This window comes from Coenobita brevimanus, chromosome 4, assembly GCF_032717465.1.
Source record: "Coenobita brevimanus isolate Jiangsu-jjx chromosome 4, ASM3271746v2, whole genome shotgun sequence".
In the NCBI taxonomy this organism is placed as follows: domain Eukaryota; kingdom Metazoa; phylum Arthropoda; class Malacostraca; order Decapoda; family Coenobitidae; genus Coenobita; species Coenobita brevimanus.
In genome coordinates this window covers 24,863,952-24,936,040 of record NC_136957.1, presented here as the reverse complement: position 1 = coordinate 24,936,040, position 72,089 = coordinate 24,863,952, and positions in this window count along the sequence as shown.

The window sequence follows — 72,089 nt, the reverse complement described above, 5'->3', positions numbered from 1 at the left end:
CTCGACCTACCCGTGCCTAATGTCATGTCTTAGTTACCTCTTAATTTAATTATTCATTTTATTTTATTACTTTCTCTTTCAGGTTATTCAAACTGGCAGCTTATAAAGAATTATAAAATATAACTTTTCTTTTTCAGTCTTTCCTATGAAATTTTCATGTCAGTTTTTCCATGCTGCATGATGGTCCTTCTCACTTTTTCTCTGCCAGCTATACTACACTTATCCTTCAGCATGTAGAATTAGACTTGGTAGTTATAGTCTACTCTGTAACAAGCAGCCTCAAAAGGACCATAAGGTCTGTTGCTGTTTACTTTCTTTGGTATACCTTTGTATTTGTATTTCTCCTCCTCCTCCTCTTTTTTCCTCTTTCTATCAGCCTCTTTCATGCTGCGTTGTCACTTCTATTTTTCTTATCTTTTTCCTCATTTTTTTTGGTTCTATCGTTCATTATCACTTATATTTCTTTTCTTACCATGTCTTAATTTTCTCTTCTTTCTATTCCTCCCACCCCCCTCAACACTCTAAACATTTTCTTCTTCCCTTCTCACTTCAGTTCCACTCTTCTCGCACACTTTTCACTCAGTTCATTCCTCCGTATCCTCTTCCAACAAATTTTCCCCTCCTTTTGTATTCTTTCTCCTCTCGTTTGCTCTCCTCTCCTCCCTTATTATCATCTTTTCTTTTCTGTCCTTTTCTCCCTTCTCATTACCCTTTCTGTCCGTCCTCTCCTCCCTTTCCATGTTTGCCATATACCTCATCTCCGCTTCACTACATCTTCTTTCGACTACTCCTCTCATCTCTTAAGCTGTCTTTTCCTTTCCGCTCCTTTTCATTTTCCTCCTCTCCTCTCACCCCCTCTCCCTTCTTCTTTACCGCCTCCTCTTTCCTACTCTTTATTTCCCCCTCTACATCCCTCCTCCCCTCTCCACTCCTCTCCATTACCTTTTAGCACCTCCCATCTCCCGCTCTTTTCTCTCCACTGTCTTCTCCCCTCGCTCTCCTCCTTTCTCTTTCCTTCTTCTTCTTCCCTCTCGCCCTAACCTCTGTCCCAGAGTAGAAGTGGTTTATGAAAATATCCAGACTGAACGACGTCCAGACTCCCACTGATCAAGGCCCTGTGACTGCGATATTTTAAGTTCGATTGGATATGACTTGATTAACAGGTTAGGTAGATTTTAGTTGCATTTGCTATATTTGCTTACATTTCATTCCTCGATTTGGTAAAGTTAGGTTAGGTTAGGTTGCCGAGATGCTATGTTAGATTTCATTAGGTTCTGGTTAAGCTACGACGGTTAGGACAGATTAGGTTATTTTAGGTGAGATTTTGATAGATTTTATTAGAGCTAGTTTGGCCAGGGTAGGTTAGGTAAGTACTGTATACCATAAAATATAGACTTCTTTGAACTAGGAGTGGTTAGATTGAATTACGTTAGGTTACAGGTAGATTAAGAGAAGTAAGATATGAAGTGAAGCTTGGACGTTGTTGGAAGGACACAAGTCAAGAGTGAGAGCAGTGGAATAGAGTTATTTAAGAGGAGCCTGTGGAGTCACATGGAGAGACAGCCTGACAAATGAGGATATAAAGGAGCGTTGTGGTGTGGATGTGGATGTGATAGGAAGCTTTAGGAGAAATACACTGAAGTGGTTTGGCCATGTGGAGAGGATGGAGGGTGAGAGACTGACGAAAAGAGTTTATGTGAGTGAGGTGGAGAGGGGGAGAGGGAGGGGGAGGCCGAGGATGAGCTGGAGGGATGGGGTGGAGAGGTATATGAGAGAGGGGGGTGTGAGTTGGGAGCTGGGCAGTGAAATGGCGGGGGACAGGGCGACGTGGAGGCGATTTGTTTGTGGCCACCCCGAACGGGATTGAGGCGTCTGGCAATAGATAGATAGAAGATACTATTAGGTTAGATCCTATTTGATGGAATCAGGTATAGTTAGATATGGTTAGATTTTGTAAGGAAATGTTTCAGGGTACGTTGAGTGGAGTACTCAAGTCAGGATTATCCTTCCTCGTTTATGTCCAGAGCCACTTGTTATCAGTGTTTTGGAAGACACCATGTTGGGATTACTCCGACGCGCCCTTAGTCTGAACAAAGATATTCCTTCGTATCTCCAAACGCAGAGGTTTAATATCTTTATAAGCACTGCCTTTGATCCTCGAAAATGTCTGTATTTAAAACAACCCCCGACGTAACACATACACAATCCACTAAACCATGATGTCTACAGTACGTGTTCTTTCTTAGACAAGTTTCAGCCTCCTCTGAATATGATATGTGGTAAATGCTGGACGAAAATGTCTTGAGCGATGAGCTGAATCAAGACAAGTTTACAGTTTCATCCAATTTCCATCAAAATGGTTGCAGAACTGAGTGTCAGAAAATGGAGAAGTGATCTAATTTTAAAAACAATGGGTCAAGGCTAAAGGTCACGAGAGAAGGTAAAAGTTCGATCGTTAATTCGGGAAGTTTTTCTTCGATCTAGATCAAAGTTTGTGGAAAAGTTTAAGATAAGCCAAAGATTAAGTGATTCCATTTAAAGAATAATAGGTCAGAGGGTAAGATCAACTTAAAACTCTTTTGATCCCTTTTGGAGCAATATTAGTGGAGGAGTTGAGGATCAGGAAAGGAAAAAGAGTTTCAAGTCTATGGACAATCAAATCATGGTTATTGTCACAGGACAGAGTCTAACGTTCGGTCTGTCTACATACTGCTAGGCGGGGATGCCGTGCTCTCAAAGTGTATCTTCTTATCATCTTCAGACGATATCATTCAGGTTAGAGGAGACTTCTCGAACGGGAAGGGGTTACTCAGAGGACCCATTAACCCCTTCACTATACGATGCTCGTCTAAGCTGAGTAACTTCAAAAGCCGTCATAATTTTCTAATACAGAAGCCGTAGATTACCGAAACAAATACAAAGAGTACATTTCACAAAATGTTCGAATATACAGGGGCAGCACAGCGCCAAAAACCAAAGGAATAAAGCTGAGGTAGTAAAAGAATATGTGACTACAGCTCAAAATATATATATATATATATATATATTGACGAAGATCATCTATATTCTCGTGACATTTCAATCCTCAAGTGGATCATCATCAGACGCAGAAACAAACTAAACTAAATCAAAGCTGCTCTCAACAATAACGGAAAACTGGAATAATATTAGGTATTGCTAAACAAAATGAAGTGACATATGGGTAAATAAACAGGAAAGTAAATGGCGTACCTTAGAAAAAAAATAACTATGTGGCAGATTCGTGACTTTGTTCTAGATGGAAAATAAAATGAATTTTCAGCTAACCTTGAAACCTGCAGTCCTATTTGATCCCAGCTGAACCAGACTTATTATGGTGGGAAACTTTCAGCTTTGCCCTATAACTTTAGCCCTCGTCCTACTGTTCTGAAAATTGAATCACTTTACCTTTGACTGTCCCACCAACTTGGGTGAAGATGGAATCAAAACTGTTTTCATCTGACTTTTTCCTTTACCTATGACCTTTTTTACGGCCAAAAATTAATCACCATTTCCATTTGGTGGTCCTCAATCATTTAAAAATACAAAGTGCAAAGTCAAATATTAGTTCTTCCATGATCTTGCTAACAGATTGGCAAACAGAAGATCTGACAGACTTGAGCAAACATTTAACCCACTCGTGCTTTGACGAACGGGTGTTCCGATAGTGACCCTGCGATCAGTACAAGTAGCACGATAATAGTTACACTAATGATAATGAGAATAATATGAATGATAATAATAATGATGAAAATAATAATGATACTACTACTACTACTACTACTACTTCTAATAATAATAATAATAAGAAGAAGAAGAAGAAGAAGAAGAATCTTTTCTTTCATTTGTCAGTTAGAGTCACCTTCCATCCAGAAATTTCAATACCCACAGTGTCTAATTATACTCTGTCTCTGTCTCTGTCTGTCTGTCTGCCTGTCTGTCTGTCTGTCTGTCTGTCTCTCTCTCTCTCTCTCTCTCTCTCTCTCTCTCTCTCTCTCTCTCTTGTATTCTGACTCGCAAATAACAAGTTACCCTGAATAAACAGAATTCTTTAATTTCCAATTACAAATCAGTATTTTCCTTCTGTTATCTCTATGCAATAATCCGATCATCACCCTCCAGCTCTTAGGACCCCCTCGCACGGGCCACATTTCAGTGGACGGTGGCTGCCACTTTTTCGTGGCAAGAACTAAAATGCATGTGTCTCTATGGAAGCCCACACACGAGCCAATTTCTAGTGGTAGCCGCAAAAAAAAAAAAAAATGGTAACCTGGTCCCAGGGCCGGTTTCAGAGGGGGGGGACACGGGGAGTCAATGCCCCACCAAATTTTTCGATTGCCCCTCAAATGCATATTATCAGTATATGATATGCCCCCTCGCTACGCCTTTGTGCCCCATCAATATGTGTAGCTGCCCCCTCAGGTGGAGCAGTCCAGAACCGGCACTGGTGTCTCACTACTGGTGGCCAATGATGGATGCCGTTAATGCAAATGGCATCCTGCACACGGGCCACTTTGCGGTGACACTGGCGGACAGACTGGCATTGTTGACGGTCCATTCCCTACCCAAGGCCATGTGTCTACCCCAGGTCCTCTCCCTAACCAAGGCCATCTTCCTTCCCAAGGTTACATGTGTACACAAGATCATTTCCCAAAATAATAGTCACACCACACTACAAAGTCATTCAGAGCTTGAAGTTCGCGAAAGTCTACAGTTTGTACCAGGTAACGTTATCAATGTGTCCTCCCCAGTGCCAGACAGAATGTCAGGTATCCAAGCAAAGCTGAACAGTCTGACTGATTCATTTATATATTTTGTTTATTGGTAGCATGTTGGTGGATTTTCCTAGCAGTGACACAGTTCTTTGATAAATCAGTGTTGCATTGTTTGGTTAATATCAATGTTTTTTTTTTTTTATGCGAGGAAGAAGGAACCAAAGGCCATGAGCCCGCAGTAACAGTTCCCTGCAAGAGAAAAACAAAATACAATAGAGAGCCAAATTCAAGATCCGATCATTTTGAGATGCCTGGACACACTGCGTTTGAAAGACTGGAGATCATAGGCAGCAGGAAATACAGATAGAGGGAGACAGTTCCAGAGCTGACCTGTTGCATAAATGAAAGACTGGGAGTAACGGTTAACTCTTGCATTAGAGAGTTGGACAGAAAAGGGATGAGAGTTTGCTGCCAGACGGGTGCTACGCGCCCGTCGTAGAGGTGGAGGAATGCAAGCAGACAGTTCAGAGGAGCAGTGACCATTAAAGTAGCGATAGAAAAGAGATAAAGATGCAACAGTGCGGCAAAGAGACAGAGGTTGAAGGGAGTCAGTAAGAGGAGGAGAGTTAATGAGACAAAAAGCCTTTGACTCCACCCTATTGAGAAGAGCTGTATGTGGGGAGCCTCCCCACACATGAGAGTTGTACTCCACACAGGGGCGGATAAAACCCCTGTATAGAGTCAACAACTGTGCAGGGGTAAAGAAAGAGCGGAGTCGGCTTAGCACACCCAATCTCTTGGAAGCAGATTTTACAAGAGATGTAATATGATCTTTCCGAGATAAGTCCCGAGTAAATGAAACCCCAAGCATGTTCAAGGATGATGCAGGATTAAGCTGAATATTATTAAACATTAATGGGTATACCTGTGGAAGATTTTGTCGGGTTGATAGGTGTAAGAACTGAGTTTTAGATGCATTAAAGACAACCATATTATTTTTACCCCAGTCAGAGATACGAGCCAAGTCAGACATTAGGTGTGCCATAGCCTCATCCCTTGTTTCTTGAAGTAACTGTTGAGATGGGCGTTGCGGGAACCGAATGGAAAGGTGAAGGGTGGAGTCATCAGCGTATGAGTGGATAGGGTTAGATGTACAGCTTAGAAGATCATAGATGAATAAAAGGAAGAGAGTTGGTGATAGGACAGAGCCCTGAGGAACACCACTGTTGATAGATCTAGGAGAAGAACGATGGCCGTCTACAACAGCGGCTATAGAACGACCAGAAAGGAAGCTAGCGATGAAGGCACAGATAGAAGGATAGAAACCGTAGGAGGGCAGTTTGGAAATTAAAGATTTATGCCAGACTCGATCGAAAGCCTTTGAGATGTCAAGTGCAATGGCAAGCTTTCGCCAAAGTCCCGAAAGGAGGATGACCAGGAGTCTGAAAGGTAGGTGAGAAGATCGCCAGAGAAGCGTCCCTGACGGAACCCATACTGACGATCGGAAAGAAGGTTGTGATAGGAAAGATGCCTTAAAATTTTTGTATTAAGAATTGACTCGAAAACTTTTGAAATACAGGACGTTAAAGCAATTGGACGATAGTTGGAGGGTTGGGAGTGGTCACCCTTCTTTGGGACTGGCTGAATGAGAGCAAACTTCCAGCAAGAAGGAAAGGTACAAGTTAACAGACAAAGGCGAAAGAGTTTGCCTAGGCAGGGTGTAAGCACAGAAGCACAGTTCTTGAGAACAACAGGAGGGATCCCATCAGGCCCATATGCCTTGTTAGTACTGAGGCCATCAACTGAAGAAATTTTAATGTCAGCCATGAGGAAGTCAGAGGGGAGAAGTGATGGAGGAACAGCACGGGAATCGTCTAAGGTGGAATTGGAGGAGAAAGTCTGTGCGAAGAGATCTGCTTTATCAGTAGAAGAAATAGCTACAGAACCATCAGAGTAGAAAAGAGGAGGGAAGGATGATGAGGTAAAGTTGTTAGAAAGATTTTTGGCAAGGTGCCAGAAGGAGCGGGAAGAATTCGAGTTGGAGAGTTGAGAGCATTTAGTATGGATGAAATTATTTTTAGTAGAGCGATTCCGGGCAGAAACGTAAAGATGATGTGATTCAGGGGTGGGTTGGCTCCGGTACCTTTTGTAGGCCTTCTCCTTGTTGCGGACAGCATTAGAACAAGCGTGATTAAACCAAGGCTTTCTTGCGTTAGTCAAAGGATATGAGAAAGGAATGTATGCTTCCATGCCCGAGAGAATAACCTCCGTAATGCGCAAGGCACACTCAGATGGCTCACGGCCATGGAAGCAATAATCATTCCAGGGAAAATCAAAGAAGTACTGCCTGAGGGCCTCCCAGTTCGCGGCTCCAAAATGCCACAGACGACGTTTCCCTGGAGGGTCCACAGGCCGTACCGGAGTGATAGGACAGGTTAAGGTAATAAGGTTGTGATCGGAGGAGCCCAACGGAGAGAAAAGATTAACAGAGTAAGCAGAAGGATTAGTTGTGAGGAAGAGGTCAAGTATGTTGGAGCTCTCTCCAAGGCGGTCAGGGATACGGGTAGGGTGCTGTACAAGCTGCTCTAGGTCATTAAGGATAGAAAAGATGTAGGCTTGTTCACCAGGTGGATCTGTGAAAGGAGAGGAGAGCCAAAGGTGGTGGTGAACATTGAAATCTCCAAGAATGGAGATTTCAGAGAAAGGAGAAATGGACAGAATGTGTTCCATCGTAGAAGTAAGATAGTCGAAGAATTTTTGATAGTCAGTAGAATTAGGGGATAAGTAAACAGCATAGATATATTTAGTCAGAGAATGACAGGAAAGCCGAAGCCAGAGTGTGGAGAATTCAGAAGAATCAAGTTCAGGAACACGAGAGCAAGATAAGTCGTCGCCTATGTATACACAACAGCCACCTTTGGCTTTGAAATGAGTATAGAGAAAGTAGGAGGATACAGAAAAGGGTTTGCTGTCGGTTGCCTCAGACAGCTGAGTCTCCGTCAGAAAAAGAAGGTGAGGTTTAGAGGAGGAGAGGTGGTGCTCAACAGAGCGAAAGTTAGATGAAAGGCTGCGAATGTTGCAGAAATGAAGAAGAAGAGAGTCAGACAGTGGTTCCAAGCACCTCGAGTCGTCACCGGGAGAGGGGCAGATGGCGGGGGCATTTATGGTCCCCCCCCCCTGGGGACTCTGAGGCTTGCCACTAGGTTTCATTTTCAGAAAAACAAAATATTATGCCATTTTCTTAAATATCTGTGGAACGTATTTCTGTGTTATTCAGTTTATTTCAGTGTAACATCTTTACACTTGCAAATATACATCTCATTTATTTTATAACATGTGGTTAATTTACTCATGTTTTCTCATTAAAATTCTTGCGCAACGTGTATGTGTGTATTTACCTTAAGATCTATCTATCTATCTATCTATATACCTAGGCTGCTTCCCCCAAGGAAAGGGAGGTAGCCGAGACAGGACGACTCACTCTCCATTTACTCATCCATTCAAACACATTCATTCGCATCTTAGCCCCAAAGGGGAGAACGGACAGATCCTCACCGCACCACACCGCACAAGGGTCAACTGGGCAATGCAATCAGTGACATCCGCAGCAGGGCCCGACAGCAGAACTGGTTTACCCCTGCCACATCATAACAGACCCATCCCCTTACCCGCACCTGACCTGACTAGCTGATCAGACCAAATGCGGGAGAATATCCCCTCAGGGCTGCGTCATCACTTATTCATTCACAATTTCTCTCCATTTATTTCTGTCACGCACAGCCACTCTTCCTTGCTCAACAGACATCCCTCTCGCATCCAGCGCTCTCTTCACACTGTCCATCCATCCTATTCGTGGTCTTCCTCTCAGCCTTACACCTCTCACATCAGATCTAGTTATCTTTTTCACCAATCGCTCATTATCCATTCTCTCCATATGCCCAAACCATTGCAACACCCTCTGCTCAACTCTACCTTAAGATACCTGCAACAATTTCTTCTGTTGGTACACACTTCCTCATGTTTGTGTTCAGACGTGCAACTGAAGGCCCAGTTGCAGTCAGCAGGTCATCAAAAGAAACACACGTCATTCTAATATAGTTTGTAACTTCTCTGGAAAAGTTTTTAAGTCTTCAAATAGGGTATAAAATTGACCCCTGAAAAGCCTATGGCTGATTATTGGATGCACCCGGTACTTTCTTGTACGTCTTTATTTTCTTATTTTGAGGAGCACAGCGATGACACATGCCACCTCCTCGACATCCATGATGGAACTGCCTGTGGTGGCCACGAAAAAGTGGCCCGTGTGCGGCATGTCATAGCATCCCTCTCCACTTTTTAGTGGCGCCTCGAAAAAGTGGCAGCCACCGTCCACTGAAATGTGGCCCTTGTGCGGGGGGCCTTAGCCTGATCCTCCAACATACAGAACAGGATAGCGATCCATTAAAGCGGATTACACGGATAGTTTGTGTCGGCGTTGGGTGTAATGTATGAAAGAGAGAGAGAGAGAGAGAGAGAGAGAGAGAGAGAGAGACAGACAGACAGACAGACAGAGACAGACAGACAGACAGAGATGGAGAGAGAGAGAGAGAGAGAGAGAGAGAGAGAGAGAGAGAGAAACACAAAGAGAGAGAGAGAAAGAGAGAAATACACATCCATTCATACATAGAAACAGACAAACGGAATACAGTATATAAATATCTACTCATACACACAGGGAGTAGACTGTGGTACCAGTCGAGCGGGGCGGTACTTCTAGGGTGGATGGAAAACTGATGACAGGGAGAGCTGGAACATCAGTTTCATCGGCCCAGGGGATTAGTTTCTGACCATCCAACTCTGTTGAACTTTTTCAGTGTTTCAGCAACACAGAGTAGGCCAGCATGATCTCCAACACAAGTCCCTCTAACTAAACACCAAACTACATGCACATTACACACTACACTTCCTATCCAAAATTTTACTAAAAATGGCGTCGTATCACCAAGTCTCGAATTCACCAGGGGAGTGGCGACCATCAAAGCCCACACCATCCGCCTAACTCCCAGCGACGACCAAGCGAGATTCCTGGAACCACAGTCTGATTCACTTATTCATTCGTGAAACATTCCAGGTCTTTCCTCTAACTTTCTCTCTGTTGAACACCAAATCTCCTCCACTGAACCTCACTTTCTCTTCCAAACTGAGACTCAACTGCCTGAGACGACTGACAGCATACCGTTCTCTGTATCCTCCTACTTTCTCTAGACTCATTTAAAAGAGGTGGCTGCTGTGTATATGTATGGAACAACGTATCTTCCTCTCGTGTTCCTGAATTTGAATCTTCTATATTATCTACTCTCTGGCTTCGGTTATCCTCTTATTCTCTAACTAAACATATCTGTCCTGTTTACTTATCCCGTAATTCTACTGGCTATGAAAAATTCTTCGACTATCTTACCTCTAAGATGGAAAACATCCTTTCAATTTCTCCTTTCTCTGAGATCTCCGTTCTAGGAGAGTTCAGTTTTCACCACTACCCTTGACTCTCCTCTCCTTTCACTGATCCACCCAGTGAACAAGCCCACATGTTTTTTTATCCTTAATGACCTAGAGCAGCTTGTACAGCATCCTACCCGTAACACTCACCGGCTTGGAGGGAGTTCCAACATACTTGTGTTCTTCCTTACTACTAATCCTTCTGCTTATGCTGTTAATCTCCCCTCTGTGTTGGGCTCCTCCGATCACAACCTTATCACCTTAACATGTCCTATCGCTCCGGTAAGACCTGTGGACCCTGACAAACAGCGTCAGTTGTTGCACTTTGGAGCAGCTGATTGGAAGGTCGTCAGACAGCACTTCTTTGATTTTCCTTGGAATGATTATTGCTTTCATGGCCGAGAGCAATGTGGGTGTGCCTTGTGCATTAAAGGGGTTATTCTCTTTGGCATGGAAGCATACATTCCTTTCTCATGTCCTTTGGCTAATGAAAAAGAAAAATGGTTTTAATCATGCTTGTTGCAATGCTGTCCACAACAAGGAGAAGGCCTACAAAAAGTACTGAAGCCAACTAATCCCTGAATCTCATCTCTTTTATATTTCTGCCCGGAATCGTGCTAATTCTGTTCATTGCTCTGCGAGAAATAATTTCATTCATACTGAATGTTCTGAATTCTCCAACTTGAATTCTTCCTCCTCCTTCTGATACCTTGGCAAACACTTCCTAACTACCTTACCTCATCATTCTTCCCTCCTCTTTTCCACTCTGATGGCTCTGTAGCAATTTCTTCTACTGATAAAGCAGAACTCTTCACTTACGCTTTCTCCTCCAGTTCCACTTCGATGATTTCGGTGGTGTTCCTCCATCACTTCCCCTCTCTGACTTCCTCATGGGTGATATTAGATTTTATTCAACTGGGGTATTTTCTGCCATCACTGGACTAAATACTAGCAAGGCATATGGGCCTGATGGGGACCCTCCTGTTGTCCTCAAGATCTGTGCATCTGTTAGCCTAGGTAAACTCTTTCGCCATTGTCTATCAACTTGTACCTTTCCTTTTTCCTGGAATTATTTGTTTTAATGCACAGAAAAAAGAACCAACGGCCAGGAACCCGTAAATAATTCCTTCCAAGAAAAAATAAAAACAATACAAAGGGACCAAAATTCAACATCCGTTCATTTCGAGATGCATGGACACACTGCATTTGAAAGACTGGAGATCATTGGAAATAGGAAATACAGACAGGAGATAGTTCCATAGTTGACCTGTTGCTTAAATGAAGGACTGTGAGTAACGGTTAGTTCTTGCATTAGAGAGTTGGACAGGAAAGTGATGAGAGTTTGTTGCTAGACAGGTGCTACGTGTCCCTTGCAGAGGTGGAAGGATGCAAGCAGACAGTTAAGAGGAGCAGTGACTATTGAAGCAGAGACAGAAAAGAGATAAAGTCCCGACAGAAAGATATCCCAAGAATGTCTGAGGATGATGCAGGATTGAGCAGGATATTATTATACATTAGTGGGTACTCCTGTGGAAGGTTTTGTATGGTTGGCAGGTGTAAACGTATGAGTGGATAGGGGTAGCTGTACAGCTTAGAAGGTCATTGATGAATAAGAGGAAGTGATAGGACAGAGGCCTGAGGAACACCGCTGTTGATAGATCTAGGAGAAGAACAATGGCCGTTTACAACAGCAGCTACAGAACGACAAGAAAAGAAGCTAGAGATGAAGGCACAGATAGGATAGAAACCATAAGAGGGCAGTTTGGAAATTAAAGATTTATGCCAGCCTCGATTGAAAGCCGTTGAGATGTCAACTGCAATGGCAAAGCTTTTCCCCAAGTCCAGAAAGGAGGGTGAACAGGAGTCTGTAAGGTAGGTGAGAAGATTGCCAGTGGAGCATCCCTAATGGAACCCATACTTACGATCAAAGAGAAGGTTGTGATAGGAACGATGTTTTAAACAAATTTTGTTAAGAATAGACTCAAAACTTTTGAGACACAGGATGTTAAAGCAACTGGGCGATAGAGGGTTGGGCATGGTCACCCTTCTTTGGGACTGGCTGAATGAGAGCAAACTTCCAGTAAGAAGGAAAGATGCAAGTTGATAGACAAAGGCGAAAGAGTTTACCTAGGTCGTGTGTAAGCACCAAAGCACAGTTCTTGAAAACAACAGGATGGACCCCATCAGGCCCATATGCCTTTTTACTGTTGAGGCCAGTGATGGCAGAAAATACATCAGCTAAAGAAATCGTAATATCAGCCATCAGGAAGTCAGAGAGGGGAAGTGATGGAGGAACAGCATCGGAATAGACTAAGGTGGAACTGAAGGAGATAGTCTGAGCGAACAGATCTGCTTTATCAGTAGAAGAAATAGCTACAGAGCCATCAGAATAGAGGAGAGGAGGGAAGGATGATGAGGTAAAGTTGTTAGAAAGATTTTTGGCAAGGTGACACAAGGAGCAGGAAGAATCCGAGTTGCAGAGTTTAGAGCATTTAGTACGGATAAAATGATTTCTAGTTGGTCGAAGAACAGACTTAGCATGATTCCGGGCAGAAACATAAAATGATGCGTTTCAGGGGTGGGATGGCTCTGGTACGTTTCATAGGCCCTCTCCTTGTTGTGGACAGCATTAGAGCAAGTGTGATTAAACCAAGGCCTTCTTGCATTAGTCACACGCTATGAGAAAGAAATGTAAGCTTCCACGCCCAACAGAATAACCTCTGTAATGCGCGAGGCACACTTAGTTGGCTCCCGGCCATGGAAGCAATAAACATTCCAGGGAAAACCAAAGAAGTACTGTTTGAGGACCTCCCGGTAAGTAGCTCCAAAATGCCACAACCGACGTTTCTTTGAAGGATCTATGGGCCGTACTGGAGCAACAGGACAGGTTAAGGTATTAAGGTTGTGACCGAAGTCACTCAACGGAGAGGAAAGATTAACGGTGTAAGCAGGATTAGTTGTAAGGAAGAGGTCAGGTACGTTGAAACTCTCTCCAAGGCAGTTAAGGATACAGATAGGGTGCTGTACAAGCTGCACTAGGTCATTAAGGATAGAAAAGATGTAGGCTCGTTCACTGTTCAGGACCAGAGAAAGGAGAGGAGAGCCAAAGGTGTTGGTGAACAAGGAAACCTCCTAGAATGGAGATATCAAAGAAAGGAGAAATGGATAGGATGTGTTCTATCGTAGAAGTAAGATAGCCAAAGAATGTTTCAGTCAGTAGAATTAGGGGATAAGTAAACAGCACAGATATATTTAGTCAGAGAATGACAAGAAAGCTGAAGCCAGAGAGTAGAGAATTCAGAAGAATCAAGTTCAGGAACACGAGCGCAAAATATGTCATTGCGTACATGTACACAACAGCCACCTTTGGCTTTGAAATGATTATAGAAAAAGTAGGACGATACAGAAAAGGGTTTGCTATCAGTTGCTCTTATATATGTAACAAAAAATTTCAAAGCATCTTTCCTATCACAACCTACTCTCTGATCATCAGTATTTGTTTCATTAGTGACGCTGCACAGGCAGTTTTCTCACCTACCTTTCAGGCTTCTGGTCATCCTCCTTTCCGAGCTTTGGCGGAAGCTTTGCCTCTGCATTTGACATGTCAAAGGCTTTCGGTTGAGTCTGGCATTAATCTTTAATTTCCAAACAGCCCTCTTACGGTTTCTAACCTTATTTCTTTGGTATCATCTCTAGCTTCCTTTCTGGTCATTCTACAGCGGTTGTTATAAACAGCCACCATACTTCTGCCAGAGCTGTCATTTGTCGTGTTCCTCAGGGCTCTGTCCTATCACCAACTCTCTTCCTTTTGTTCATCAGTGACCTTCCAAGCTTTACAGATAACCCTATCCATTCATATGGTGATGACTCCACCCTTCATCTTTCCATTCGCTTCCCGCAGCGTCCATCTCAGCAGTTACTTCAACAAACAAGTGATGAAGGTATGGCACACTTAATGTCTGACATGGCTCATATCTCTGAGTGGGATGAAGGTAATTTTGTTTTTGCTTTTTTATGCATCAAAAACTCAGTTCTTACATCCACCAACCCAACAAAATCTTCCAAAGGAGTACCATCTAATTTTCAACAATATCCAGCTCAATCCTATATCATCTTTAAATATACTTGGGGTATCATTCTCTTGGGATTTATCTTGGAAAGAACATACTACTGCACTTGTAATATCTGTTTCCAGGAGATTAGGTATGCTAAACCAACTCTGTGTCTTTTTACATCTGTTCAATTGTTGACTTTATACATGGGATTTATTCACCCCCGTGTAAAGTACAATTCTCAGGTGTGTGGAGGCTCCTGACATCCCATTCGTCTCAAAAGGTGGAGACTAAGGCTTTTCGTCTCTGACTCTCCTCTTACTGGCTCCCTGCAACCTCTGCCTCTTCACCCTACTGTTGCATCTTTATCTCTTTTCTATCACTACTTCAATAGTCACTGCTTCTCTAAACTGTCTGCTTGAATCCTTCCCCAACTACAGTGGGCTCATAGCACCAGTGTAGCAACAAACTCTCATCCCTATTCTGTCGAACTTTCTAATGCAAGAGTTAACCATTACTCTCAGTCCTTCATTTATGCAACTGGTCAGCTCAGGAAGTGTCTACCTCTGTATTTTCTACTGTCTATGATCTTCAGTCTTTCATACACGGTGTGTCCAGGCAACTAGAAGTGACTGGATCTTGAAGTTGGCTCACTGTTGTTGTTTTTTTTTCTCCTTGGAGGAAATAAAATGAAGGCTCCTGGCCTGTGGTTCCTTCTTCCATGCACATAAAACAACATACAGCCTGTTGAGCCCTTAGGTTAAGACGAATTAGAATAAAAAGACGTGTATTTCCAGTCATTTGGTGTACTGAGTATGAAATTAAAAATTATTATAATTATAATAATAATTATAATAATAATAAAAATAATAATAATAATAATAATAATAATAAGAGTTATAATAGTTATAATTTTTATTATTATTAATACTAATACTACTCTTCTTGTTGCTGCTGTTGAAAAAAATAACAGTAATGTCACAATTTTCCAGTTTAATTCAGCCAAGCCCTACGCCAGACAAAGCAAAGTACCTGTAATGCATAGAATCCTCCATCAGCTCAATATTCGGTGTTGAGCCGGATATTGCGTCACTGTCCGTCTTGAAAGTCTATCCTAAAATCTTTCCCATGAATAAAAGATGAGAATTAAACACAAAATACAATAAAGTAATGGCATAATACGGTAATGCAGTAATACAGGACCAGTTGGCAGTGGTGGGCAGCGCAAACGAAGAAGGACCTTGCGCAAGTGCAATGCGCAATCCACAGTTCACTACCTTGCGCAAGCGTAAGTGTGCAATCTGACAAATATTTAGCTTGCGCAATGTCGCAAAGTGCAAGCGCAAACCATTTGCATATATTTGTGGGAATTACTGTTAAATATTCAGTATTTAAATAAAATAGCATACTTACTCTTATTTATTATTATTATTTTCTATTATTTGCAATTTGCGCAAGTGCGCAATCTAATATTTAGCATGCACAATGTCACTAAGCACTAGTGCAAACCATTTGCATATATTTGTGGGAATTACTGTAAAATATTGAGATATTTAAATAAATTAGCAGACTTACTTACTTTTATTCATTATTATTCTATCTATCTATCTCTTGCCAGACGCCTTAATTCCGTAAGGGGTGGTCACTGGCCACAAACAAACAACAAATCGCCTCCATGTCACCCTGTCCCCTGCCATTTCACTGTCCTGCTCCCAGCTCACACCCCCGTCCCCCAACTCTCATAAACTTCTCCACTCCATCCCTCCATCTCATCCTTGGCCTCCCCCTCCCTCTCCCCCACTCCATCTCACTCTCATACACTCTGCTCGTTAGGCTCTCACTCTCCATCCTCTCCATATGACCAAACCACCTCATTGTGTTTCTCCTAATGTTTCCTATCACATCCACATCCACACCACAACGATCCTCCACTTCCTCATTTGTCAATCTGTCTCTCCATGTAACTCCACATGCTCCTTTCAAAAAACTCATTTATTACCACAGATCTCACTCTTGACTTCTGTCCCTCCAACAATGTTAAAACTTCACTTCCATACATTACAGCTGGTATCACAGTACTGTCATGTAGTAACTTTTTCACTTGTGGAGGTTCAAACAGAGGAGTGAGCGGGCTGTGATGCACAGGGACAGGGAAACAAAGGCTGTGATGTTGCCAGTTTTACTTTTATCTGCATTTTTGCAAGACGTTTTATGTAGTAATTCAATATAGATATAAAATAGCATGTGTAATTCCATACAAAAATCATTAAAACATATTATTTAAATTAAATATCCACAGCCTAATAGATTAATAGGCTGTGGATTTATAATATCAATAATATGTTTTAATGATTTTTGTAAGGAATTGCGTATGCTACTCTTAATAAATAATGTATTTTTAATTTAGTATTATTTACTAATTATAATATTTTTAAAAATATTAAAATACATTTTCTCTGTTGAAACATATAAGAAATGCTACTACCCTCTGTCCCTCCCGCTTCCCCCCAGCAGAACCCTTGCGACCTGTCCAAGCCTCCCCCATCCCTTGTCCAGACATACGGGAAGCTCCCAAGACCACGTGTCCCTTGGATTGTGCAGTGAACATCTGCCTTTTCATGTGAGATAGTGCAATATTGGCATGGTCTCGTGCGGTGCGCAATGCGCAAACGATATTCACTGGAGTGCAATGGTGTGCAATTGCACTTTGCGCAAGTGTTTGCGCACCTGCCTGGCACTGCCGGTTGGATACCATTTACCTGGCCGATACACTTTGATACCAGATAATGCATAGAATCGCCGGTTACGTCCCATTTCAGCGTCAGATATTGCCTAATTTTGCCAGATATTTCTTCCTCTTCTTCTTCTTCTTCTTCTTCTTCTTACTACTACTACTACTATTACTATTACTACTACTACTGCTACTACTACTATAACTACTACTACTACTACTACTACTATATCCTGCACATAAACAAGTATATATCAAGATAAAGAAATGAAATGTTGACTTCCACGAGAATCGAATGACTTCATTCTTATGTTAACACGAACGTGATTAAAGTTTTCAGCATGATACAGTACCTTAAGGTAGATATGTTCACAGACAGAGCGGACTGATATTACAATACAATTGTTTGTCCAGCTTCACTGACGGAAGTATTCATAATAAAGTACATGTGCAGTTTCTCATTGTGCATTCTGAGAAATATGGATAATGAGTACTAAAATCCTGTACTATGAATAGCGATTTGAAACAATTATAAATAATAATAATACATGATAAAGAGGTCAGTATCCAGATTTTAAATCCACATGGTTGCAATGGTGTCATATGTGAATGAAATATATTATTAATCCTTCTCAGGTAAACCTAAAACTTTAACCTTACTTAGGTAATGTGGGGTCTGTCAGACCCCAATCTTTAAAAAATAAAAAAAAATACTTACAACAATTTTATTGAAACAATCGCTTGTATACAGTTTCTGTAGTCCATTTCCTTCAATTTAGTGCAAAATGTATGAAAATATGAGTGACGAAATATTGTATGGAAAATTAAAATGAAAAACATTGACAAATTTTATACGAACTGAAATGAGTGGCTGCCATACCAGAACTGATTTGTTCCACCAGTTTCTATCATTGCATGCTGTACAGTAATGGCCATTGTTTCTGTAAGAAGTAAGAGAAGATGTCATAAAAAAAAAAAAAATTGGTATGGAAGATAAATATGGAAAAAAAAATCACAGGTTAGATAATGTGGGGTCCACTGGACCCCAAGGCCCTTTATCAGGAAAATAGAGCCAGATCCCGAACTGACTCCATCACCTCCCGAAACTATTCTACTAGTCAGGAATGCAGAAGGAAAACCAGATCCCAAGACCTTATAGTAATATAATGAAACAATACTAAGAAAAATAGCATGGGGTCCCACAGACCCCACATTACCTGAGGAGGGTTGGTGTAAAAAGGTTGACATCCCAGGATACATTCAGTGAGTCTTCGACGTTGTCGTCATCGTAGTAGTCGTAGTAGTAGTAGTAGTTAGCGAATGGGAGTCCATTCTTCGACTTGTACTAGGATATCAAAGCGAAATCTGCCCTCCTCCCCCTATCTTGTATCACTAATAATTTTTGGAAGGGGGCTAACCCTACTTAAAAATAATGGCGTAAAATTTTATAAAGTGGAGGACATTGTCAAGGACGCCTACGAACTGTTCTGGAAAATTTTGTTGTAATCCATGTACTCACTTTCGCCCATGTCTTTCTTTTTCTTTTGTCTTTTTTTTTTTTTTTTTTTTTTTGTAGTGAGACAGGCTGATTCCTCAAGAATCATTGGGGGGTCATGCTTCCTAATTATTGCATTACGTATGAGAGTCCATTGTACAACATGTACAATGATATCAAAGCCATTGCTGCCCTCCTTTCACTTTTCTGATAATTTTTTATTTGGTAAGATGGCTGACCCTCCACCCCTATACATCATGACTGAAAAACGGTGTAGCCAAACAAACTCACCTGGGCAGTTTCATTCAGGTCCATCAAATATCCTAGGAAGAGTTAAGGCACAGACACACAATCAGAAAAAAGACAGACATACAGACACACGCAGAAAACAGTAAGGTCGAGTTGCCGTCAATGCTTCACAAGCCTGACAATTAATTGTACAGTCGAACATCTTTTTTTTTTTACCTTATATTATCGGGAGATTAAAAGATGACGTATCTATACACCCATACTATTTATCCATCTACATATGGGAAGGGTTATGATGGTGATGATGATGATGATGATGATGGTAATGATGATGATGATGATGATGGTGATGATGATGATGATGATGATGATGATGATGATGATGATGATGGTGATGATGATGATGATGATGATGATGATGATGATGATGATGATGGTGATGATGATGATGATGATGATGAGAGACTGACGAGGAGAGTGTATGTGAGTGAGGTGGAGGGGGAGAGAGGGAGGGGAAGGCCAAGGATGAGATGGTGGGATGGAGTGGAGAGGTATTTGAGAGAGAGGGGTGTGCATTGGGAGCAGGGGGACAGGGTGACGTGGAGGCGTTTGTTTTTGACCACCCCGTATGGGATTAAGGCGTCTGGCAATAGACAGACTGATAGATAGATTACTTCAACCCATGACTTTGTTGTGGACAGGGCCATGGTGAAGATCATGGTGATGTCTGTGTTAGATGGGTACACTGGGTAAGAAATATAAGCACATGACTATGGTTAGAGTATAATCCTTAAATTTAAAGTTCATCAAAGCGTCTGAGTAATGGGGAGGAGTCACGCAGTGCTCTGGTACTCCCGATGAACTTAATGTAGACAGTGGCAGAACCTTACCAGAACTGATCTCTGCAGCAAAGCACTATTTACTGCGATGCAAGGAGAGGACTCTCAGTTAACTAACATTTTCTGTTTTCTCTCTTTCAACCAATTCTTTTGTGAGATATACGTGTTCCCTGTAATTCTTGAAACTGAATTTTTAAGCAATAATTTTTATTTGTGGAAGTAATAAGGAGCTTTTTGAAACTATAAATGCAACATCTATAGACTTTTTTTCATCATGGCAGTGATATGGTTATTATCAATCTCGAGTAAATTTGGGAGACATAACTTATCTGTTTTATAGCTAGACGCTACTTTTGGAAGAAATGGCCACAAACGAATCATCTCCATGTCATCCAACCCTCTGCCCTCCACCGCCAATCTGCCATGTCCCCAGCAACTTACATTGTACGAATATTAAGCTAATTTCCTCTGTAATTTTTGGACAACTTTCTGTTTCCTTTCTTAAAGGAATTGCATCTGCTAACATCCAGTCTTCAGGGGCCTTTTTTTCTTTCTTTCTTTCTTTCTTTCTTTTTTCTCAGTATCATTTTAAGATTTTAAGAGATATGTCTGTCAATTTACTTTAAAATTTTAGGAATGTAACTTTTTAGTGCCAAGATTTTTGTCGTTATTTTTCTTAAATGTCGCATTACTTCACAATATACGATGGTCATGTCCTATAATTTTTGTTGCAGTTGATTTATACGTGTATTTACTTTCAGTGGCAAATGCAGACTTTAAAAATTCCTTCTAGGAAGCGGTTCTCATTTTGACTTCTCAGGGGATGGCTATGGGATTTGATTTGCTTATGTTACTGATATAACTGAGCAATATGCATTCTTCACTTACTTTCGCGTGACTAATTAATTTCTTACGCTCCCTTTTTGCATGAATGAATAATTTTGCGGAAGTTCAATTATTACCTGATGTTTAACTTTATAAATTCTAATCCTTCCACATACTGGATGAACAATGTCTGTATTATGGCAACTTGGCTAACGACTGCTGCTTTTGTTTGGGAGGTGGGTGGGAGAAGCATAGACTCTTATATCTATTTAGCAGGCTCAAAAATTATTGCACAGTGAGTATTTTTATGCTCTTGCTACTTTTCTTTTTCATTTGAAGCATTTCTCATGAATGAATAGCTTCTTGCTCGAAGGTTATGTGGCTAAACACTGTTCATATGTAGTGTGACTGGAAGATTTATATTAGATCATACTTTGTTACAGTTACAATATCTCGAGTGTTTTATTGGCTTTGATTGTGTGAGATATTATCTCTAATGAAGTAGAGTAATTCATAAGATTAAAGTCAAATAATAACATGAATTCTTTGCTTTCAGTATTTTCCAATACTCAGTTGCTGAATTTTGCATGTTCATCCAAGATTGTCATGGTTTACGGCAGACTACGACCAAACTTAATGCGATGGAGCTCGCTGTTCGGCAGTGTTCCATAATTGATGCTGAGAGAGAGAGAGAGAGAGAGAGAGAGAGAGAGAGAGAGAGAGAGAGAGAGAGAGAGAAACGGGGATGAAGTGGTGGACACCAAAAATACTAAGGGGAAGGTTAGGTAGGCAATTTCCTAACCCCACCAAGCATGAAAAAGAGGAGGCCAAATCGGAGTGGACTGGTGTGGAGGTGGTAGTGGTGGTGATGATGGTAGTGGTTGTGGTAGTGGTGCTGGTTGTGATAGCAGCAACGGCTGTGGTGGTGGTACTGACTTGGTAGTAACGATGTTTGTGGATGTTTTGTGCTGAAAATTGTGTTGGTGGTTGTTTTTGTTAACGGTGGTAGTAGTGGTGGTGGAGATGGCGGTGATGGTAACGGTTGTCAGTGGTGGTGGTAATAATGGTAGTTGTAGTACTAGTGTTACAGGTTGTGGTATCGATAGTGCTGCGAGATGTTTGTAGTGTGGGTAGCAGTTGTGGTGGAGGTAATGGTAGAGTTGGTGGTGGTGGTAGTTCTTGTGCTGGTTTTGGTAGTGGTGGTGTTGATGATGACGATGATGATGATCGTAGTTTCTTTGGTAATGGTGTTTCCGGTGGTGATGGTAGTTGCAGAACTTATAGTTGGGTTGATACCTGTTGTGTGGTGGTAGTGGAACCAGTAGCGTTGCTACTGGGATATGTGGGGGGCTACGTCAGACCCACAAATCACGGACGCCACCCCCCCCCACCCCCCCGCGTCCCCCGACCACTCAGCCCATGACTTAGTGATTTCGGTGTGCTGGGAGCCGGACAAGCAAGAACCGAAAAATGTACATGGATGGGTTTGTACACATGTTTTTGATTAATCAATAAAGTAGATGTATTAAGCCATTCTAAGACGTGCACAAGATAAATAATTCTAGTTTATTATCTATATAATGTAGACCGTTGACTTTAACATTTACACACTTTTGTGAAGTATTCTTTGTTCAGTGCAGCGTATGTCGAACGTGTGCAAACTGATATTTCTTAACAGCATTAGAAACTTGGACATTTCATAACTGTTACATTATCTTTTTGAGTAAGCAACATTTATGTAGGGCATTTTATATATATATATCATAATTTCTCACTCGATCCATACGCGTCACTCCACACTTACTCCTCAGACACCTCATCTCCATTACATTCAAACTTTTCCTTTCTGCTAATATACAGTATATATATATATATATATATATATATATATATATATATATATATATAGAGAGAGAGAGAGAGAGAGAGAGAGAGAGAGAGAGAGAGAGAGAGAGAGAGAGAGAGAGAAATATATCTATCTATCTATCTATCTATCTATATATTTATATACACATATATATATATATATATATATATATATATATATATATATATTTATCATAATTTCTCACTCGATCCATACGCGTCACTCCACACATACTCCTCAGACACCTCATCTCCATTACATTCAAACTTTTCCACTCTGCTACACCCACATTCCATATTTCAGCCCCATATAACGCAATCGGTACCACAACACCCTCATACAGCCTTCCCTTTACATCCATTCTAAGCGAACAACATCTAAACACTTTTTTCATTCCTCCCAGCACATTTCCTACTTCATTCATTCTAAACTTCACTTCTGCATCTATTCTTCCATCCACAGCAACATATGACCCTAATTACTTAACAAAATTGTAGTATTATTGTAACAGAGAGAGAGAGAGAGAGAGAGAGAGAGAGAAATAAGGACATCTTCGGGTGTGGCAGGTGCAAGGTGTTATAGGAGACTGTGAGGTGTCGGGTTTTAGTAAAGGGCTTGGGCCCTTGGGAGAGGTGTGGAAGAGGGCTTGGAGGAGTGTGTCGTGGAATGACGCTGTGTGTTGTTGAGTGGGGTTATGTAGATGTGATATTTGGTGTGTTATAAATGCATGGAGGATTACTCTTTGTTTCATTCGACTTTTTGTCTTTCACACCCCTCTGTCTTTTTTTCTAGGCACTCTATTCGTCACTCCATCCTCTCACACACTCTCCCGTCTGTTATCTCGATTCTCGTCCTTCCATCTACGAGTACACACTTTCTCTGTTTCATTTTTCACCACTATTTCTTTCCCTTCTACCTCATCTTATACACCTCGCTAACTTCCGTCTTTTGTTAGATCTTCTCTTTCTTCCTCCATCCCTCTCTCTTCTCTCTCTTTTTTTTTTTTTTTTCCCCAACACTCAGTTCATATTTTCTCTTATCCATCTCTCTTTTTATTTCTATCAGTTCTTCTCCCCCACGGATCACTTATTCCTTCCATCCTCCATATCTCTCGACCTTTAACTTTCTCATTCCCTCCTCCCTCTTGTCCCTTCTCTGTCTTCTTCCTCCTCATACCATTACTTCTTCTTTTTCCGCTTTTTCTTGTCCATACGTCTTCCCTCCATAATTATTCCCTCCTGTCACTTACAGCTTCCCCTTCTCCTCTCACCCTTTACCTCCTCCCTCCTTTTTTCCTCTCTTTTTTCTCCTCTCTTCATTTTCTTCTTCCTTTCGCACTCACTAACGTCCCCCAACTCATTCATCCACACCCACTCTTCTCCGCTCTTCCATCCCATCCTCGCCCGTCCTCTCGCTCTTCCCACCTTTCTGTATTTCACTTCCCTTTCCTCTTATGCTTTATCCTTAACCTCTGCCCTCCTCCATTCATCCACTTCTTTCTCTTTCTTCCTACTTTTTCCTCCTTCCTCTTGTACCCCACTCTCCTTCTTCATCCTTCCTTCCTCATGCTCCCTCTCCCTCCTTCCTTCCTCACCCTACATTTCCATCCTTCCTTCCTCTCCCTCTCTTCCCGTCGTTCACCTCTCTCTCTCTCTCTCTCTCTCTCTCTCTCTCTCTCTCTCTCTCTCTCTCTCTCTCTCTCTCTCTCTCTCTCTCTTCCGACCTCCCTCACCCTCTCTCATTTCCCTCTCATTATACCTTGTCCTCCCTGCCCTCCCCATCACCCCCTCTGCCCACATCCTCGGCGCTAAAGATGTAAATTAATGAAAGACATCATTAAGTCAGGCCAGGCCGGAGAGTACCCGGCGTCTGGCTGATAGGCGGGAGGTAAAATTTCTAATCAATCAATCAATCATTTCCTGTGGCACCCTCGGGGATGCATAGGGCCTCGATGAACTCACACCACCACATCCTATCTTGTGCTAACTCCTCAAGATCTCCCCAATACTCATCTCCAGCTTCCCGTCTCATTGTCCTCACCCACGTCTCTTTTGGCCTTCCTCTACCTCTCCTGCCAAGTGCCACCCACCCTGGTGTACCTCGTACTATTCCCTGTCTCTTATACACATGTCCTAGCCACTTCCATCGTGAGAATCTAACATATTCATCGACCGGCTGCACTCCCGTTATTTCTCTAATTCTACTATTTGGTATCCTTTCCCACCACTTAACTCCTAATATTCTTCTAAGTGCTTTTCTTTCAAACACCAAGAATTTATTTTCCATAGTCACTGTGCTGTACCAAGACTCGTGTCCATAAATTAGGATACTCTTAACCATTACCTTATAAAGTTTGATTTTTGTATGCACAGAAAAATTGTTATTATTCCAAATATTTTTAAGCATTCCCATTGCCTGATTAGCCTTCTTTAACCTTTCCTCGAATTCAAAGTTCAAAGAACCATCCTTGGCTAAATAAGTACCTAAATATTTAAACCTATCAACTTGCTTTACAACCATACCTCCAACTACACATTCCTGCGCATTTTCCATATTCATATTGATTATTTCAGTTTTTCCACAATTAATAACCAAACCCACCTTGCGACCTTCACTCACCAAACAGTCCAACACTCTCTGCATCTCTTCTGGCCCATCACAAATCAAAACTATATCATCTGCATAATCTAAATCCAAAAGTTTCCTGTTCTCTCCCCAAAGTATACCTGCACCGGTTACTGTTCCAACGCGTTTCATAATGTAATCAATGACCAATATAAATAGTAAAGGCGATAGAACACCACCTTGAATTACTCCAGACTTGACTTCAAACGAATCACTCAGACAACCATCAACCATCACTTTACAAAATGTGTCCCATGCATGTTCATAATGACCCTCACAAACTCCTCTGGTATTCCATAATGTCTCATGATCTTCCCCATAGTCTCTCTCGAAACACTATCAAAAGCCTTTTCAAAATCAACAAAACAAAGACTTAACGGTACTCTCATTTCATTAACTTGCTGCATCAAATGCCTAACTATAAAGATCTGATCATTGCAACCACGTCCCTTTCTAAAACCAGCCTGTTCATCCCTCAGAATACCCTCAACCACCGGCTCCAACCTATTTAACAACACTCTACTGAAAACTTTCAAAGCTATCGGTGACAAAGAGATTCCCCTCCAATTACCACATTCACTCAGGTCTCCCTTCTTCGGAACTTTAACAATTACACCATTCTTCCAAACTGATGGTAGTAACCCCGTCACCCATATCTTATTGAATAGCTTGGTCAAGATCATTATTAATCTATCCCCCTCCACTTTAAACATTTCCGGAAATAAACCATCCTCCCCTGGTGCCTTATTATTCTTTAACTGTTTTACTGCTTTCTCCACTTCTGCAAACCTCAACTCTCCTGTTTCTATATTTAAATCTTCCTGAGCAAACGGTGTATCCTCTTCTGGTGGTATTGGTCTATTAAGAACTGTCTCAAAATGCTCTTTCCATCTATTTTTAATATCTCCATCTTTGGTCAATAAATTTCCTTCCCTGTCTCTAACTGGTATTTCCTTGCGTTTACCTGCATTACCACTCAGTTCTCTAATCGATTCGTATGCTATTCTTTGACTCTGTCCATCATTTTTGTTTATTAAGATTTCAGTCTCTGCAGCCTTTTCATCCACACATCTTCTTTTATCTCTCCTAGCTAACCTTCTTACTTCTGAATTCAAACTCCAGTACGTAGCTCTTGCTAATTCAATCTCTCGTTCATCAACGCATTGCATCTCACTCCTCAATTTAGCCTCACCTCTCTTTTTTATCATATCCCACGTTTCCTCTGATATCCATTTCTTTCTCCTGAATCTATGTCTCCTTCCAATCGTACATTCAGCAGTCTCATGCAAAACTTTGCTCACATCCTCCCACATCTCATCTACACTTCTCTCCCCCTCTTCCAACGTTTCCAACACCAAAAACCTATCTCTGCATTCTAATCTGAATTCCTCCTTTTCTTCTCCTTCCCTTCTAAGCTTAACAATATCGTATCTACCAACACCAGATTTTTCCTTCTTCTGATTTTTAAGTTTAAACCTTATTTTTGCAATGCTGAGTTGATGGTCACTACCATTATCCGCTCCCCGTTTAACATGAACATCTAGCAGAGAACTTCTATGCCTCCTACTGATAGCGATGTGATCAATCTGATTTTTATATTTTCCACATGGCGACACCCAAGTTGTCTTGTGTATATTGCAATGCTGAAAGATTGTGCCCCCGATGACTAAGTCATTTGCTAGACAGAAGCTTCCAAACTCATATATATATTTTCCATTCATTTTTTTTCTTTTTCCTGGAAAGAGAGAGAGAGAGAGAGAGAGAGAGAGAGAGAGAGAGAGAGACAGACAGACAGACAGACAGACAGACAGACAGAGTTATTAGTGAACGGGTGATTGAAAACCTTGTGTAAAAGTAAGGACACTAATGATGAATATGATCAGTTATTTACACTAGCTTCAACGCCCCCAGTATATCAAATGATTAATTTAGTAGCTTCTATACATTTGGTTTAACACTGCCAAAAAATAGAAGCATAACAAAGATTTCATTTGGCAGGTATGGATAGGGGAAGGTCCGCTGGCAATTTCCCACCTTATTTCAGATTCCAAGTCAACCTCTTTCCGGGACTTTGACGAAAGGTTTGCCATTGCACCATCCACTTCTTTAGTGGAAGGAATAGACATTTCACATAGGATACTGGAAGTGTCTATGGATTTAAGTTTCACCACCACCTCGAATATGACTATACTCTTCCACTTAAATGTCTTCAGTACAATGACGTAGTTTCTGTGGTATTTTTACTATCCACATATTATTTTATTCAGCTTAGGAAAAACCTTACGAATCGATGAAATTAGATAAAACCATGATTAACATATCATTATTATGGGGTGATATAAAAGTCTCAAGCACAGTCCAAGAGTAACAAATATAAATCATACGTTCTTTGAGTGAAAGGGAAATACACTATGGTAAGCCCTTTCCATTATACGGCGTCTGCATCCTAACCTTTCTCCTACGACAACTTCCGTATGCTAAGGGGAAAGAAATATGAGGGTGGATAATATTGAAAATACTGCATGAAAATGCTTTGATCTCTGACCGGGTTAGTAAGATACTCTGTCGATTTATTGGAGTTAACTTCTTATGGTATTATTCATCGCTATCCATGCCGTTTGTACTGAAGAGGCAGTGAAAAATATTTCAAGCCCCAGAGTTCGAAATCTCATAAACTCAGTATAGTCGTCCTCAAGTACCAATAATGGCACATGGAGTGCGTCATCGGACTGAACTGAATGATCCTTAGGCTTCATCCCGCCCTTGCTGTAAGGTTATAGTCATTCCATAATTTACTATTGCTTTCCGATTTTCTTATAGAAATTGCTTCAAATATTTTAGACACTTTCCCCCTGCTTTCGTACGCGAAATACAGGAGACACACACACACACACACACACACACACACACACACACACACACTCTCTCTCTCTCTCTCTCTCTCTCTCTCTCTCTAATAACCCCTGTCCTCTTTCTCATTCCGTTTTTTCTTCTTGATTTCACTTCTTTTCCTCCCATCCACTCTCTCTCTCTCTCTCTCTCTCTCTCTCTCTCTCTCTCTAATAACCCCTGTCCTCTTTCTCATTCCGTTTTTTCTTCTTGATTTCACTTCTTTTCCTCCCATCCACACGCGCGCACACACACACACACACACACACACACACACACACACACACACACACACACACACACAAATCCACATTCTTCCCACTACGCCATTCCCATTCATTCCATCCCCTCGTACCTCAGCATTATATTCCCCTTTTTCTTTGCTCTGAGGTGGTGGAACACTGGAATAAACTGCCAATAAATTTCACTGGTGCAAAAGCTAGGCTTATAAGTTCCATTAAATATCGGACAGATAAATATTTAGACGTTTAAGGATTCAACAAGTTAAGTGTTGTTTATTTCCAGATATACAGGTAAGCAACTGATTCTAAAATGACTGAGTCGAGAACATTCAGCGAGTGTGGTTTTCTTTTAATATTTAGATCTGAAGCTGTATAATGTGCAGTACTCAAACTACCGTATTTTCAAAAAAAAAAAAAAAAAAATCTGTGTTTTGTACAACTTTCCTAGACTTTTTGTACCCCCTTTCCTGCTGGGTACTTTGCCAGAGAGTGTGATAGGCCTGATGAGTGTACTCCTATCGATGCCTTACCTTTACCCTCCCTCAACTCTCAATTCCCTTTTCCTTTCACTAACCTTCTCCTACTCCTCTTTCCCCTCCCAGTTTCTCAGCTTCCCCATTCATTCTCTCTCTTCTCTCCCCACTTCTGTTCATTATCCTTTCCTTTCTCCTCCCTTTCCTGAACTCTCTCCTGTATTATTATTTTTTTGCATTTTCCTCTCTCCTTCATTTACCCTCCTATCTCCCTATGTCCCTTCCCTTATCCCCTCTACTTCCACTTGTCTCTGATCCTTTACCTCTTCCCTCCCTTTCTCCTCCTCACTTCCTTCTCTCTCCCATTTCTGGTCCACCCCCCTTTCTTAATACTTAGATCTTATCTTTCTCCTTCCCATTTCTTTTCATATCTTTCGTTCCACTCTACCTCCTTCCCCCTCCCATTCCTTACCTCTCCTTTCTCCTCGTATCACTTATCCTGTGCCTCTTGCCTTCCCATCCCTCCCCATTTCCTTCTCCTACCCTTCTTCTCCTCTCTCTCTTGTTAGTGTTCCATCCCGATCTGTACTCTCCCTTCACCCTTCTCTTCCTTTGTCTTCTCTCCTTTTACCTTTATTTTTTTTTTGTCAACTCTGCTCTCTCTCTCTTTTTTTTTTCCTCATTCCTTACCACTTCCCTATTCTCCTTGTTCCTCTCCCGTTGTATTTATCTGTCCTCTTCCCCACTACCTCTCCTTCCTTCCTATTTCCTTCTGCCTCCCTCCTCTCTCAACCCTGTCTGCCCCTCCCCCTCCCTTATCACGGCACCAAAGATGAGAATGAACTAGACTGACATCATTAAGTCAGACCACCCTGGCCTTGGCTGGCAGGGCGGGAGGGATTCTTAATTTCTACTTTGATGTATTTTCTTTATAGCATTTTTTCATTCTAACAAATGATGAATTAGACAATACCATGTACGTGTTGCCTGCTTGTCGAAAAGTGTAATGCAAAGGGACAAGGGGCTTTGAACTGACCCTCCCTGTACTTTAAGGGACGTAATATTCTAAAAATGTGAGTTCAACACACTACTTGTAGCATAACCTACACGATGTAGGAAAGAGTTGTTCCAAAGGGTCCATTTACTAAATACAGATAGACAACATACTTTTTAAAACCAGTACGCTCGTGAGTAAAAGGAAAAAGCATCTCAGGTAAATTATTGAAAGTCCAGATTCAACCAGAGCCAATTTAAACCACTATACTTGCTGGATTCCTGGACTGTGTCATTCAACATAATGTCTCTTGCAGCTGAGACTATGGTGCTGATACAGATTGCTGTCTATATAATTCACACTCTCACTTCACTGCGATGACGTCCTTGTTTAGCTTATTATTCCTACCTTCAGCGACTTTACTAAATGGAGTGGTTAGATTAGGCGTAATTCAACTCTGTTAATGGATTTTCCAAAGCTAAGTTAATCCTCTTACAAGTAGCAAAGGAACAATAAAACGTCATCATAGAAGAGTGATTATGCAACACTGGGTTGGTCTTCAGTCTCGCGTCCTATAGTGGCGGAGCGCGACTCTCAGGTTGTTACTATCGTGCCCTGGCACGTCTGATTTCGTGTATAATATGAGACGCGTGTGATTCGTGTATAATATGTTCGTGTATAATAATACTCGTGTATAATATATTCGTGCATTATAATATGATTCGTGTATGATACGAATCGGAAGCACTTTTGAATGGTAGGTTGCCAGGGTACGATAATGACAACCTCAGAGTAGTGCGCCGCGACTATAGTACGTAGAAAAGAGTAAATATTAATGAATAATGTGAACAACAGTACATAGAGTAACAAAAGAAAATTTTCTTACAATTCCTTTGGCAGGTATCAGATCCTTGATTCCTTTCATTTCGTACTTCTACATTTCCTATAAAATTTCCATCAAGTATTTTAGAGAGAGGTAGTTATGAGACGGGTAGAGAAGGATCTGCTGTCCGAAAGAACGCGAGTTCGATCACTGGTTTGGCGAGGGGAGAGTTTGATGTTTAAAAATTCGTTAAATATAACTATACTAGTTTTCAACAAGTTCCATCTACATTTCATTAAAACACCTCGTGTTGGCAAATAATGCCAAACTGGTGACATGTGTGGGTATGTGGAACGAAGGAAACTGATAGTACTCAGGGAACTGGGCTGTCAAAGTTATGTTCAGGGTAGAACTGTTCAGATTTAAAAATAATAATAATAATAATAATGAAAGGCATCAAATCAGCTGGGACAAAATGGAGTGGGGGAGAGACCATCCTACTGTGAAGTCATTATTACCATGATTTTGTGATTATTGAGCTAAGTCTACGTCTTCAACCTTTCATGATCTGAGCCACTCCTGCTAACACCAGATGGTTATATTCAGCTTACAGTGAGTCATAGGAGACTGTGTTAATACTGCCACCATTAACACCCTAATAATCGGAACAACTCTAGTGTTCTGTACCAATCAACGCCAAAGGATTTCATACAGTTGGGAGTCATTCATAGCAATGTAAAATTGTCACCCTTGTAGTTACTGCCCAGTTTTATTCAAGTGAAAGAAACACTCTGATGTTACATTGTTAGATGGAACAATAAAAAAATTTTAATAATCGCGACAGACTTTGCTTTATCGAGGGTCATTAAGCTGTACAAAATCGTCTATCGACAGCCCAAACACAATGAGCAAGGGTAAAATACATGGTTAGTAGTTCACAGCGAAAGCTTAACAATGGACTCCCTTGTACGGATCTTATGAACTGTACAGTGTGCATATTTTTGTGCTCTCTCTCTCTCTCTCTCTCTCTCTCTCTCTCTCTCTCTCTCTCTCTCTTGTGGGCCACAGTCATAAACATTTCAGTGCAGACAGACTGGATACAGTGTATCAGGTATTCGCATCTTAATTTACTCGTATATCACCTATCTGTCTGGCTGTATCCTTTTCTCCTTTCCTCCAGGCATTATATATTTGTTGTTTCCATAGAGATTTGGCTTCGTAAAAATCTATACTCTCTCTCTCTCTCTCTCTCTCTCTCTCTCTCTCTCTCTCTCTCTCTCTCTCTCTCTCTCTCTCTCTCTCTCTCTCTCTCACCTTGAATTACATTACGGAATGGGCCGTTACGCCACGCTCTCTCCTCCACACCCTCCTACATCATGATCGGGTACTTCTCTCACACCAGCTTTCCTTTCTTTGTCGATTTATACTACTCTCACATTCATACACGGAGCCGCGGTTACTCAGTGGCAGCGTGTTTGGCTTACGATCTGCATGTGTACCGAGAATGGGTGCTGGTTGTACGTCCTTTCCTCTAATAACGTATGTTTATTGGTTCGTACCTGTCAGTCGTACAAAATCTTTAACAAAAAAGCATTGCTAAACACAATTCTTCAGTTTACACGCACACTCGCCTCTCTATATACGAGTAGACACCCTTCCCGATTCGTATTTGTCCAGAACCGAGGAGAGGAAATTGTTGCTATCCCTCCCCTTCTTAGAAAAAGATTTGATCTTACAGTGGACCATCCGATATACCTGATAAAGATTGGTAAATAAATATAAATAAATACATGTCGGCATCAGACCCAGTTGCCTCCACTGCAGTCCTGGACTTTTAGAAGCGAGAAGGATAGCCAGAATTTAACCCTTGATCATGCTGGCAAAGTTCGAATGGGGAAAGTGTTTGTAGAAAGTGATGTATGTGAAAGTCGATGTGTTGTAATGGCCACGGTTATGTGTTATTTCTGGAGCAGACATTATGCCTGCATATTAAGGGACATACAATAGCCCGGACTTTATATATACGCCACAGCAGGGGTTCGAACCCTTCACTCGGGATTAGAGCACTGTAAGAAGATCACGCTAGCCAATGTTCCTCTTCCCTTTAATGTAGTGCTTTGCATGTTGCAACACACGTCTAGTCAACATTTTCTTCACACCTTGCCTTGTATGCTTAAGAGACGATGATCTATAAAATTTAGTATCATCTCATGTAGCCTTTTGTGCGGCGGCAGGATTAAAATACATGGGACGTCCTCGGGATCAAAGGTTAATGGGAAAACAAGGGAGATAAATGAATAAATATGACCCATTTCGCTGACACTACTGTATATTGGCAGTTGTAGTTTTCAAGTACCATTCAATATATATATCATAAAGTCAAACTGACTATTTCCCACCTCCCTTTACTACTTTTTGTATCGCATCTCTGCCCACCCCATCACACCCAGTGACCTCCTCACTATGTAAATCCGAACCCACCAAGTTTCCTCCACAGCCAGTCAGCCATCTTCAACGTACACAACTTTTTTTTTTTTCTGAATACTCACTCCATATTCCAGCTCACTACATCACAGTGCTGCTACATAGTAATACGTAAAACGATTATTATGAGTAAGTATAGTGATAATAAGCTTCATTATACATACCTTCGAACTTCCTACAAAATTTCCTTCAAGACTATTCGTTTGTGTCGAAGTTGTTGCTTAATCTTTTTCCTGTACGGCTGATTGGTGGAGACTAGAATATGTGGGAGGGCCTTCTGCATTCCTTTCAGCTTTGAAATGTGTTAATACTGTAGAAAGTAATTAATTTCATTAGAACTAACATCGATCACCTAGAAATATACGGTACATACCCCTCCCCTTCTCTCTTTTTCCGTCTCTTTATGTCACTTGCTATTTATATCTGTCCATATCCTCCTCACATAACTCTAGCGTTCTTCCTTCCTGACCAGATCTCTCTCTCTCTCTCTCTCTCTCTCTCTCTCTCTCTCTCTCTCTCTCTCTCTCTCTCTCTCTCTCTCTCTCTCTCTCTCTCTATTTCCTTCAGTATCTCCCAGTCACTCTTTTCTCCTCCCTCTCCCTTTCAATTCGTTAATTCCTTCAGTACATTCGATCCCATTTCCTCCCATTCAACGTGTTCGCTTCCTTTCCCTTCACTTCCCTATACCTCCCTTACATTCAGTTCACCCCTTCCTATTCCCACCCTCTCTTCTTACTTTCCTCCTCTCCTCTTCGTTCATTTCCTCTCATATCTCGTTTTATTCCCCTCTTCTCTCCTGTTGTTTCTTATTTCATTTTTATCATCTCTTTCAGTCTTTTAGTTTCTCTTCCTCTCTCTTCCCCTTTTCTGTTTTCCTTTATCTTCTGTCCTCTCTTCTCGTCTCTTCTGTCCTTTCATTCCCCGTCCCTCTTTCCCATTCATCCATCTGAATCCCCTCCATCCCCACAACATATAAATCTACTTATAATGTATTCATTTCCTTCCTGCCACACTGAATGGCAGGCAGACTGTGGAAGGGGGAGGAGGGGAGAAGAGGAGAGATAAAAGGAGAGGAGAGGGGTCTGGAGGAGAGAAAGAAAGAGGGTGTGATGAGGGGGAGGGTAGCTGCAATGGACCGGTTGACCCCCACTACTAGTTATTATGTTTTTGTGGACGATATGAGCCCGACCACTGATGTATTATAATCTATATAAACGCTATACAAAGTGCAATAAAACTCAAGATGAATAAGGATGAAAGCGGATATTTAGAGTAGGAATGGAAAGTATTACACACACCATTACCGCTTAGGTCTCTGTCGCCATGTAGTCTGCAGGCTGGTGGCAGCAGCAATAAAATGCAAGTGACATCCCCGGACCCATAGGGTTAATGAGGAAACAAGGAATATGTAGAAACTGATATATAATCCATTTCATTGGCACTACTCTTTAGTGTTAGCTGTAGCTTTGCTTTTCCTCATGCTTTCTGAATCCTATCCACCTCATTCCTTATAGACGACATTTGAACAGTGATGATGATGATGGCGATTCCACAGTGCCGTAAATTATACATTTGCTAGAGTTGCGTTCACTGTAGGTAAAGACAGTATAGGTCTGGTCCGATTTGAACACTCAAGAACCTTATTTTAGTACTGTGATATAACTCACTGAAGGTACTATTTTCCTGTACTGCTATGATTGGCTCATCTTGTTGTATCATATACGACTGTGTGATCTTTGTGTCTTTCTTTGTAGCTTCTCTTTTTTCTCCTTCTTTTCCGCTTCCTTTTCTCTTTCTTGCCATATTTCTTAACACCATTTTTCACCGTTCTTTACTCTTGTTTTCCTTATCCCTTTTTCCCTGCGGTCTCATTCTATTTCTTCGCTGTCTTTCCGTTCTCACTAAAATCCATCCCCTTTTTTGTCCTCTCCTTCTCTCATTTCACTCCTCCATATTCTTTGTGCCTCTCTTCTCCCCCCCTCCCCCACTTCTTGCCGCTCACCCCCCCCCTCTCTCTCTCTCTGTTCCCGAGAGGAAAATGTAAAATATTACTTCTTCCTCAATGGTTTTTCCCGCACTCAAACCGTGATAATTTCCTGCTATGGGGAGGCGGTGGTGGTGCGTTGTCGGAGAATTTTTTTTCGTGATTTGTCTCTTACGGATTTATAGGCATTTTATGTCTTCCTTTTCCTTTTTATTCTTGTTGTTACTGAGTTACAATATATACATACATCTCTCTCTCTCTCTCTCTCTCTCTCTCTCTCTCTCTCTCTGTAGACAAATAGATATATAGATCTATCTATCTATCTATATAGACAGATAGATAGATATATAGATAGATAGATAGATGTGTAGATAGATAGATAGATATAGATATAGATAAATATATATATCGACAGATAGATAGATAGATAAATATATGAATTAAGGCTTCCCGTATTGTCTTTGCCAATTTACCAACTTTCTAAATTCAGTTTTTTTCATTTGGCATGCTGAAGTGTACTCTGGGGGGGGGGGGAAGAAACTAATTTTATAAGGTATTCTTTCACGTGCCATTATGTTTTTCACATTTCCTTGTTCAAAATACCTGTTGTCTGGTAATTCCGCATAAGGTCCTGCTGAGGGCAGACTGCGACAAAGCTTTTCTGGAACTTTTTTTTTTTTTAGATTGCTGACTATGGGATTTCCTATATTTCGTTTCCTTTTTCTTTCATCTCTATTTTAGCTTTTTTTTCATCGTTTATCTATCTCGCAAGTTGCTATTTTTGTATTTTCCAATTGAATATTGTACTTTAATTTTTGTAGCGTTTCATTATAAATTAAACATTTTCAGGTTGCGTTACCGAAAAATCCTTCTATTTGTGCCTTTGAGTTTCTCCCGTCATTTGTCGTCCTTTGGTAATGAGATTTATTTATTTACTTATTTTTAGCTCTTTTACAGCATCCTGTTGTATCTGTTTACTCTCCAGTTTCCTTACTTCTGATTATCTCGTTCCACTCTCTTTTCTTTGTATGTTTTCACCATTTGGACACCTGTGTGTGTGTGTGTGTGTGTGTGTGTGTGTGTGTGTGTGTGTGTGTGTGTGTGTGTGTTTCCGGGGCTTTTACCTTAATATATTTGCTTTCTTCTTGTGCTTTTTATTTTCCCCAAAATTTTCCATTTTTCTTATATGTCCCTAGTTTTACCATAGTTTACATTATTTTGATTTTTCCCATTGATAGTTTTAATCTTCTCTCTCTCTCTCTCTCTCTCTCTCTCCCCCCGTCTGCATCTCTTTAGTTATTATTTTGTCGCGCTTGTCGTGCCTTCTAATAATTTCATCATAGTTTTCTACTTTTTGCATCATGGTCCTCCATTTTCATGTTAATTTCCTGGTTTTCTAAATGCTTTCCTTGATCATCCCTGCTTGCCCTTTTTTTTTCGCTCAATCTTTTTTTTTTTAATTATTTCACAGCGATTTCATTGTCATTTTCTCCGCATCTTTATATTATGGATATCTTCCCTTCTTTATTTACATTTTATTCGTATTCATTTATCTACAATTATCGTATTTTCCCAATTTTCATTATCTAACATATTTCATCTTCTTCCCAATTTCTATATGTTATGGCATTTGTCTTTGTCACATGTACTAAATTCCGGAACGTTTCATATTGCTTGATTACATAGATAGGCCTCTTTAATTAAACCATTTTTTTTATGAGATCTGAAGAAAATGTATCTAATATACTATAGCAGTAGCCGTGTGTGTGTGTGTGTGTGTGTGTGTGTGTGTATTTTGGGCAGCCGAAACAACACATTCAAATCGCACCAAAATTGCCACAATAATCGCAAAAAAACAAAAAAACAAAATCGCTGATGTGAAGAAACTTGGTCCCATCACGATTGAAAAACTTTAATTTTGACCAAAAAACGCCGCTCCCGGCGCCCGGTCGGTTGCCGTGACCGAGTGGTTAATATCTCGGACTTGAGTGCGAACAACGTGGGTTCCATTCCCGAAGCGAGGTGAGGGCGCCTTTCTTCGGTACAGAGGCGTCCTGGTGCACCAAAATTGGCATGAAAATCGCAGAAAATTCGCTGATGTCGAAAAACTTGGTTCCATCTCGATTGATGATTTTTTATTGGAGGTCAGGGTGATCAAGATTTGGTTCAGAAAACAGTTCATTTGGTACCTGGACTTTTAGAAATCGAGTCTACTCAAGCCATGTGAGAAGCACGAGGAAACGAGTGTGAGGCACGAGAAAGCGAGCGCGCGCGTGAGAGCCGTCCGCAAGAGCAAGTGCGAAAGGGCCAGAAGGGCCCACGAGCACTTGTATTCTCTATATCTCCAGACGATTATTTGTACCATGCAAAAACGAAATGAAAAGATGGGTTACATGTAGATCTCATTAATCCCCTCAGTAAAGGAAAGGTCTTCCCTAACAAACATAGTGATACTTGCAGTAAGTACAAGAAAAAAATCTCTCTCTCTCTCTCTCTCTCTCTCTCGGCAGTTCAAGTAATTATGCCCTTTCATGAAGATGGCATGAAGGGACAGTCAAAATCGAGGTTCACTTAATTAATCTGAGAGGATTTGGTTAAAGATTATATATATATATATATATATATATATATATATATATATATATATATATATATATATATACAAAAGAGAGAGAGAGAGAGAGAGAGAGAGAGTTTCGAAGACTGATGGGCTACAGCATTTAAGAAAATTTGACATTGATGCTCTTCCTTGTCATTTAAAGTACTCACCTGTAATCCTCTTCTTCCTCCTGTGTCCCCATTGCTCTTCATATGCAGCACCTATATTTCTGTACTCATTTACCTTGTTCATATCCATCATTCTGCTTCTCGTCTGTCTTACGCCATCTTCTCAATTCTCTTTTTTGTCTTTTTTTTTTTATTTCATCTTCATTACCTTTTTCTCCATTAATGATATCATATTCCTTATTTCTCTTTCCCTCTTCCATACACCATCATGTATACTATTTTCCTCTTATACAATTTCCACTAGGTACTTCATGCCCTCCATATACAGTATTACTTATACTGTAGCTTCACCTTCCTTACTTTTCCTCCACCTTCCTACTATCTTCATTATCTTATTTACTTATTTCTTCACTGCGCTTATTTTTCTTTTTTATACTGTTTTTCTTACTATATTTTTTTTTGTCATCTACCTCAAATCTATATTTTTATTCTTGCTTCCTTAACTACTTTCCCTTTATGCTACTTACTTTATTTTCCTTACACTTCTCCGTATCTTCTTGTTTATCTTTCCTGTCTTCTTTTCTTCAACTGTCGTATATATATATATATATATATATATATATATATATATATATATATATATATATATATATATATATATATATATATATATATATACACACTCCTTGTACCATTTTTCATACTTCTTTCTTTAACTTCCGTTCATTATTTTACTTATGTTTTTATGTATCTTCCTAGCATCATCACACTTACCTCTTTTCGATGCTTTCATGCAATAGTCCTTGTTTCTTATTATTACATCCTTACAACACCTACCTTTTTTTTTCTGTCTTCGTTACCACTTTGTCTTTCAAATATAATCTTATTTCCTTGTCGTAAATAAAAGAAAAAGACATGACCGATACATACAGCTGTATAGATTACGTGATCGCCACTCGTATCGCACCATTCTCTTAGAAAGTTCCAACAATCTTTTCAGCATGCAATATTAAACAAATCATGGGGATATAGATGTTTTGTGTGTATTTCAGAAACGTTCGATATATTCTCAACAAAAGATTTCTGTGAAACTTACATGATGTAGCCTATGCAGGTAGTTTTAGTGGATGAAACAGTGTGACTATTTAGTGTTACCAGCCTAACCTAACCTAACCTAACCTGTTTAACACTCTAGGCCATTACGGACTAACCAGTTTACGGCCGAAACAACCGCGACCCAGTGTCACAAGGACTAGTGGCATGTCTTGCTGTGTTCCATCATCAACATCATCAATTTTTCCACTTTACAGTGTTCTGTTTGTAAATTACTGGTTTATCTTAACGGAGCTTTAGGGTATAAAGTACACATAATACATAACTCTTTGTCCAAGAATTAGTTAAAGAATACATTCATACAAAGAACTGATAAAATATATGTAGATAAACAGGCACAAACATTGAAAATGAATGGTAGCAATGAAAAACGAAAAGAGCTGTGTACTAACAAAAGAAAAAAGGGGGATTTTCCTTTTTATGAAAAATGCTAAATTTGAAAAATTGACCAACAAAATTATTTGGGAAATGAAATTACAATGTAAAACCAAACGAACAGCTCTCGAAATCGGTAAAAGAAAACCAATCAGTTTAACTGATTTCAGAATTAAGTAAAGTAATCTGACTCAAACCTGTTCCAGTTCACTTCTTGTTACACTCACACGTGGAAGATTCTGGTTAATCCCGATTTTTTTTTTTTTTTTTTTTTGTGCGTGTCTGACTGATAGGCTTCACAGCCTGCTCCCAAGGCCCAGTAGTCCTTCTACATACCATACACCTCCACATGTCACCATTTCAGCGCTAACACCCACCGTCCATACTGAATACATGCTAGGGCTGTCTCATACAGGACTGGTGTTATGGTATTGGCGGGGGTACCTCTGCATGTCGGCGGGTTTTTTGGTAGACCAGAAAGGTCTGCTTTTATGAAATTCAAATCTTTAAACTGTTCCTTGCCCCAACGGGGATTCGAACCTGGGTTCGTTAGGACTGCAGACTACCTTCCTACCGATTCAGCCACCACCTCCCCCGATTAGCATATTACACAAAAAGCATGGACATCCAAGAAAGATGATCGAAAGAACACGTAGATTGATCAATTTTTTAAAAGAAAAATTGAGACAGTGTGCTTAATTTAATATCGTGCATGTTTCCTGGTGATGCACGAGTAATACATGAATACAAATTATACAACAAGAACATGATGCCATAGCACGGCATGCATGTATCACAATACACCAATAAACTTAGTTGTTTTTACCTAACGAAACTGGACCACTCGCAACTTAAATACTAAACCGTGATTGCATGGCATTGGGTGAACGTTAGTTAAGAAACGAATCTTTCTAGCTATTAGTCAAATCAACCTTCCACACTGGCTACCCTCAGCCATGCACTGAGCTGAAAAGGGATTAGGATCCTTCTCGGGTTAAAACACATGAGCTGCAGAGATAATGTAATGATAATGTAATGGCTATAAAATCATTCCATCTCTCCTCCTTCCCCACTTCCCTTGATCTCTCTTTCTTCTGCCTTCACAAGTTCTCTCTCCCCGCTTCTTTCTCTCTCCTCTTCTGCCAGTTTCCTTTTTTCCCCTTTCATTATCATTTTCCGTATCTTTATATTCCCTCTCTTCGTCTTACATCGTTCGTTCTTTCTTTTTTCTTTCTTTCTTCATCTCTCTCGTTCTCGATCCGCATTCTGTCATCCTTTCTCTCTTCCTTCCTTTTTTTTGTGTGTGTGTTACCTTCTTTATCCGTCCTTTTCTTTCGCTACCCTACTTTGTTCTTTCTTCTCTTTCCACCTCCATCCTCCTGCTATATTCCTTTCTTCATTTTCCCTTTCTGTCCTCATTGCTCATTGTTCTTTTATACACGATTTCTTGTTTCACTTGTTTCTTACCCTGGCATTCATTCCCCCCGCTTCAGTCTTCCTTTCCCTGCGCTTTCTCTTCTTTTCATTCTTATGTTTTTCTCCTTCCCACCTCTCTCTCGTATTCTCATCTCATCTTTTCTTGCTTCTTTCTCTAATCGTGTTCTTTTTTCTCACATCTGCCGTCCTTCCCTCTCTTTTTATTTCCTTCATTGTTCTTTTTTTTTTCTTTCTCCTCCATTCATTTTTTTCCTTCACTCCATCTTCTCAGTTTTCTTTCTCCACACCCGCCTCCTCCTCGTTCACAAAGGCCGCTCTCTCTCTCTCTCTCTCTCTCTCTCTCTCTCTCTCTCTCTCTCTCTCTCTCTGTTCTATGGAGTTGTAGATCATAGTAACCTAACGGTCCCTTTTTGGTGGCTCAGCTAATACGCAGTTTCCAGCGACTAACGATGAAGAACTGTAAAAGTATAAGAGCACAGTTAAGTGGAAAGTTCTCCCCACATTCCAGCCTATCAAACAATGGGCTTAACTGGAGAATGGGTGGAACCGATTACATGACTGAAAATTTTATGCCTGGAGGCATAGTATCTCAAAACCCAACTGGGATCACCTAAAGTTGCAAAGGTTACAATGTTACCACACGAAACGCAGAAGGGTTGGCTAGTGAGGTGTACCACTTCTGTTATGAGTGACTGTACATTACCCACAACATATTACTTCAGCAATAAAATTTACACTCCGGTCCCTTATACTGTTATGCAGTCGTACAGCCGCATTTCTTCTTGACCACTGTTACAACCCCACTCATCCAGGTTTTTGTACTTTTTTGTTTACCTTTTCTACAGCACTCACTCCATCGTGGTATTCATTTTAGGCACATATCTCTTCAGCATTGTTGCCTCCTCATTCTTTGACCTTTTGACAACAGTTTATATGTCTACCACTTATACTCTGGGGCACCAGAATCCTTTCTTGAGCACCATCCATTCCAACTCTTTTTATCACAATCCTGCTTTCCATATAGTACTTCATGAACATGCCAAAATTATCTCTATGTCGCTTCCTGTTTCAGTTATATTTCTTAAAATCCTTCTATATTATCCCATGAATTTTCATCACTTTTTCCCACATTCTTTCCTACAGTTTCACTCTTTTGAAAACAGTTTCTTATGAAATGAAACAAAAAAAAATTGCATCCATTCTTGTTCCAAGTTCTTCATTCTCCTGCTTCATCTTCATCTGAGCTAGATGTTACACACATTTTGCTCTCAACGCATTTCCTCTTTCATTTTTTTAAATTTTGTATTTTACATCCACACCAATCACTTCTTCATTCTTATATATGGCTCTTTCTACTTTCACTTCCCTCCATGGTGTTCCTTTCTTACGGATTGACACCAGTGTAACACCGAACATACATTTGGTATTTCTATCAGAACACTATAAGTATCATCTCTACTGCATTCCAAATCATCCAGTTCATATTCCCTCTCCATTTTTTTTTTCTCTCATGTTCATCACCTGTTGATTTGAAATTCAGTTTTGCCCACTTTTTTTCTCATCCTCAGTATCTCTCTCACACTTTTCATGCTTCTCTTAACTTTACTGTACTTATCACGATTATCATCAGATGTTCCTCCTCAGCGTCCTCTCTCCCCTCCTGTATCAGCTATGTACATTTCTTCCTTATTATCGACAATAGTAATATTATTTACCTCAGTTGATTTTGTAAATAGTTTGTATTCTTTGATTAAACACGAACGCAAAGGAACAATTTTAAAAATCTGACCTACTGTATACTGGTACCTCTAATCGAGTTTAAGAAAAAAACAAATAACATCATTGTGTACTAAGAACAAGCAAACATCAGTGTGTACTTTATGCTAACCTTACTTTCACATACATGCTCTGTTTGTCCTTTCCTAACGAAACTGACAAGGTAGGTTTTCATTTTTGCATTGTAGTCCTCCACATTTTTCTTCATGGCTTCGGCAGGAGGGCTAGTGGATGAGTGAAGACTTTTTGCTCGTCAATCATTAAACTTACGAGTCTACCCACATTATTCATAAACTTCCTTTATCCTTCCTAATTCAGTGAAATTGTCTCAGCAGAAACAAATGGAAATACTGCTATTTACTTTCCTTTGTATTTCTCTCTCTCTCTCTCTCTCTCTGGTCACACACACACACACACACACACACACACACACACACACACACACACACACACACACAAACTTTCCCCAACCTTCTATCCCTCCTGCTCTCCTTGATCACATATGCAGCACTCCTGTTCCCCTCCTCGCTTCCCTCATATTCCTCTCCCACTCTCCTCTCCCTCTTTCCCTCCCTTCCTCCTCCCCTTCTTTTTTTCCCCCTCTCCACAGGCTTCCCACTCCTAAATTTCCTCCATTAGTTTCCTTCCTGCCGCTTTTCGCCTCGCTGACTCCTCCCTCATCCTCCTTCCTTCCCTCCTGCTCAACCTCCTTCGAGCTCTCCATCTCTCCTCCTTCCCCACTTCCCTTTAGCTCTCTTTCTTCTGTCTTCATTAGTTCTCTCTCCCGCCTTCCTTCTCTCTGTTTATCTGTCAGTCCCCCTCTTCACCCTTTCATTCTCATGTTTCCGCCTTTATATTATCCCCACTCTTTATCATACATTGTTCTTGCTTTCTTATTTCATTCTTCATCTTTCTCGTTCTCCATCCTCGTTTGGTCACGCTTTCTCTCTTCCATCCTTTTCTTTTGTCACCTTCTTTGTCCTTTTTCTTTCCCTGCCCTGTTGTGTTCTTCCTTCTTTCTCCTTCTCCATCTCCTGGGCTTTTCCTTCCTTCCTTCTCTCCTTCTCTCCTCATTGCTTATCTTTCTTTCGACCACGATTTCTTGTTTTACTTATTCCTTACCCCGGCAATCATTCCCTCCCGTCTCATTCTTCCCTTTTCTGCTCTTTCTCTTCATCTTTTTCTTCTTACGTTTTTCTCTCTCCCCACTTTCTATCGTATTCTCATCTCATCTTTTCTTGCTTCTCCCTCTAATCCTTTTCTTTTTCTCACATCCGCCGTCCTTCCCTCTCTTCTTCTTTCCTTCATTGTGTGTGTTTTTTTTTTCTTTCTCCTCCATTCATTATTCCTTCACTCCATCTTCTCAATTTTCTTTCACCAGATCCACCTCCTTCGCTTGTCTCTCCAGTTCTTTCTCGTTCCCCACCTTCCTTCTTTCCCCCTCTCATTCTGTTTGTTCCTTCGCTATCTTGCCTTGTCATTTTTCTGTTCTTCACTTTCGTTCTCTTTTATTTCCTTCTGCCATCACGATTTCTTTCTTCAATCTCTCTTCCATTTTCCGTCTTCCTTCTTCGACTCGTCTTCATCCTTCTCTTCTTTTTCTTAGTGTCCTCTCTTTCTCCATCTTTTCCTTCCTCCCTTCTTCCTATTGTCTTTCCACCTTCCTTCCTTCTTTTGTTTCCAAATCTCTCCTCTTCCTCATCCTTTTCTTCTCTTGCCTTCGTCGTCTCTCTTTTTCCCCTCCATTCCTTTCTTCTTCCTCTCCCATCCCTCCACCCTTCCTTCCGCTCATCATTCTGATTCTTGTCATTATTATTTTTTTTCATCCTTTCGTCATATTTTTTCTCAGTCACTTCCATCCTTCTTGGTTTTTCTGTTTTTCTCTCGGTCCTTCTTCTGTCCATCTCACTTCCTTCTCTTTCTTTTCATTCTCGAGATCTTCAGAGTTCCTTTTTTTTTTTTTTTTTTTCTAAATCCCACATACCTATTTTTTGTTATCATTGCTGTTTCTCATATTAAGTTTTGTGTTTTTCACCATCATCCTCTTGCTTCCTCCTTCCTACTCCTGTTTCTTTTAAGTGATCTCGTTCGTTCGTTCCTTCCTCCCCTCTGACCACTTATTCCTTCTTCAGTTCTCTATCCTACTCTCTTTATATTTTCTCTTACCTCATATCCATTCATTTCTATCCTTTCTCTATTTATTTTCTCTTTGCTCCTGACTCCGTTCCTCTTATCATAGTTTTCATCGTTTCTCCTTTTCTCATTGGTTCTTTTCCTTTCTCCCACTTTCATTCCTCCAGTCTTTACTTCTTGTCTATCTCTTGCTCTTTCACCATTTGCTTCCTTTCTTAATCTTACATTATCTTTACTCTCTCTCATTCCTCACTTCCTCCTCCTTCCTTGCTGCCATCCTTCCTTCCTTCCTTCCTTCTGTCCTTCTTCTCTACTTCCTTTCCGAGACATGATTTACTCCTACATCAAATAGAGTTATTCTTCATGCTGCCTAGAATCGAAGAAAACCATGGATTACACTGGGAAAAAAAAAAATGTTAGCAGAGAAAAACTTAATAGACACTGATTCAGACCCAACCAGGACAAACGGCTAAGGATGAAGAGATTCATCAGGGCTTACCAAGAATAAAACACAGAAAGATGTCGTCTTACTGATATAACAGTTCAAAAAGTCTGGCTCCCGTAAACGCATAAGATATATACAGAGGGAATGTTGTTGTTGCTGTTGTGTTTTGTTGTGTTATAGACGGTCCTTGTTGACGTGGACGTAAATCCAATTGACTGCAGAATTCCAGCAAGCGTCCCCATGATAAGTTGAGATTTGTTGGAGGATCATTTGTTTCAAGAGTTAAGTGCAGGTGGTATGTTGTGCCTTGAGGTGCAGAGCGAGATGCTTTTGCGGTGAGTGAAGTTATGTGGTAAGTGAGTGTGTTGGAGTGAGACGGGCGGCAACAACGTAAGGGAAGTGGGGAAGTGTTGGCTGTTCGTGTAGCATGGGTGGCGTGCATGAAGTGTGTTGTAGTGTGAAGGGAGGAATTGCACTGGGAGAAGAGTTGTTTACTTGTGTCGCGAAAGTGAAGTCCAAGAGGTATGTTTGTGTGTTGTGGTGTGAGGAACAGAATGGACTGTTTGTGTTGCAAAAGTGTGATGTATGAGGTACTAGTATCTGTGTTGCGGTGTAAGTTCTGCAGTGATTCGTATGATTTGTACAAGATCAGTAAGAGAGTTTCAGTGTGAGAGGGCAAAGTGAATTGCTTGTGTTGCTAGCATGAGGCGGCTGAGATATGTAAGCGTAGTGTGGAAAGGTGGCTGACATTAGAGGGAAGGCAGAGAGAGTTGTGTGTTGTAAGAATGATACCCATGTGTTAAGTGTGTTGTTGTGTAAGAGGCAAAGTGGTTTCAGGACGTTATGAAAGTGTTGGTTCATAAGGTGTGTTGCTGTGTAAAGGGCAGAGTGGTTTGAGGGTGTTAGGAGAGTGTGGTGCATAAGGCAAGTGCGTCGTAATGTGAAGGGCAGAATGAGTTCTTTGTGTTACGACAGTAGGGTGGCTGAGGGAAGTAAGTATGCTTTAGTGTATGGGGCAGAGTGGGTTGCTTGTGATGCAAAGTCAGGAGCAAGAGTTAAGTGTGCTGTCACAAGAGGATTCTACTCTGCTACGCTCTCCTTCTCTCCTTTCCTTTCTTCTCTCCTTTCTTTCCTTCATTCTCTCACTTCACTCCTCCATATTTCATCTCATCTCATATCACTCACCTTCCCTCATTTATGTCCTACTTCTCAACCAGTTTACTCCGTATATCCATCCCCATGTCTTTTCTCAGTCTGTTTCTTTTTTGCCTTGCCTGTTTCTCTTCCTGTCTTCTACTCTCCCTCTCTCCTTCCATCATTGTTCTTTCCTCCCTTTCCTCTTTCTTCACTTTGCTTTGACTTTACCGCTCCATCTCTCTTAACTAACTGCTCTGTCACCTCCCCCCCTCTCTCTTTGTCTTTCTCCCTCTGTCTGTTTGTCTGTCTCTGTCTCTGTCTCTGTCTCTCTCTCTCTCTCTCTCTCTCTCTCTCTCTCTCTCTCTCTCTCTCTCTCTCTCTCTTTGTTCCATGAAGTTACAGATCATACTAATCTAACGGTCTCTTTAAGGTAGCGCTGTAAAATACAATTTCCAGTAATAAACGATGAAGAACTGTAGACGTGTAAGAAGACCATAGGTAAGTGGAAGACTCTCCCCACCATGCAGACTCTCCAAAAATGAACTGACAGGAAAATGGGTGGAACAAATTGCATGACTCAAATCTCTGGAGGGATATATATAGATAAGACAGAAATTAGGTCTTTAATGAAACTACTTAAGATATCAAGCCAATGTTCTTATACATATATATTTTCAAGTATCTGTTATATATACGAATTTACATAACACAGTCATGGAAACTTGAATACATCTGGTATATGTTTACCAGATCATTGGATTACCTAGTAAGTTTTTTAATTTAATGGACAGTAGTAATCATGGCCCTAAACTGCGTACATCATGCTTAAGGAATACATACATGACCGCCAAGCTTAAGAAAGAATTAATTTATTAAATTACACTATGTAACACGATTTTTATTTCTGGGTAGCGGGTGTTATTTTCTGATGGCTTCGGTCTCAGAACCATGAAAAAAGACTATTACTCTCATCAGACTTCGCTTTTGTGACTAGGAAAGTGATTTTAATGCCTTCAAACACGTCAAAAATGGCTACCTAGGCAGAGTGAGGTGAGTTCTTGGGTGAACGAAAAGCTTCATTTCATAAATGATTTTACATGTGCCCGCATGTGCCGATGTCAGCACTGCACATCATTTTGCTGAGCACGGTGACTGGCTGAAGCACATTATGCGAACACGAACCGTTTCCGGACGTGCCGTACCTTTTCGGGTGTGGGTGCTGTCAGTTGAAATGAAGTCAGTCTGAGCGGAGCTAGATGAAAGGCTTATGAATTTATATATCAAATCTTTATCGAATTACCAATGAATTTTGGGTTGTTATAGTAATGGTGCTAATTCCGTTGTACATACACAGTAAATTCTAGACCATTGTTTCTGTTTTTTCGATCATTGCCAACATGGATGTATCTATGTTTTCTGAGATGGCATCTAGAGGTTGTAAGCATTCTGATGATGCATTTTCCTTTATTTGTGGTCAGTTTATTAACCCGCGGTATCCCGTCGACGTACTTCCACATCCTCACGTTATGTCACAGCTAATCCCATCGACGTACTTCAACGTCCTGCAATTGCAAGGTTCATAATTTCCACAATTTTCAAAATTCGCGTGAGATTTTCGATTCGCCCACGTACCCAAGCCTCCCCTACCTGCCGCCAGGCGGACAGCGTCCTAGACCCCACATGACCCGCGCTCGCCCTTGTCTCGGTCACTCACCTGCTAGCAGTGACCCAGGTCAGACATGGCGTGGAAAGGTCTCTCAGATGAGGAAATTGCATCCACCCTGGAAGCCTTCACTGGAGATAGTGATTCTCCACTCGACGATGATGTGGTAGATCGCGATTACGTCCAGCCAGAGGAAGAAATAAGTTGCAGTGATGAGGAGGTCCCTTCGCCCCGAAAAACGCGGTATGTGACATACCGTAAGGCAAGGGAAGGCCAGCCTGCTCCCCAACCACGTGCACGGCTATCTCTCCATCCCGAATCTGATGAGGACGAGGATGAGGACGATGAGGATGACGGCGGCTTAGGACGTGATATCGCCGCGTGGTTGGGAAAAGAAAAAATATCACCACGAGGATCAGAAGGTGGGGCGAGACGACATATAAGGTATGGTAAAAGTCCTTTGTATGGGGAAGTGGCAAGTGGTGTGGTGGGATTGCTGGGGGAAAGGGAAAGTGTTGTGGAGGCAGCGCGGGGTGAAAGTGAGAGTGGTGTGGGGGTAGTGCGGGGTGAAGGGGCAAGTGGTGTGAGGGAGGCAGCACGAGCACGTGGTGCACGTAGGCCTAGGGGAGAGGAGGTGGAGTCACTCCCCAGCACTTCTTTTGCCCCAGAATATTCCCAAACTTCCTCCCCACAGCCCCAGGATGTGGGGAAAGGAAAGAAAGGGAAGGGAAAGGGTAAAGGAAAAGGGAGAGGGAAGAGAAGTGTGAGTGATGAGAGGCGCCGCTCTCCACCTCCCCAACCTCCCCCACCACCCTCACCTCCCCACCCTGACGAAGGGGACGATGGGGACGTGGCTGGAGTCGGTGGTGTCACGTGGAACTGGGAAGATGGGAGTAATTTTACTCCCATCATTCACCCTTTCACTGAGGAGTGGCGGTCTGGTTGCACGGCTCCAGGTGTGAATGCAGGTTCGTCTAGGGTGGATTTTTTCCACTTGTTCTTTGGTGAGGCGTTTGTGGGGCGCATAGTTGAACAAACTAATATCTTTTCACAATCACAGCGCCGTGAAAGTGAACGTTTGGGAACCACGAGCAGGCATTCCCAACAGTATGACTATCCCGTTACAATTTCAGAGATGTTCCTATTTTTGGCCCTGGTTCTCTTGATGGGTGTGGTAAGGAAAAACCAAATTCCTGCCTACTGGACAACTGACCCAATCATCCTCACACCTTTCTTTGGAAAGGTGATGAGTCGTAACCGATTTCAGTATATTCTCGGTCGCCTCCACTTTTTTTATGCAGAAGATCCAGCCAATGCAAATAACACCGATAAAATGAGGAGAATTAGGCTGGTATTTGATCATTTACGGGAAATGTTCCGCTCCTCATTTTATCCCTACAGAGACCTCGTCATAGACGAGAGTCTTGTGTTGTGGAGAGGCAATATTTCCTTTAGGCAGTACATACCCAGCAAGAGACACTGTTTCGGGTTCAAGATCTTTGTTATGTGTGACTGTAAGACTGGTTATGTGCAAGACATAGTCTTGTACACGGGCGCACAGACAGATATAACAGAAGATCGGAGTATAGGACTCTCTGGGGCCGTGGTGAAGACAATGATAGAAGAGTACCTTCATCGTGGTCATGTGTTGTACCTGGACAACTGGTACACTAGCCCTCTTCTCGCTAGGTTCCTCCACCAACACGACACCGGAGTCTGTGGTACAGTCAAGAGAAACCATCGCCATATGGTCAAGATAGAACGAGGTGGTTTTCTTCCAGGCCAATAACATCCTTGCCACCCTGTGGAACCACAACAGGGAAGTTTGCCTCCTATCAACTGTTCACAGCCCCCTGATGCACCGCACAGACTCCGTGGATCACCGTAGCGAGAGGAGGCGCAACGTATGGAAACCCGAGTCTGTACTGGCCTATAATCTGAACATGAGGCAAGTTGATCAGTCAGACTCGATGATTCAAGTGTTGACTGTGCCAAGACCACGATGAAGTGGTACAAGAAACTCTTTTTCCACTTGCTCGACATCACGTCCTGAACGCCCACTACCTGCACGCAATGACCACCAGAGTACCCGAGACCTTTGAGGGGTTTGTGAGGGAGCTGGCACGTGAAATAATCGCCAAGCATGCCCAGGACAGACCCACACACTGCACCCACACCCCCATGGCTGCTCAGACTCCCCTACATCTTGCAGGACGCCACTATCCCAGCGCAATCCCTTCCGACCCAAACCGTTGTAAACCCCAGCATCGCTGCCATGTATGTAAGCACTCGACAGTCAGACCATCCACTCAGAGAAAAGACACAAGGTACGAGTGTGTCGAGTGCAATGTTGCGTTGTGCCTTCAGCCTTGTTTCAAGGAGTATCATAATTTCCTACACTACTGAAACTGTGTGGGAAGGCGAAATGACGCTCATTATAATGGTAAGGCCAGTCAGTAGGTACTAAGTCAAATATAAAGTTGAAACGAGTGTTATTTTTTCAGAAAAGTAATGTATAAGTTGAGAATTAGTGTAAGTTGAAAGAATTGATATCAAAACTACACCCACTGTGTAAATCTGGTCAGTAAATATGTGATAGCAAGGAAATAAAGTGGAAACGGGTGTAATGTTAGCATGAATAAAACGTATAAGTTGAACAATAGTGTAAGTTGTAATAATTGATGTCACGAGTACACCCACATTCTGGTCAGTAAGTATGTGATAGGAATTATATAAAGTGGAATTTGTTGTAATGTTAGTAGTAAGGTATTTTATAAGTTGAATACTAGTGTAAGATGAAACAAATGATATCGCGATAACACTCCCTGTGTAAGTACGCGCTAATATGACGCTCAGTTCCATCGTAAGATCTGAAATTATGTGATATCAATTATATCAAGTGTAAACATGTGCAATGTAAGTGGAGAATTATTATATAAGTACAAAAATAGGTTGTAAGTTGAAATAGTTGTCATAGCGACTTCACCGTGTGTGTTATTATGCGCTATTATTACGCTATATATTTACGTAAGGCCTGAAAATAATAATCTCAAAACAGTTCTATAAAGTTGAAAAGTGTATAATAATATTAGAAAAGTATTATGGAAGTATAAAAAACACAATACGAGTTGAAACAACAGTCACAGCGAGTTCACTCACTACGTAAATAAGCACTAACATTACGCTAAATGTTATCAAAAGGCCTGTGAATACGTAAAAACAGTTCAATAAAATGTAAAATGGTATAATGTTATTGTAGAAGTATTATGTAAGTAAAAAAAATGATATGTATCATGATTTTAGAATGTTAACGATTCATCGTGACCAAGTTGCCCGATTTTGCTCATTTCGCACGATGGTACAATGCTTATTTCTGCTCTATTTTTGTATAAAATCCAATATACTCTTTTATCACATGTTTTTATGTTTGTAATAAATACATATCTACTTACTTTCATTGGTTTCCCAGACTTATAATACCATAGAAAACGTTAGAGGCTCAGACCGCCTACGGAGAACACGGGGCCAGGTGGGACCAAGGCATACCTGGTTAGGGTAATTATGGACCCCGGGGACCAATTTCTTTGCCACGGACCATTGTTTCTGACCAAAAGCGAAAGTTTTAGCAAAAAAAAAAAAGAGTCGAAAAATGGTCGGAATTGGGGGGTACCAGTGGTCAAAAAATGGTCGTGACGGGGCGGGTTAAAACGAGAAAGAAGAAATATTCTGTTGAAGCATCTGTCAAGATGTGTGAAGCTATAAGCCATATTTTGGCATGCTTGTCGGTGATCAAGACAAGCTGTCGGCACCTCATTTCACTTGTGAGCGCTGCAAAAAAAACTCAGGAAGGTGAGTTGGTTTCATAAAAAGTCCATATTACACTGAGATGATCTAACCATAGAAATATAAAATGGATAGTTTTGTAATTCTTAATGGTGAAACCAGTGTGTTTTAATACGATTTTGTATTTGACAGGGTGGTACAGAGGGGAGAAAATGGCCATGAAGTTCGCCATTCCAAGAATATGGCGTGAACCCACAAACCACACAAGTGACTGTTATTTCTGCTTTGTGGATCCTTCTAAATGCAGGGTTGGCAAGAATGCCCGTGCAGTCACTTATCCGGACATTTCTTCATCTATAGCCCCAGTGCCTGACTGCCCCAAGCCCCCTGTACAAACGTTCTCCAGCCAGAGAACAGCCATCTTCGGAGAGCAGTGAACCAGAGAGTGTGGAAGACATTGCAAATTCAGACAGTGGATTCACAGAAGCAGCTGAGGAAAAACGTCCTTACTTCCCTAACCAAAACGATCTCAGTGACTTGATTAGAGGTCTTGGTCTCACCAAATCCAGTGCTGAGCTGCTGACATCTAGGCTCAAACGGTGGAACCTGTTGGGTGAGGACGTGCAGGTTTCTGGTCAGAGGAAGCGTCACCAATCTTTTTCCAGCTTCTTTACCTGTCATGATGGACTGTGTTTCTGTTATGATGTAACTGGTCTGTTCGAGGCGATCAGAACTGCATGTAACCCTAGCGAGTGGCGCCCCCTCATCGACAGTTCATCGAGGAGCCTAAAAGCTGTGCACCTCCACAAGAGGAACAAGTACCCATCTCTTCCCCTGGCTCACTCTGTGCATCTCAAGAATTACGACAGCGTGAAGACATTGGTGAAGGTCTTGAAGTACGACAAGTACAATTGGGAGGTCAATGGAGACTTCAAAATGGTGGTATTCCTAATGGGTCTCCAAGGCGGCTGGACCAAGTTTCCCTGCTATATCTGTCTTTGGGACAGCAGAGATTCTGAAGCACATTACATTCGAGTTCAGTGGCCAAAGAGGACCGACTTCTCCTTAGGGAGCAACAACATGAAATGGGAGCCACTTGTGGACTCTAGAAAAGTACTGATGCTGCCCTTACACATCAAATTGGGCCTCATGAAATAGTCTGTCATGGCTCTGGACAAGCAGTCGGGGGCATTTCAGTACCTATGAGACTTCTTCCCCCTGCTATCGCAGGCGAAAATCAAAGTCGGTATTTTCGTTGGTCCACAGGTTAAGAAGATCCAGGAGTGCAAGGATTTCCCAACGAGCTTTCAAAAGTGGAAAAAGTGGCTTGGGACAGCCTGAAAGCAGTGGTTCGTGTTTTTCTTGGAAATCACAAGGATAAGAACCATGTGGAGCTGACTGACAACCTAATAAAGAACTACGGCACCATGAGCTGTAGAATTTTTTTTTTTTTTATTATTATTAACAGAACAGAGGAAGGAAAAACAAATGAATAAAAAAAAACAAATCCATGCACCAGATTACTGGTGTCTGCTGTTCATATAATATCTGTAACAGCTAGACTCTAACAGCAGCAGGTTGAAGTCTGGAGGGAAACAACTCTGGGGAAGCAAGTTCCAGAGAGATGCAGTTCCGGGAACGAAAAAACTCCGATAGGCAGAAGTTCTGCAGTATGGCTAAGTGACATTCCAGTCATGAGCACCGCCAGCTGCCCATGCAGCACAAGGGAAGGCATGGAAAGGTGGCACCATGGACACAACTTCGTCTGAGCATTTGCTGTAGAAATATCTGTAAAATAACACAAGGGAGGCAACATTCCTTCTTAGTCGTAGGGGAGATAGTTTATTAGTAATAGCAGGTTATTAATAATTCCAACAGCCCTGTTCCGAATTTTGTCTACTTGTTTTAATGCAACCTCTCCACATCCGCTCCACAAGGGTGAGCAGTATTCAAATTCAAGCTGAGAGCACACATGACTTCCTCAAACTATAACTAACTGCTCATCAGTGAAGAAGCTACAGACTCTGTACAATAATCCAAGTCTCCCCGAGGCGGTCCCAGCAAGTGATCCAACATGAGAGGTCCAGCTGAGGGCACTGCTAAGCGAGACACTGAGAATTTCAATACTTTTGGAAATGGGAATATTTGTAGCATTGAAGGTAATATACGATTATGGCAATACCTGCCTATTAGCAAATTGTATGTATTTAGTTTCACTAGCATCAAATGAGACAAGGTTGTTTTGTCCCCATTCACTGATCGTGGATAAGTCTTGATTTAAAGAGATGGCTGTACTGAGGTGAGAGTTAGAGATATCAGACTTTGCAAATGGATGTCTGAGTGTGAATGAGCGCTGAAGTGTGAGTCATCTGCATATGAATGGATGGGATTGAGGGTGACAGGTAAGAGATCATTAATATGAACGAGGAGCAGGGTTGGTGCCAGAACTGATCCCTGCGGCACACCAATGTTAACTGAGTGGAAAGTGGAATAGCCATCATCTACTTTTACTCTTATTTTTCTATTGCTGAGATATGAGAAAATCAAAGGAACAAAAGAGTTTAGTCCATAGCAAGGGAGTTTGGACAACAGGGAACAGTGCCACACTCTGTAGAAAGCTTTAGATATATCCAGGGCTACTGCATGAGTTTCACCATGTAGGTCAACTGATTGATGGATGGTATGAGTCAGGAGATTGGGTATGTCAATGGTGGATCTTTCTTGGTGAAAACCATATTGTCTATCACTAATTAAGTTGTTGGATTCAAGATGCTTAACTATGTGCTTATTAATCACAGTCTCAAAAACCTCACCAAGAGAAGATATGACAGCTATCGGTCTGTAATCAGAGGGGTCAGAGGAACTTCCCTCCCTGAAACTGGGTGGATACTGGCTTCCTTCCATGAATTAGGGAACGAAGAAGCACACATGCACAGTCTGAACAATTTTGCAGGAACAGAGGCAAGTTCCGGGGAACACTTCCTCAAAACAACCGGCAGAACTCCATCTGGGCCTGGAGCTTTGTTGGTAGGTAAATTGTCTAGGATGGACTTCATGCACCCCGTCTGTATCTTAAATGCAACAATGTTGGGAGAGGCAAGTTCTAGTGCTGGGACATTCTGGCTGGCTCCCTCTAAGGCAGAATTTCTGGCAAATGTATTGGCAAAGATATCTGCTTTCCCACGCGGGTCATCCCCAGTGTTGCCATGTGGAGGCTTTAGTGAGGGAATGGATGATGACTTGCCAAAGTTATTATTGAAAGAACTGAGAGTTGACCAGAATATTCCACTGTCATCAGGGCCGCTAAGCCATCCCGATGCTTGGTCCTGAAGAAAGTTTGATTTAGCAAGAATCATTACAGCCTCTGCATGGTTTCCAGCAACCTCAAATTGAGAGAGTGATTCAGATGTTTTTGATTTCAAGTAATAGTTATATGCTGATGACTTTTGGGCTGTTGCTATGGCATAGTTGCAATCAAACCATTTTGGAGAGTTCGATCTTATAGTGAATCGTTGACTTGGTATGAATAAATCCAGAGGATCAAAGTGGAGACAATACATCTATCCTGTACTGATCTGGATTATTTGTCAGGAACAGATCCAAAAGATGGGAATTATGGTCAGGATTATCTGGTATTCTGGTTGGTTGCTTTACCAGTTGCGTGAGATTAAACGATTCTGCAAACAGCTCGCACTCTAGACCAGCATCGTCAGTCCTGGCAGAGTGCAATAACCATTCAACATTATGTATGTTAAAATCACTCAAGATGGTAATTTCGGTGTTAAGGGCAAAATTAAGGTCACTCAACTGTGTGGAAATGGAATCAAATACACTCGGTTTAGAAGAAGCATTGGGGGAGCAATAAACTACACATTCATATGCTTCTTTCCCATGTTGATAAATTCAAGGAAAACATGGGTGCATATTCGGAAGAGCAAGGAGAACGCTTCCATCAAGACAATGGACTTTGAGCGGAGATACCAAGGACAGTATAACGAGAGCATGATGGGGGACCACATTTGGGGGCTGGTCGGTGAAACTGATCTACTATACAGTCGCAAATCGCGAAAAAATGTACGATTCTAGACCTTTTTATTTCATACATTATGTATTCAGTATTATTACATGTCACTTTCCATATTTATATGTTTTCTTCTGGCTCCTCACGAAAGAAAAGACAAACCCACTCATTCTTCCTACAGAAAATTAGTAGATATAAAAAATCATTCTCCTGTTTACAATAGCGAAGTTTTAGGATAATGATATATGTTCTTTATAGTTTTGGAGCAAAATAAATAAGGAAATAGTACTTAATACACAGGAACAGATTTTATTTTTTATGTTTTTGTTACATAGTGTTATCTGACAGGTGGTGTCAGTATTATTTGCAATTCCCAGCATTCCAGGTGCATGTGGTATTGATAAAGACAGACAGTGATGGGCATTTGTTTAATCTACTATGAAGATGTTTATGCCGATTCTTTCTACCATCGTTACTGGAAAGATTGTTATATCTGGTGCTAAGGTGGCCACCTAGTTCCAATTAATAACAGGTGACCATGGACCTTTGTTGTGAAAGTATTTATGGTGGAGCTCTGTATCGCAATTTCTGGAAGCCTGTTGCAGTACTTGTAGTCTGTCGGGTCAATCGTACACACACAAAATATATATATATATATATATATATATATATATATATATATATATATATATATATATATATATATATATAGACCAAGCCTACGAGCTTTATGTTTAAAAAATATTCCTATGTCTTGATAATTCAGAAGCAAAGGTTAATAGAGAAAAATCTTTTTGCTTTCATATAATAATAATAATAATAATAATAATAATAATAATAATAATAGTAGTAGTAGTAATTATTATTATTATTATTATTATTATTATTATTATTATAAAACAGTATTCCCCCCACTGAACACACTAAATAAGAGAACAAGGTTTTACTGTAATTTCTCATAAGGGGTAGTTGTGTAAGGAATGTATCTATTCAGTTATTTTCTGATACTGATTTATAAATTCCCTATCTGTCTGTATAAAATACGAACCGAAAACTATACTACATTATGCAATGCAATGTTGACTAACAAGTTGTATTAAAGGATATTTTTGTCTGGAAACTAATTTGCTTCGTAAATCACAACACTGTTATCCTGGGTTTGCAACTTCATCACAAAGCTGGAAAATATTTCCGACTCACCAGTCACCCATCGATTCAAGCTATATACTGTATATATATTTGTTGTCAGTTCTTAGTTTTTTTTTTTTTTTTTTTTTTATTGGGTGAGGATGACAACGACGACGGCAATGATAATGATGATAATAATGATGGCCATTTTACGTTATTCGTCATTGATATAGGCTCATTCGTCATACTGTTTAAGTAATTCCATTGATCATTCAGCCACTTACTCAAGGCTGGTTGGTGTACCGGTACGTCCTGTATTCGTTATAGGTGAAGAGAGGATAAGAAGAAGGGGGAGAACGAGTTGGATGGGTGACTAACTCAGGTTTCTATGACTCGTTCACAGATGACTAAAAATAACTGGCGGTGGGTAGACTACAGTAGTAGAGATGGTACGACCAGGACTGGAGGGTACATGTAACCTGGTGTCTGATTTTTTTGTAATGTTTTCCTTCATCTAGGCTTTTCATCTTGAGAGAGAGAGAGAGAGAGAGAGAGAGAGAGAGAGTATTATATCTTAGGCTGCTATGAATTATTCTCAGCTGAATATAAACCTCTGGCGTTAGCCTTACTACAACAGCAGAATCAAAGAACATAATGAAATAGTAGAATATAAAATACAATACTTGGTACCTAAGAGTGATAAGCAAAATCGAGAGAATGAATAGAAAACGAGAACGAAGCATAATAATCAACAGAGAGCAATGGAGAAAACTTAATGACTGAATGGGTAGAGGAAAACCGAAAACAAGATAAATGACTGTATGATAACAGTCAGTGAAAGAATTAGGACCGGAAGACAGAGGTGGAAGGATAACAGAGGTAGTATACTGAAGCGAATATGACAGGAGAATGAGGAGAGGAAGAAAGCGAGAATGATGGGTAACTAAATAGTTCATGTGAGAATGAGCAAAGGTGAGAGACAGAGAAGGATAGGTAACTAGAAACTGGAAGTTTATGGGAGAAAGAGATGATGGAAGAGAGCGATATGAATAAGTAACTAAACAAGAGAAGTTTATGAAGGAATAAAAAAGATGGAACACCTCCTTCACGCACTCTTCCGCAACATCCTCCTGTCTCGCTCTACATCTCCTTCCCTCTATTCTCCCAACAACTTTGCTCCTTTACCGTCTCACTATTTTCTCCACCTTACTCTCGTCTTTTTTACCCCATTCTCGCATCAACTTTGCTCCTTTTTCACGCTATATTATTTTACCTCGTTCTGGGAGCTCTGTTTCCCAATCCAAATTAATTTTCATTCAGTCTTTTCTTATTCCTCCACTTGGTTCTTTGGGTTGGGTTCTAAGTGATACAGGCTTTGTGGCACCTCTTACTTAACATTTGTTTTGCCTTTGGACCTTATTGTACGGTTGTGTGATATTAATGCCGTTTTAATATCGGCATAGTTTGCATCAGTGATATGCAAGGGGATATTGAGGTTTAATACAGAGGTAGTTCTGTTAGGATATCTGTGGAGCCACTAAGAATATGATCCTTGGTCTATGTCTCTTTACCCTCTCGCCATTAACGCCTCAGTGCACTACACTTCTTATCCTTCCACCTTGTTCTCGATTTCCTCTCCTCGTTCTTACTCCAATATCACTTCTGTGTACTCTTGTCATCTTTCCTCCTTGTTGTCGATCTTCCCCTCCTTATCTTAACGTCAGCTTAGTTGTACACACCTCGTACCTGTAACGTTATTATCCTTATCTTTGTTCCGTATATTAGAGCTTGCTAATTCAGTGCTTTGCTGCAGCACATTTGTTTGATGTACCAGAGTGTCCTATATTTGAGTTCGTCATACCAAAGTTTATTACATTAGTTCAAAAATTACTGCTTTGTAAAATCAGAATTTGTTGTACCAGACTTTAAGTTCATTATACTGTTGTCTGTTTTGCAGCCTGCCAGTATTATATAGTTTTTAAATTCAGGGCTTGTTCATTTTACCAGTGATCGTCAAAGTCTGACAGATCATTTTCTTGAAGTGAATCTAAGTTTGTTACAGTGAGACAGGTGCCTTGAGGCCATTGCCACAGCCACTGGCCTCTGACTACAGCTAAAGGCCCTAGGTCCCATGCTGCTCGTAGTATTTGGGACTGTTCGGATGGGCGGAGTCTGTGGTGTGTTTCATTTATTTTATCCGATTTCATCACATACTTCCTAACTTCAAAGTTTGTTCTATGACCATTATTTGTGTTAAGATTCGTAATATAAGTACCCGCATAATGTACAGTACACTATGTTTCTTATAATTAAGTTATATTGTGCCAGTGATCGTTGAAGTTTATCAGATATTTTACTGAAGGTGAATCTCAATTTATGGGACTTTGGTTATACAAGCTTGTTGTAAGTTTATTGTACCAAAGTACTTTATGTTCGTTATAACTGATTGTACCAAAGTTTGGTATATCAGTTTGCCATACCAAATTTCGTAACGTCTGACGTCACTCCTGCATCTTCCCCTCCCACTAGCCCTCCCAGTGGAATCGCTCTATTGGGGTCGGATACTCGAAACAAGCCTTTAGCCAGGGCACCAGTTGAGGAAAAGCCCCCTTTTTGTACGGCAGGGCATAGGCGCCTTTGATGGCACACCCGACTCCCATACTGAAATAATTTTAAAGGCGCCTTTGGTGTGCCTTTCCGCAGTAAGGCAACCCTCAGAAGGTGCCTTTTGATACCACAGCCAGTCACAACAGCTTTATGAAAGTATGCTTAGGAAGTGTTTGCCAATTACAAAGTAGCATTTCCTATCAGCTAAGGAACATGAAGTGAGGGTGCAACGCACTAGCCCCGAAATATTTCCGTTCTCGTAGTGATATTTTGTGAGAATGAAGAATAAACATAAGCTGGGATTCAATCGCACTGACTTCAAAGCTACAGTATATGCGGGACCAATAACTCACTTGACAAAACAGATACGTGTGTACCGTCAGTAACACCTTTCTGAAGTATTAAGTACACACATTCATTATATAATAGAGAGAGAGAGAGAGAGAGAGAGAGAGAGAGAGAGAGAGTCGTGTTGCTTGTGTTTGTTAATCCTTCAATCACACCCACACCAAGGGCCAGAGACCCCCAAACCCATATATATTCTGAGTATGGGTGGCCCAGGGATGGTTTTAGGCGGTTCAAAATTCAGATCTGAGCCATTTCAGGTCAACTGGAGAGTGTTTGCCTTCTTGGGCCAGGCAACGCCGGGTACCCCTGCGGCCCAGTTTTGGGCATGGAGACTCACATGACCTCCAGTTCGGACATAGGCTATGTGAGGTTGACCTCGGAGGTCATTTGAGATCACCGGTAATAGTAAACAAGTGCACACAAATACTGTGAGTTAGTCTGCGAAAGCTGAAATACAAATTTCCTGAGCCTCTCATAATCCCTCTTCAAATGCTTGGAATTCGTGTAACATGTGACTTCATGAAATCCCTAGCGAATTCGTGAAATAAGTTTAAATTAGGATGGGTTAATTAAGGCTAGGTTGATTTAGGCCGCAGTTAGACTAGGCTTGGATAATCTAGGTTAAGTTTAGGTTAGGTTAAGGTAGGTTAGTTAGGTTAGGTTAATTTAGGTGGATGCTTAACTTAACATTTGTCTAAATTAACCTAACCTAACCTTACCTAACTAATCGAACCTTGATTATCCCAGCCTAACCTAACCACAGCCTAAGTTAACCTAACCACCCTAAATTAACCTCGAGTACCCGAGCCTAACTAAACCTCAGCCTATATTAACCTAACCTTAACTCATCGTAATCTTAACTCTTTTCACGAATTCCCAAGGGGTTTCATGAAATCACTGGTTTCACAAATTGCCTGTAACATGTACAGTACAGTATATAAAAATAGGCATTTGGCTTCCCACTATTAATCATTTCTAAGCAAGAACGGGAGTTGCTATTTCATTTCCTAGACCTACTGGTGGATCAGCAGCCGCTATCATTGAGAGGGAGATTAGGTTATGACGGAAGAAACACCAGCATTAATGCATTTCAGCAGCTGTCTCATCACATGCACAACATTTTCCTAAAGCCGTATCTTTTCCCCATAATTGATTTAGAATACTGTAATTAGATTAAGCTAGTTTAGCTTGAGTTCAGTTGGTAAAACATAGGAGGAAATCTGAGGGGGTAAAGTAGATTTGGACAACAAACCTTAACATAAGCTACCGGTAACCTAAAGTGGCATAACCTACTGTATCATAACCTTGGCTAGTAAGATCTAATCTACTGTATTCAGAGAGTATTCTACTGTATCATAACCTTGGCTATCAAGATCTAACCTACTGTATTCAAAGACTAATTGTGGGGAAACCCGTCAGGGATGGATTTTCCGCTGTTGCATGTTACTGCAGGGAGACCTTTGCAACTCAGGTTTGGTGTCGTGCCCTGAATACATTGAGAATTTGGTTTATTGCTAAGGTATATTATGAGGGAAAAGTGACTGACCAAAAAAAAAAAAAATCACCTGTGCTAGCCAAACCGAAGTTACACTGCCATAATCTTCATTCCTAACCTCCTACTTTACTCGGGTAGCAACCACAGCAACAAGAAACTGTAGATTATAGCCTATAATGTTGCGATAAATCTGTGAAAATAGCCATTTTGTAACTAGTCAAGCTTTGAAATGGATTTTAAAACCAGGATGATTTTGGTTAGATTTGTTAAACTTAGATTTGGTTAAATATGGCTAGGTTTGATTAGATTAGATTAATTTAGATTACGCTCTGTCTAAGTTGCCATAAGTCATAACTTTTACTAAACAAACCCGTACTAGCTAGACCTAACATTACTGTAACATCACCTAACTTAACCCAACCCTTCTTAAATAAGATTGTACATTAACCACACCTAACTACAACCTTCATTTATACTACTACAACCGAGATCAACCCAACCTACCTAAAATAAAATCCATTTCACATACTGACTAGAGTTTTCATAAAATTACATTTTCCACACATTCCCTGGAACCTTAAATTTACATGTGAAAAGGCAACCTGGCTTACTTCAGGAGACGAGTAACAATAGGGGTTAAAACTGAATATATCCGGTTACTATTAACTGAAGTAAACACCCCTAGCTGAAGCTGGTGGATTAGGCTTACACTATAGTCGCAGTGTTGCCAACCACTGACAACTCCCCACAGCTCCAGGCTAAAATTCCCCAGAATTCCCCATTCAGTAAAAATATATTATAATCTCTAATTATTATTGTACAGGTTCAGTCCAGTAGACAGAATATTGTAAACATATTAAGAGGAAATGGTTATTCACAACTGATTGATTAACATACAGGTGTTTCTAATCATGTATCCCATTATTTTGAGGGAAACAAATACAATGGCTATAGAAGTAATCTACTTTTTGAGTTATGACGAACATTAAGCAAACAGTATCAACAATATACTCTTGGGTAATGTTACACTTCACTTATGAATGGTAGAAACAATATTACCCATATTGCTTCTCGGTTAGCCTTGGAATATGCAATATACGAAACAGATATAAATTATGCTTCATCACAGTATCCTTGAATTAGGAAGAAAAACATTACATGGACTAACATCACTCAAAATACTCTTGAGTTAACTTAGGGTATGTCTAATTTCTTTTTCTGTACAGCTACTTCTGGACAGGAAATATAATAAAGGGTACGGTTTGTGGAAGGCATCATTATCATTATTATTACTCAGCTGATCTCTGCTACTGCTGCTGTTGTTGTCAACTATTTTCGTTCATTCGAATGCACATGAAATATCGACTTTATTGATGAAAAACAGATGCACTATTGTTTCATATTAGAAAATATAGTCATCCTGAAATTACGATGTTAATATATAACCTATTTCAATTTCTACAGCTCAGTTTATGGGTTACGTATCCTGCCATTGGCAAAAAATCCCCAAATTGAAAGCCGATTTCCCCATTTCCCCATATGTACCCCGAATTCCCTAAATCTGGGGATAATTCTCCATGGTTGGCAACACTGTATAGTCGGTTTCAGGGAGTCTGACGCACAGATATTGCCAACTGAGGACAAGTGGAATTGGTAACACTGCGCGATACTCTAGGGCGGTGATTGGTCATCTCCCATCGTGTTTGAACGTGCACCAAATTGACTTTGTATTCCAACCAAGGCGCTCATTTATTTGTAAGATACCGGATTATACAGATACAAATTAAAGCAATGATATCTTTAATGATAAACATCTGCCTTTTAAATGATTGGAGATAAACCTGAACGACATTGATAACAAACCTAAATAAAGTCGCAACTGGACTCATAAGGACAACAGTCAGCGACTGATTTATTTGTTTAAATTCATTTCATTATGTTTGATTTCGTTCACACTGCACGTGTTTTAGTATAGCAGCATAGTTCAACTATTATTTTCTCATGAGGTTTGCTTTTATCTTACTTTCCTTTCTTCTACCATTAACAGTTTCGGTTAATTCTACAGTGATGCTATCCATTATTTTCCTGGCTCCTCTATATCAAAGGGACAGATACATCATGCTTGAGACTGTGCATGGTGGCCAGGGATAGGGTGTCCGTCTGTCTGTCTGTCTCTTATGAGACATGAAAATGTTCAGGAAAATCATACACTACACTTCTCATGTAAGAAATAATTTTACTGAATTTGACTATGAATACAAACAGATGCAGATTTTTTTAAAGCTACTGTTACCTATAAAGGTAATGCAAATGTGTATGTACACTGTATATATTGAGAATAGCATGTACTGGCCCCAGTGTGTGTGTGTGTGTGTGTGTGTGTGTGTGTGTGTGTGTGTGTGCTCACACAAATCATAATTATTAGAAGCTAAGCGAATCTAGGGTAAGGTTGTATATTAGCAGATGAGGTAATGAAGAACATGGTGTAGACTGTAGACTGTGACACTGTGTAGCAGTGGTGGGAAAAACATTCGAGCCTTCACAGGAACTGGGGACAACCTTGCTATGAACGTCTGAATACCCGCCACAGTCGCTAACTGAGTCCGTATGCATCCAGTTGCGACTTTGTCGTTCAGGTTTATCTCTAATAATTTAAAAGGCACATATTTATCATTAAAGATAGCATTGCTTTAATTAGTATCTGTATAATACGCTATCTTAGAAAATCAATGAGGGTTTTGGTTTGAATACAAAGTCAGATTGCTGCACGTTCGAACACAACGGAAGTTGACCAATCACAGCCCGAGAGAATCACGCAGTGTTACCAAATCCACCTGTCCTCAGATGGTAAAAGCAGTGCGTCAGACTCCCTGGAACCGACTATAGGTGTGACTGATTCAACAGAAATCACACTGATTTGTTTATACATCACTGAATATAATAAATATATGCATTGATCAAACAACTGTACCATTAGACACACATTGGTGCAGCATGAATCATCATATTATGGCTACATGTATTCAAGAAGCAGCATTCAACAGTAAGTGCCTCTACCGCTGATGTGACAGTCTCCACATACCATACATATTCCCCATTTATGTCATTATTACTAAAATATGATACCTGGCTACCCAATAACTACTTTTGATGCAAACTATTCCAATCCAGACGAGGAAATGAGGCAGTAATTCATATAAACAGGTGCGAGGAGCACCACACATATCGTCCACGACTTGTTGTTGTAGTCCAGCAATGGCACCTTTTGATTGCTAGGGCTCCCCCGACCCTGCCGATCCCATTAGGCGCTAACGACCAACGTATTCCAATATGGCCGCACCCATCTGGGCTTTTGAGTATGTGCCATTCACGGAAAGGCAGTGAGTAAACACGCCTTTGGCACAAAAGGCGCCGTTAAAAGTTATGAGTCTGCAGCCCTGGAGTCATCATGTCTGTGGCTGCTTTACCCAGAACGGATCCACAATTTTTCCAGAACAGCCCACGTTTTCTCTAATGCTAGTGCATTTTCCAGAACGGTCCTCTTTGCTTTCACTTCAGCTGGCCATAATTTTTGAATCCCCCCTCCCCCCCTACTGTGGCGTTTATGTCTTTATCATTCTGTAGTGTTATTTTGCGGTCCCATTTACACTATTGTGTTTCTGAATCTGGTTCTTCACCATCGGTTTATCATTCTTATTATTGTTTTTTTTTTCTTTGGCTCTTCCTATATCAGTATGATTCTCTCTCTCTCTCTCTCTCTCTCTCTCTCTCTCTCTCTCTCTCTCTCTCTCTCTCTCTCTCACACACACACACACACACACACACACACACACACTTATGAATTCATGTTTTTCTCCCAACAACGATTTTCTGGAACAGCTCTCGTTTATTTAAATGTAAAGTTTCCTGGAACGGTCCCTCCCGCTTCCTCACTCTGACAACTTTTTCACATCGGTTTTTCGTGCTCCTGTGTTTGCAACTTTTTAATGTTCGCTGTCAATCCAGCATTTCCTCATTATGTTTTCCATTTTTTAACTTAAAGATTGTGAGCTATATTACTAATTCTGGGAACGGGAAATTTAAGCCAAGATTTCAGTATGTATTTATATAATCATGTTATTTGCAGTTATGTTGTCATTATCATTTGCTTTAATTAGCCTGCATTCCACATTACACAGCGCAGTCAGGCACATCACAGGGAAACCAAGCACGTTCTGTCGTTAGGTGGAAGAGAACTTGCAAAAAACTGCACTTACATTCCTTCATTCCATTTACCTTTTAATAGCCGTAAAAGAGTTAGGAGACATTATGACTTGAAATGGTCATTTGTATTTCTTAAAACCCAGAATGTATTGGCCCTTAGTTTTACTCTGAAACGACCATAATTTATCAGAACAACCTTTAGGGTTAGCATGGCTCTTATGATTTACCTGAAATGGTCCTTTGGTTTACTTCGAGTGACCCTACAGAGTACTTAAAACGACCTTTTGGTAAACCTTGAAGGATCTTGATTTATATTACGGAATACTGTCGTTTTTGTTTACGGAAAATAACTTAATTTTTTTTTTTTCTCTCTCTCTAAGTACATTGTAGATAAGTTGACAGAATAACAGAAAAGCGAGTGAAGAAATGAAGGAAAGCAGGGGGAAAGAAGGACGACAAAGAGGAAATCTGTAAAAAGAGGAAGGGAACTAAAAAAAAAAAAAATGTAGACAGGAAACATAGCGTAGAGGAAAAATGTAAAGGCAGGAAGGAGGGATAAAGAAAGGATGGATGGAAGGGATGGAAGGATTAGAAGGATGAGTAATGTAAAGGAGGGGAGAAAGTAAGGAAAAATAACAAGATCAAATTTTGAAAGAAGATAGGAAGGAAATATAACGCACAGAATGTTGGGAAAAAGAAGGAACGTCAAGGAAGTAGTAAAGAGAGGGGAGGAGAATGCCAGGAAGGAATGAAGCAAGGGAAAAAATAAAGGATACCAGGATATAAAAGAAGGAAGCAAAGAGTGAAGGGTATAACGGAAAGAAATGAGAACGACAGTATGGAAGAACAACAACGGAGAGAAGGGATATCAGAAAGAAAAAATAAATAAATAAATGAATGTTGGAAGCGTAGAAAGTAAAGACGGGGGAAATTAACGGACGTTAAGGAGGAAGGAATAGTGGAATAAAGGTACAATTGGTGTGAGGGGAAAAGAAATGATTAAAATAAAAGAAATAAAGAAGGAGGAAGAGAAAGGAAGACAGAAGAAAGAGAAGGAAAGGGGAAGCAAGGAAAGGAAGAATAGATAATACGGGAGTAGGAATTATAAGGACACAAAGTGATAAGGAAGGAAACGCAATAAGGATGGAAAATCAAGAAGTAGAAGCAAAAATTGAGGATGGGTGAATGTTATCAATAAAGGAAGGTAAAAAGGATGGCAAAAGGTAATGGGGGAGGGAGGTTTCTCATTAGGTACCATCCTTAATTATTTTTTCAACTTTCATACTACTTTCGCCTTCCCTACGTCTTTCATCGTGTCTTAATTATAATCTTCACCTCTTTCTTCATCTTCCTATCTTCTTATTTCCTCCTATTTTGGTTCTTATTCTTTCCTGATCTCCCATATTTATTCCCTATCCTTTCCTAACTGTTTTTGTATTCTCAGCTCTTCATTTCCTTTCTCTTCTCCTTTTGACTTCTTTACTTCTTTCCTTGTCTTTAATTCTGCCTTTCCCTTCCTTACCTCGTTCTATGTCTTTTTTTTCTTTATCTTCTGTGTATATTCTCTTGTCAACTTCCGCTACGTCTATCGTATAGTTCACCGTTTTATCCCTACTTCAGACGTGCAAACGGAGCAAAACATTTGTTCTTTAACTAAGGTGTAAATATATGAAAAAAAAAAAAAAAAACTGCGGAAAATTTTAAAAATGTTATTCTTTCTCATCACTTCAGCCCACATATTCACTAAGAACAGACAGTCTGAAAAAAAAAAAAAAAAAAAGTATGTATTGTACTTCTTTATGTAGATTTCGTTACAGGAGAAATGTTATTGCTCGCATTTAAGAACATAATATCATATTACATTACTCTTAAACTGAATAATGTTGAAAAATTTAAACGTGTTTATAGGAAGTAAACTAAAAATTCTTGTAAATAAAGTGTAGAGTACATTTCCTCATGTACCACCCTATGCTGGTACACATAGCCCTGCGTTCCAGAAACTGCAGTATGAAAGCAAAACAATAAGAGAACCATCAAACTTTGCCTACTGAAATGGACCACATGTCCACTCCATCATCATGCAGGCTTTAGAAACCTCTCGGCTCCAACCAACAGGCCAAAAGATCAACATAAAACTGCACATAATTGAGTTTATGGTACACAACCATTTCGTTGACTGTTTAACAGGGGCACAACCCTTTTATTTATATCTTAAGACCTATTTTATCCACCCATTTCTGTCCACATTCAGTAAAATCTTATGCTTACTCATTATGCATAAATACTTTGCTCCGTCAAACATCCACTTACACTACCGTAACCATTCACTCTTTCTCGGTCGTCTACGCCTCCTTTGGCTGTCGGAGTCATTTGTATACCATACCCTTTTCATGGCCGTACTCACACCCATTCTGTGTGACTCTACCATCAAAGTTCAGTCTTTTTAAAAGTGGGTCTCCTTTGGAAGACCTTCCATAAACTGCGGCACCTCAATATAAGACTGACCAAATATACTATGTTGAGGCATCAAAACACACACACACACACACACACACACACACACACACACACACACACACACACACACACACACACACACACACACACACACACACAACTACCAAATCCATTTTTGCTCCCGCTGGAGCATAAGAGGCCGAGATTAGGCTACTTTTCGCCCGGAACATCTAAGGCTGGGAGAGTCACCTCCATCCTCAGTAGCGTCTACATGATAGAAAAGACATCTGACCACCTCGTTGACTCGAAACATAACACCTGGGCCACAGCACACTCTGATGAAAATAGTGTACAAATCGTACGACCAGTTCTGTAGCAATTATAAAAATCCAGAATTCAAACTCTGATGACAATACTTCACTTTCTTCTTCTTCTTCTTCTCCGTCTCCTTCTTCTTCTTCTTCTTCTTCTTCTTCTTCTTCTTCTTGTTCTTCTTGTACTTCAATGTACTGAGACAGACTGAAAGCTGTATTGTGGAATATACTGTACACAAAAAGCTGTAGTTCATGAGAAGGAATCAGGCTGCATGAGTGTTTCAAATGTAGTGCTGTGAGGTTGTTTGGAGTACTATATATATATTTTTTTTTAATTCATATAAGGGATATTGATGAAGGTGTATTTTATAAAATAGCCAAATTCATTATTGATACGAAGATCAGTAACAGAGCAGATACCCTCGAACAGAAACTGGTGATTCAAAGAGATATTGATAAGCTGTTCAAATGGGTTTAAACATGGCAAATGGACTTTAATACAGACACATGCAATGTTCTAAGTATTGGGTGTAAACATGAGAAAATGTAGCTATACTGTGAATAACACTGAGCTCTTGAATGTTAATGAAGAAAATAGTTGGGAATAATTATAACAATGACTTAAAAACCAGGCTGATAATGCATGGAAGCTGTAAAGAAGCTAACAACTGAGTTGAATTTAGAGGAAGAGCATTTGAATTAACGTAAGAGAATATTGTCTTTACCTTATACAGTTCCTTAGAGTATTCGTATCCCGAGTACTGTATCGGACTTGAGCCATCATATTACAAGGAAGACATTTCAAAATTAGAGAGAGTACAATAAAGATTTACATAAATGATACCCAGATTACGGAACACACCATATGTGAAGCACTTAACAGAGCTAAAGCTATTTAACTTTCAAAGCGCAGATTACGATATCTGATTCAAGTAGATATAATTTTTAAAGGACATGACAGAATGGTAGCCAATAACATTTTATAGTAGACCGGTCGTTTTACACGAAACCAAATAGTTTCAGAATTATAGGGAAACGTTTCCAGTCAAATGAAGCGAAAGCAAAGCACGTTACCTTCAACAGAACTGTCAGCACAAGGAACAAAGTGCCTAGTAATGTGGTAGATTGCCCCAAGGTAATATAATTTAGAAGTCGCCTGGATAAGTTTCTGTCTTCGCATCCTCAGTTAAATGTATCCATGGTTGATTAATACCAGTAATGTGCACTTTGTGAGCACGTGACGAGCAAGCCAGCATTTTTACTATTGCTCACAAAAGTAGGGGAGGGCGGTGATGGTTCGGACAGTGGGATGGTCTGAACGATGCATTTCCTGAGAAACGTGTGGGACAGGGCCGCGAGATCTGCGTGAAAGTGAGAGAGTTTGTTTACTTCAAGTTCAACCACCCGGAACCTCCAAGCTAGAAACACCACACTTTTTGATGCAGGTCAGATTTTATGTTTTCTTGCATCTCGTATGTTATATTTTGAGTGTATATCGTAATCTCTACCTTCATGAATATGCCAAACATCGAACTATGCATTATCAGGGTGAATCTGTGTTGCATGTAGAACATATATCTATGAAAAACGAATGTTAAACTCTCTCGTGTGAAACTTGAGGGTATCCATCAATTGATTATGTAGATTCGGGATGATTCGGACAGTTAAGGAGGGGGATGGTTCGGACAGTCTGAACTATCCCTCCACTATTATGAAGTCATGACCTTAACAAATGATACCGCTACTTCATTGATCATTTATTTTTGAACGCATAGTGAAACACCATTCATAATAGTTATCAGGGAATATATATTTATAGTTTTGTTTATTTAACCCTTTCCTCAAAGTGTAAAACGAAGGAAGGGGAATTACAACCTCTATATCAGTTTTGTTGGCTGCAATATGCGTTAAAAGTCCTAAGGTTATCAGTCAGAAATAGGGAAATAAATTAATATAATAAGAGGTTAAGTTTCTTTTGAAGTCTGAAATTAGGCCTAGAAGGTGAAAAGTGAAGTCAATATTCAAGAGTGAGAGAGAGAGAGAGAGAGAGAGAGAGAGAGAGAGAGAGAAGGAGGAGGCCAATTAGGCCTATGCTTAATTCTGAAGCAGAAAGTAAGAAGTTCAGAATATATGGAGTATACAGTATGGGAAGTCGTTAAAGGCCGTGAAGAGTATGTATGAGGGTTCCAAGGCTGCAGTGCGTGTGAATAGTGAACTGAGTGAATTTTTCTGTTTGAATGCTGGATTAAAACAAGGATGTGTCATATCTCCATGCTTGTTCAGCTGTATATGGATGGGGTTATAAAAGAGATACAAGGTAGGGCAGTGGATGTTGGAGCGGCCCTAGTGAGAGAGGGCAGTGTTTGGAAACTTCCTGTACTGTTCTTTGCAGATGATGCTGTGTTGTTAAGTGAAGACGAAGGGGAGCTGTAAGGCTTGGTGGATGAGTCTGGGAGAGTGTGTAAGAAATGGAATCTAAAGGTGAATGTAGGGAAGAGTAAAGTTCTGGTCTTCGAGAGAAGTGAACTCAGTGAATGGACAGTGATGTCGGATGAGGAGGAAATGGAAAATGTGATTGTGTTTAAGTTCTTGGGTAGTGTGATGAGTAAAGGTGGAAGTTTAGAGGGTGAAGTGCTTGAAAGGGTACAACAAGGATGAAAAGTTTGCTGGTTCCTTGAAAGCAGTGATAAGAAACAGGGAAGTGAACATGGAAGTGAAAAAGCTACTGCATGACGGTATTGTGATACCAACTCTAACGCATGGAAGTGAAGCTTGGACCTTATTGGAGGGACAGAAGACAAGAGTGAGAGCAATGGAAATGAGTTATTTGAGAGGAGCATGTGGGGTCACATGGAGAGACAGACTGATAAATGAGGAAGTGAAGGAGCGTTGTGGTGTGAATGTGGATGTGGATGGAAAGCGTTAGGAGAAATACACTGAGATTGTTTGGCCATGTGGAGAGGATGGAGAGCGAGAGACTGACGAGGAGAGTGTATGTGAATGGGGTGGAGGAGGGGGAGAGGGAGTGGGAGGCCAAGGATGAGATGGAGGGATGGAGTGGAGAGGCATTTGAGAGAGGGGGGTGTGAGCTGGGAGCAGGACAATGAAATGGCGGGGAACAGGGCACATGAAGGCGATTTGTTTGTGGCCACCCCTTACGGGATTACGGCATCTGGCAATAGATAGATAGATAAATAGAACCATCCAGGTGTGAACACATGAAAGCAAATTAAAGGCCATAATACTGCAACCCACCATAAATGTTTCAAACCTTCTGCTCAGGGCATGCGCGTCTTGAGTCCAGTACGTTACTAACTGCAACATTGACCCACCATATTTGCCTCCACCAAGAGCAAAATGAGGTGCACATCAGTGCAGATGAATCACTGGTAAATCACGGATTATGCAAGTTGGAAACTGCCGTGAAGGGAGTGGGCGGACATGTCATTATTACTGTCATGGATAGAAACGAGATTTCATTCCAACTTTTCAGCTGAAGCTTCACAACTTACTATCTCAAGAAGTTATGATAAGGGATTTATAGAAAACTCTTTGAGGTGACTGACCTCGAATCTGAAACATGTCAAGCTGCGGAAAGAGTGACATGTAAAAGTCTATATGATTCTCTGCAAGAATCCACAGAACCATGCAGTAGATCCTCCTAATCACTAGTATGACTAAAAAAAAAAAAAAAAAAAAACGAATCGGAAATTTTGAACGGAAACATCATCATAGTCTTCAGTGTACGTTTGAGTTGCTAGAGCTCGATAAAGCACGACTGAAATTGTACTGCAGGGCAATAAAACATTATCACACATGTTTGATCCTGAAGGAGTGAATACAACATTAGTGAAAAGCTTAATTGTGTAGGAAATAGTGAAGACTTTCACCAAACAGGATGACGAAAGATGGAATGCACACAGCATACGTTGGTAACATGATGGTAAATGAACGAAATATTATATCTGAGGTCATTAGCACCTTTGATAATTTCCTTGATATTATAGTGTACTTGACAGTATTATCCAGGAAACTGCAAAATGGAACATTCGGACTGACTTTTCTTAACAGTGAGAAGTCAAGCGAACACTTACATGGCGATCCAAGTGAGTGGACTACAGTGTCAAGAAACTCCATTAAAAACAAA